At 39.7% G+C, this 72,089-nt stretch overlaps 2 protein-coding genes and 3 long non-coding RNA genes across 7 annotated transcripts; 1 reads left to right on the top strand and 4 right to left on the bottom strand.

Moving 5' to 3' along the window:
* Positions 1–3,231: 3,231 nt before the first annotated feature.
* LOC113039383 (uncharacterized) lies at positions 3,232–15,682 on the bottom strand. The gene is made up of 10 exons (XM_026197281.1): positions 15,642–15,682; positions 15,514–15,552; positions 15,134–15,162; positions 13,770–13,869; positions 13,549–13,673; positions 13,087–13,401; positions 12,527–12,838; positions 12,126–12,437; positions 3,942–4,232; positions 3,232–3,853 (listed from the first exon to the last, which is right to left on the bottom strand). The coding sequence occupies exons 1-10, from the start codon at positions 15,647–15,649 to the stop codon at positions 3,702–3,704; spliced, it is 1,683 nt and encodes a 560-aa protein (XP_026053066.1). The 5' UTR covers positions 15,650–15,682; the 3' UTR covers positions 3,232–3,701.
* A 96-nt stretch (positions 15,683–15,778) lies between these two features.
* LOC113039385 (uncharacterized) lies at positions 15,779–17,758 on the bottom strand. Of its 3 annotated transcripts, none has more exons than XR_003274972.1 (3): positions 17,547–17,758; positions 17,020–17,244; positions 15,779–15,944 (listed from the first exon to the last, which is right to left on the bottom strand). It is a non-coding gene; the product is annotated as an uncharacterized LOC113039385 (long non-coding RNA). The 3 variants fall into 3 exon arrangements; XR_003274973.1 differs by having other exon boundaries at positions 17,096–17,244; XR_003274971.1 differs by lacking the exon at positions 15,779–15,944 and having other exon boundaries at positions 16,548–17,244.
* A 9,929-nt stretch (positions 17,759–27,687) lies between these two features.
* On the top strand, positions 27,688–28,626 carry LOC113040743 (ring-infected erythrocyte surface antigen-like). Its single transcript, XM_026199000.1, has one exon. The coding sequence runs from the start codon at positions 27,688–27,690 to the stop codon at positions 28,624–28,626; it is 939 nt and encodes a 312-aa protein (XP_026054785.1).
* Positions 28,627–54,105: 25,479 nt separating this feature from the next.
* LOC113039386 (uncharacterized) lies at positions 54,106–56,160 on the bottom strand. Its single transcript, XR_003274974.1, has 4 exons — positions 55,909–56,160; positions 55,068–55,381; positions 54,370–54,690; positions 54,106–54,161 (listed from the first exon to the last, which is right to left on the bottom strand). It is a non-coding gene; the product is annotated as an uncharacterized LOC113039386 (long non-coding RNA).
* Positions 56,161–57,228: 1,068 nt separating this feature from the next.
* LOC113039382 (uncharacterized) lies at positions 57,229–66,531 on the bottom strand. Its single transcript, XR_003274969.1, has 2 exons — positions 65,217–66,531; positions 57,229–57,713 (listed from the first exon to the last, which is right to left on the bottom strand). It is a non-coding gene; the product is annotated as an uncharacterized LOC113039382 (long non-coding RNA).
* Between the last annotated feature and the right edge of the window lie 5,558 nt (positions 66,532–72,089).

Below are 72,089 nucleotides of genomic sequence, written 5' to 3'. Positions count from 1 at the left end.
AGAAAGTTAGAATCATAAAAATAAGAAAACAAATTACTTTTTAGGAATTCCTTGGAATGCGAAGGCATCAGAATATTGCTGCAGCTGAATATAAATAAATGTTTGACTGATTCTGAAGAGTGTTAATGCAGGGTTCTAACAGTATATGCTTTTTGTTTAAATTTTGTTCTGCATGTAATCAGTTAATTTACTGGACAAACAATGTCATCTCTGAATTAGTTTCGGGACCTTAATGGTTCATGCAATAGAAAATCAATCATTATCTAATCTTGGGCCATGTTTATTATTACAAATGTCTCAGCTAAACCAAAGTCCATTTAAGACAAGTGCTGTCTCTGAAGTCCCTCTTGGGCATCATAAAAGCAGCTCCTATCTTTTTTATCTTTTTGATTGAACCCTTAAATTTCATATTTGAAAATACTAATGAAATCTGACATCAACATCAATCTCGTAAAACTTGTTCCTTGCATTCAAAATCCATGTTTTCCATGTTAGACCAACCAATACACTTACTATTACTATTGGGGTTGCACTTTCTCCCATTCACAAATAATAGGAGTGCACCATCTATCTTCACATAAAGTCTTTGGTTAAACTATTAAATTATTTATGAGGCCAGGTGCAAACGTAGAATCTAGAGCTGTAAAGCTTTGACATCCATAAATTATGGCCTAATCTATCAATTACATTTCCTCCTGTGTAAAACTCCTGTAAAGTACTTCTGATAAAATGGCCAAATACTCTTGCTTCAAACAGCAGACAGGTACGTGTTAAGCCAGCTTCAGACTACACATATTGTTTGTTCGGCCAATTTACTGAGTTCTTTGCTAGATTTAGCAACTTCCTCAACCCTTTAGAGACTTTTTTCAGTTGCTTAGTGACAAATCTATCGGGTGATGTGAAGTATGATACACTATAGAAGATAAAATGATCAATTCTTGCATCCTGATTGATGTTCACCAATCTTCACTACATCCTTCATATAGTACATCAAACAGATTGTGATAAAATCTGTATGCAGCATGTGTCACACTGTTAAAAGCTTTAAGTTTGACAAAGTTAATTACACATTTTAGACTACTCTTATTCCATTATTTCAGAACAAGCACCTCCCAAGAAAATCGGACAGAAATCTCTTCAAATTCATGATATTGTAAAAACTTGTAAGTAAATGTTATAATATACATAGATCCATGAACATGTTACTTCATTTAAAGGCTAAAGGATCAGCAATGCGTTGCTATACTTTAAAGTATTTATTACTGTAATCTGTGTACTGTTTCTCTTTTTCTTTTTAGTTTTTTCCTTCATGTTTGCAGGACTGATTGGACTCATAATCATTACATGCTGCTTCTGGTATTCAAGACTTCAATAAAAATGTAATTTTCCATTTATCTTGAGAATAATTAGTTGTTGAAAGAAAGTGTAAAATAGAAAATCTCAGAAAAGTTTATTCTGAGAAAATATTGTTAATCATTTGATCACAGATACAATTTGGTTTGATACTGTGTTTTCTAATCAAATGAAATGTTAACTTGTTTTAGGTGTCCAAGTATGTTTTAACGCCACTATCTTCAACCAATCAAATCACAGCTTCGGTAAAAAAAGTTAACACAATCTGAAGGTTTACTGAAATATAAAAACATAAGAAGATCGTCCATCTGAACAAACTTTTTTAAACTGTAATACTAGATTTGACAAAACAGGAAAAGTTTGTCTCATTGCAGTTTGGCTTTTAGACTTGAGAGGTAAACAAAAAAAATCTTATGAACATTGTGATACATTTTGTGTTTCAGTTATTAAGGATATATCACATAAAATGCAATAAGTCCTGTTTTTTTTTATTTACTTGAATCGAATGTCAAATATGTTATAGTTAAACGTTTTTGATGTTATGTCTTGTTAGTACCATTACAATCCAGCTCAGAAGTTCTTTTAAAATCATTTTTTATTTATTATTATTGTATTATTTTCTCCTGTTTCTATGAATAAAAAATAATCTTGGTGAAATGATGAAATGATCTTTGTGTTTCATTAAATTCATCATATCCTGTCCAAAGAAAAAGGTTGAAAGGATAGGTCTATATAAACAAATAAATAAATAAACAAACAAACAAATATTTGGTCATCATTTTGGTCACCCCTTGTGTCAGTCCAAACCAGTAGGTTTCTTTTTTCTTTAGACATAAAAGATTATCGATTAATATTCCATAGTGGAAACTATGCAGGAGTTTTCTTTTACAGAGTGTCTATTTACACAAATCATATCACATCAAAGTTTTTTTTTTTTTTTTTTTTTGATAAAAATGAAAGAAATAATTTAACAATTTTAAATAAAGTATGGGGTAGTGTTGTAGTTGATTTAACAAATGCTAGATTTTATTTAAAGCCTGTTGGATATTGACTATATCCAAGGGATTGTGAACGTCGGTCCTGGAGAGTTTTGCTTCAACCCTAATCCAACGCACCTGAATAAGTTATTCAAGGCCTGAAGGGTTACAAGAAAGCTAGAGGCAGGTGAATTTTAATTAGATTTGGAGCTGAAATCTGCACCCCTAGGTAAGGTAATGTATTAGCTAAGATAAAGGACTTAGCTGCCCCTGTATCTCACAGGATTGATACTGGTCGGCCAAGTGAGTCAACTAAAAGAGACCCAGAGCCAGTTAATAGGAAGCGTTGGTAGCCAGCATCCTAGAGCTGTGGAAATGAGTGGTCAGAGACAGAACCATCATGAAAAATAGCTGCACCATTGCATTTTTGCAGGTGGAAATCAGGTGACCTGGATCTAAGCAGTAAAAACAGACACGCTTGCTGTTTAAGTGAGTCAGCACATGCTTATTTTCCTCCGATTTCTCAGAGAGATGAACAGATGACATTACCCTCTCTGTCTGCTTATTCATGAAATTCTGGTGTCTAAACTAATGTGTAGAAGAAAATACTGACCTGTGTGTAAGTGAAAACTCATTCGCTAAAACTGCAGCTTCAGAAAGTAAACTTATCTTTTCTCATTCAGGTGCACTACATTGTTCTCAGCAATACAGTTTTTACACTTCAAGCTATAGGAGTTCTTTGCAGTTGTTGAAGACTGTTAACCCTAAAAGCAAAACACTATACTTTTCAAACAGGGTTCTCTTTTCTCAAGCCAATTCAATAAAGGTTTGTTTGGGTGTTTTTCAAAAATCTTAAATAAAGTTATTATTCCAAATGTAATAAATCAATGAGGCTTTAATGTCTGAATGATAAAGAATTTTATTGATAATTGCAATGAAAAACATATGGGAATCTGATAATAGTAAAGTGAGATCTAAGAGAAAGAGGCTATAATCAATAAAACTGTTTAAACTGGATTAAAAAATAATAATACGTCTCACCCTGCAAATGGCAAAGAGAGATATGTTTTCATGTGCTTTCATGTGTTCAACCAGTAGAGGAGCATCACTGCCTTATCAAATATGAAAGATTCAACTGTACATATAAAAAAGCATGTTATATTAAGTGTGAGCATAGCAATCTTGGTAATTTTCAGTATTTACCAACATTTTGAGCGCTAATGTGAGAATGTGTTGCTGTTTTTTCTCAAATCATCTTCTAATGGGGAAATGAGCTGCCAATCAATACCAGTAGAATAATATAAAAAGTAATTTAAGATTAATAAATGATTAAAATGGTAATATTAGAAATTACATCATGATCTAGGTTTCTTATTTGTGAAAATGTGCTCGATCTTGTTCAGCTCTTCTAGATCTGATGTCATAAACCAGGAGAACAACAGCAGCCACAGCAGCCACGCCCACCAGAGCAGTTATGACCAATCGGATCACAGCTTCAGTAGAACCACACCAGTGTTCAGAGTCTGAGGAATAAAACATCAAACTGAGTTTAGCTCAGTCAATAGACATTAATATCAGCACTAATATCAATTAATATCAGCTCTGCTGTACCTGAACACGAGTGACAGAGTTGAGTGATGTCCAGATGTTGAGTCCGGTTAATGATGGGATTGTTGATCACACAGCTGTAGCTGTTTTTATCCTGATATTCCACCTCCAGAGGTAGAGAGAGACTGATGCTGAGATCAGGCACACTGATGCTGGACAATAAACTGTTACCTTTGTACCAGGAGAAAGTCATGTGGCTCACATTCACTATTGAGCACAGAAATGAACATTTGGTCTTTGACAATCCTGATGATGAAGAACAGTCTCTGCTAATGACAGGTACAGGTGGACTAGCTTGAAAACATCAGAGAATAAAGATAAATGAGGATAATATTAAAGACAATAAGGAATAAACAACAATTTCTGCAATTTCACAAATGCACTAATCATTAACACTAAAAATACAATGTAAATATGAGACTCATTTAGCAGTTTGAACTCTTATATGTGTCATATTTGCATACCGCTGCACTGTTCAAATTCATGATTGGTTGACTACTAAATAAAAAATATTAAACATAATGATAAAATAATATTTTAAAAGGTTAATGTTAATTTCAAATAAGCAGTTTTTAAGACTGATCAAAAGTGAAATAGTAAATCTACAGTAGGTGGACAACCTAAATGGGGAGTACCGCCGCGCGTACCAGTCGCGTGTTAAAATCATTTGTGAGACTACTGCCAGGTGGCGCAAAGGGACGGATTGCGAAATGAATGTAATTGTAAAATGAGATAAAATGAGGAAGTAAAACAATAACATTATGATATAACATTGTAACATCTTTAAGAAATATTAAAACATTTACCGTGAGTTAATTTCAAAACATAGGATAGTCTTAGGCTACAGCCTACTCATCAAAATGAGCAAAGACAACAGAACCCAGTGATGGATACACTGGACACGATCCCCATAAGTGAACTGATGCTCGTTCTGTTTATAACGAAATGTACCGACACTGCGTTCAGATGATTTGACACTGTAGTACGATGTCATCAAGTTTAGACAGACTTTTCGCACGACAACTCTCGCGTCCGGTGTAGACACAGACAGTGACTGCTCTATTTACAAATAAGAAAAAAAAAATCCTAAACCAGTGGCATAACGAGATGGAAATATAGACTAGAAAATATATTTACACTTGCTCTGTCCTCCGTCCATGACACTGACTCACTGCGGAGCTGCCAGTTTTAATCTGAACAGCTCTTAACGCCGAGTGGATGGTGATCCATGATGGGCTAGTATTAACAAATAAAAAATAATAATAAAAAAAATAAAGTTCTTTCCAGCATTAAGGTAATAACATTACAGTATTTTATCATCTTGTCTCAGTTATAAATTTATAACTATATTAAAACTATATTATTTGTCATTTGAATATTGATTTTAAAATCGATTTAAATCATAAATCTGATTTTTTTAAGGCCATATGCTATCGCCCAGCACTAAAACCAAGAAAAGAAGGCTCCCTTTAAGATCACTTAAGTTGTCAGTTAATGAAGCTCTTTTTTTCATTGTGTGCATTGTGTTGATTATAATGAGAGAACTTGAGTTTAATCGTGAGGACGTTTTATTAATCCATCCATTCTGTAGAGTTTCAAAGATTTAGCTAAATGTGCAGGTTTAATTTATTCGTTTCTTGTTTTAGGCTAATTAAGCATAAATAATGTGAACGAAATTATACAGTGCTTCACGTTTAAACATGCAACAATTTCTTAATCAGTTTACAGACAAATGTCTTTTTCCCAAGAAGTTATCTGTCAAAATAAAGGACAGTTAACGAATAACAAAAACGCATGTTGTTTTATTAAAGGATTTTTAAAATATAAATTAAAATATAGACATAATATATGAAAATATTGACATTGCATATTAATCCATGTAGCCTACCACCCTAAAATAGGCTACCACTTTTAATGCTCCGATGCAAAGTAAACCACAGTTCCCATTCAGTCGGTCACATTCGACGTTACGAAAGGGGATCTCGCCCGAGAGCCCAATCACCTTCAAGTGGTACAAAACAAGCCAATGGTACACAAAGTACCTTGGTCTGCGGAATTTGCATCGCGTGCTCAGCCCCGCAGAATGGGTATATAAGGAGCAACGCGAGCAACTCGCATACAAGCTTTCGCTTCAGAGCCGAGCACATCGCTTGCTGCAATCACCGGAGTGTTTACAAGCAAGAGCTGGTGTTGGTGTGACGGCGCGATTCAGCGGTTCGTCTGGGTTTCCTGCGACAGCTCCCGCGTTCCCCTGAGCGCTTCAACACCTCTAAAAGAGACAAATTTCTCTCACAAAAGAGATACGGGCCGATTTGCGTCTTTTTAAAGATGTAATTTCGCCCGTGTGTTTCTGGGTGCGGTCGATATATATCGCTCTTCGTGACGGTCACGATCGCTGTGTCACGTGTCTGGGCTTCCAGCATGCTGAGACTGCGTCCGTGGATGGCTCATGTTCTCATTGCGGGGACATGACCATCTCGGCGTTGAGATCGAGACTCGATTACCTTAAAAGGTATAGAGTCCCCTCTGGCACACCCCGTTCTAGCTCTTCTTCTCGTAAGAGAGCTACTTCGGCTGGTGGCCAGGGTGATCTGAGGGTTACCGTGTGGGCTTCCCCGATGAGCGAACCTCCTCGGGCCACACCCCCCTCACATACGCCACAGCCGGTCGAGTTCCTGGATGAGTTTGCTGGACCCTCTCAGGCTCCTGACATCTCATTTGGGGCTCGCGAAGAGGACCGTATGTCGATCGCCGCAACACAAGGTGGGCTTGAGTCCTCGGGAGATGAGGGTTCGGCTGCGTTGCCTCCCTCGGGAGTGCCAGCGTTGTCCGAGTCTGATCCCGAGCTGACGGCCGTGCTTTCCCAGGCAGCGGAGAGCATCGGGCTGGAGTGGAATCCTCCACCCTGTCCCGAGCGCTCGAGGCTGGATGATTGGTTCCTGGGGGCTGCTCATGCGGATCGCCAGCACCCCCCTCTGTTTCCTTTCTTCCCGGAAGTGCACCGGGAAGTAACTAGTTCATGGAAGGCACCTTTAACTGCCCGAAACCGTTCTGGTTCTTCCTCCGCCTTCACTGCCCTCGATGGCGGGGCGGCCAAGGGGTATGCTGGGATTCCCCCGGTGGAGCGTTCTGTTGCGATGCAACTGTGTCCACAGAGCGCCTCCGCTTGGCATGGTGGTCCCAAGCTGCCCTCCAAGGCCTGTAAGTTCTCATCCACGCTTGTGGCCAAGGCTTACAGAGCTGCGGGCCAGGCCGCTTCTGCCCTGCATGCCATGGCCTCATTTCAGGTCTATCAGGCCAAGCTGCTCCAGCAGCTGCACGAGGGCGGTGCTGACCCAGCGGTTTTTCAGGAGGCGCGCACTGCTAACGACCTCGCTCTCCGGGTGACGAAGGTCACTGCGCGCTCCTTGGGTCAGGTGATGTCCACTTTGGTGGTCCAGGAGCGCCACCTATGGCTGAACCTGGCAGACATGAGGGAATCTGACTGGGCTCAGCTCCTCAACTCCCCGGTCTCCCAGGATGGCCTCTTCGGCGACGCGGTAGAGAGCTTTGCCCAGCAGTTCTCTGCCGCCCAGAAGCAATCTGAGGCCATCAGACACATCTTGCCCCGGCGGCCCACTGCTGCTTCCACCCCGCCGCCGGCGCAACCTCAGCCTGCTCGTCGCCGAGGGCACCCCCCTGCGGCCTCCTCCACTCCCGCTCGGCCACAGCAGCAGCCTTCACCCCGGCCGCAGCGAGGAGATGGCCCCAGAAGGGCGGCGCAACCCGTCTCTGCCCCTAAACCTGCCAAACGCCAGGCCAAGCGGCGTTCCTGAGACGGGCGACCCGGAGTTGGAGACGTCAGCTCATCGGGAGATGGTAGCAGGACACTCCTTCCCCCGGAGGAGGGCTGGGGGAGAATCTTTTGTTCTCGTTTTCTTTTTGTTCCGCCACTGGCCCTGCGGCCGGTGGTACCAAAATCTTCACTAAAAGAGCTATTTCCTCTACCTCCGGGTCCCAAGAGGCCACGAACGACAGCTGGCGACGTGCTTCCTCGCCGCTCTCGTTCCCCTCTCCCCTTGCCAGTTTCCATGCAAAGACGGCTCAAGAACGCTTCACCTTCTCATGCCCTCTTTGCCACTTGGAGTCAGACGAGTGCCCGCACTCCGCCCCCGCTAAGGGACGCTATGCCTCCCGTGCCGGGGCTGTCTGCTCCACCACGCTGCCCCACTGTGGGTACACCTGTAGTCCCCTTGACCCCGCTGGTTTGGTTCCTGGGAGCCTGGCTAGAGCTCCCCAGGCCTTCCCGCTGACTCATCCGGACGCTCAGGCTCGGCTACGCGATTCAGTTCGCCCGGCGTCCCCCCAGGTTTCGGGGTGTCCACGCGACGATGGTGGGCAAAGATGCCCCTGTCATGCTCGTGGAGGTCGCGAACCTGCTGGCAAAGGGCGCGATAGAGCCAGTCCCTCCAGCCGACATGAAGTCCGGCTTTTACAGCCCTTACTTCATAGTACCCAAGACGACAGCTGGGTTACGGCCAATCCTGGACCTGCGTGCCTTGAACCGAGCTCTGCACAGACTCCCGTTCAAGATGCTAACGCCCAAGCGCAATTTCGAATGCATTCGTCCGTTGGATTGGTTTGCAGCGATCAACTAGAAGGACGCATACTTTCATGTCTCCATTCTTCCTCGACACAGACCGTTTCTTCGGTTTGCTTTCGAGGGGCAGGCATATCAGTACAAGGTTCTCCCATTCGGGTTGGCCCTCTCTCCCCGCGTCTTTACGAAGGTCGTGGAGGGAGCCCTGGCTCCTCTCAGGGAACAAGGTGTCCGTATCCTCAACTACCTCGACGACTGGCTGATCCTAGCTCACTCTCAAGAGCGGTTGTGCGAGCACAGGGATCTGGTGCTCAGACACCTCACCCGACTGGGTCTTCAGGTCAACTGGGAAAAGAGCAAACTCTCCCCTGTGCAGAGGATCTCTTTTCTCGGTATGGAAATAGACTCGGCCGCCATGTTCACGCAGCTTACAAACGAGCGCGCGCAGTCACTGCTGAATTGCCTGAGACAATTCGAGGACAAGAGAGCGGTTCCACTGAAACTGTTTCAGAGGCTCCTGGGGCATATGGCGTCCGCGGCGGCAGTCATACCGCTCGGGCTTCTCCATATGAGACCGCTTCAGCACTGGCTTCACGACCGGGTCCCGAGATGGGCATGGCAACAGGGCATGCTCCGAGTGACCATCACTCCGGCCTGCCGCCGATACTTCACCCCGTGGTTGGACCCCTCGTTTCTACGGGCCGGCGTGCCCCTAGAACCGGTGTCCAGACATGTTGTTGTGTCAACAGATGCCTCTGCCACGGGCTGGGGTGCCATGTGCAACGGGCATGCTGCGTCCGGCTCCTGGACAGGACCCCGACTTCAGTGGCATGTCAATTGCCTCGAGTTGCTAGCAGTACATCTTGCTCTGCACCGCTTCAGAGCCCTGCTGAAGGATAAGCACGTTCTGGTCCGTACGGACAACACTGCGATCGCAGCGTACATCAACCGTCAAGGTGGTCTACGCTCCCGCCGCATGTCGCAACTCGCTCGCCATCTCCTCCTGTGGAGTCACAAGCATCTGAGGTTGCTTCGTGCCATTCACATTCCTGGCAGGCTCAATCGTGCAGCCGACGAGCTCTCACGACAGCAGTCTCGCCCCGGGGAATGGAGACTCCACCCCCAGTCGGTTCAGCTGATTTGGGAACACTTCGGAGACACTCAGGTAGACCTGTTTGCCTCTCCAGAAAATTCCCACTGCCAGTTGTTTTACTCCCTGACCGAGGGCACCCTCGGCACGGACGCCCTGGCACACAGCTGGCCGCTGGGCCTGCGCAAGTATGCGTTTCCCCCAGTGAGCCTTCTTGCACAGACGTTGTGCAAGATCAGGGAGGACGAGGAGCAGGTCCTCATGGTTGCGCCTTTTTGGCCCGGCCGGACCTGGTTCCCCGAACTTGTACTCCTCGCAACAGCCCCTCCCTGGCCAATTCCTTTGAGGAAGGACCTTCTTTCTCAGAGACGGGGCACCCTCTGGCACCCACGTCCCGATCTGTGGAATCTACATGTGTGGGTTCTGGACGGGTCACGGAAGGTTTAGGTACCTTGCCACCACAGGTGGTAGCTACCATCACTTCAGCTAGAGCCATGTCCACCAGACATGCCTATGCTTTGAAGTGGAACCTCTTCGTCACTTGGTGTTCTTCACGGTGTGAGGACCCCTGGAAATTCCCGGTTGGGTCAGTGCTTTCCTTTCTTCAGGAGGGGTTGGAACGAAGGCTGTCTCCTTCCACCCTCAAGGTCTATATGGCTGCCATTTCGGCTCACCATGACCCCGTTGAAGGTAAGTCTCTTGGAAGGCACGATCTGATCATCAGGTTCCTGAGAGGAGCAAGGAAGCTCAATCCGCCTCACCCTCAGCAACACCCTTTGGGTACATGCCCAAAGTTCCCACCACTCCTTTTAGGGATCAGGTGGTGAACTTGCAAGCGCTGCCCCTGGAGGAGGCAGACCCAGCCCTGGCGCTGCTCTGTCCAGTACGTGCGCTCCACACCTACGTGGACAGAACTCGGTGCCTTAGGACCTCAGACCAGCTCTTTGTCTGTTACGGAAGCCAGCAGAAGGGAAAGGCTGTCTCCAAGCAGAGGTTATCCCACTGGATAGTGGATGCTATTGTCCTGGCTTATCAGGCTCGAGACCTGCCATGCCCCCTAGGGGTGAGAGCTCACTCAACTAGGAGCGTAGCTTCCTCCTGGGCGCTGGCGCATGGCGCCTCGCTAGCAGACATCTGTACAGCTGCGGGCTGAGCGACACCTAACACATTCGCGAGATTTTATAATCCCCGGGTACTCGCCCCTTCGGGCCAGTAAGGACCTGCTCGGTGTCAATCCGCTTGCTGCGCCATTCCACTCCGCGGACTGGATGCGTGCGCTATTCCCCTCAGGTGAGTTCCTCAGTCAGAACCCTGGGTTCCTCCAGCACTGTTGATGTCCAACACTTGCGTACATGCCCTTTGGTCAGCCATGTGTGGGACTAGGTGCCTCCATGTGTCATGATTCCCCTTCTGGGTAATCCCACGTGTGTATGTCCACAGTAAGTCTCTCCGCAGCATGTGTCTTTCCCTTGGCAAGCCCTTGCCAGCTCTGTCATTGAAACTTCCACCCTGCGGGCTGGGTACCTCAGAGTTCTTACGTGTCACCACCTTGGTAGATACCTGCCTTCTGTAAGTCCTCCCACGGGCAGGCAGCCTGCTAGCATTTGTCCAGCTGGAATATGCTACCCAGTGTATTCTGTGCAAGCTATAGGCCCTCACTCGTGCTGGCCTCACGACAGGGTGTTATCACTCACACGGGTCGCTGGAAGACAGCCATGTGGCGTTTTGTAAGGGACCCCATTCGTAACGTCGGACGTGACCGACTGAAAGAGAACATCTTGGTTACGTATGTAACCCTCGTTCCCTGAAGGAGGGAACGGAGACGTTACGTCCCCTTGCCACATCGCTGTTCCGCTGAACGGCCTGGTCACTGGCTTGGCTCCTCAGCGAAGACTTGAATGCGAGTTGCTCGCGTTGCTCCTTATATACCCGCTCTGTGGGGCGGAGCTCGCGATGCAAATTCCGCAGACCAAGGTACTTTGTGTACCATTGGCTCGTTTTGTACCACTCGAAGGTGATTGGGCTCTCGGGCGAGATCCCCATTCGTAACGTCTCCGTTCCCTCCTTCAGGGAACGAGGGTTACATACGTAACCAAGACGTTTATTTTGAATAATATAATCCATAATTAATATACTATAAATAATACTGCACACCTTTTAAATGCATCAAATCTAAAATATGGTTTAATACCATGTAACTTAGAGAAAATATAAGAACAGACTCAGGCACAGGCATGACATTTATCCTGCTTGAATTCGTTTTAAGAAATGCACATAACTTCATAAGTACCATGTTGATATCTTGTGGTTAAAGCACCACTCAGCAGTCAAAAGCTGCAAATGCACTTTACAGACGCTGCGGAGGCGGTACCCGTGGCGGTAAAAAGGGCCTTTTGGATGTCTACCTACTGTATATGCCTTTGATGTAAAAATCAATTAGTTATTTTAAGAACAAAACATCTGAACGATATAATACTTCTTCAAATCAACTTTAAAGCTGATAGACTGATAAACTCACCATAGACTGTAAGACTGAATTTCCAGTATTTGGTCTCGCTGTAGGTCTGCAGTTCATAAAGTCCAGAGTGTGCATTTCTGATGTCTTTGATGGTCAGGGATCCAGTTTGTTTGTCCAACTTCAGTCTGTCTCTGAATCTCCCATCATTATAATCAAATATAGTAATGTGGTCAGCCTTTACATTGATATGAGCTATTAAAGAGTTGATGAACACCCACTGAAACACATTATCATCTAATTTAGTAATATCAGAGTTTAGAGTGACTGAATCTCCCTCCATAGCTGACACTGACTTCACTGCACCTGTAAAACCTGAAGAACAAACAGAAACAACATGGGGTGTGGATGCTGTGGGGATTAAAACATAAAATAGGTGTATCTTATGTCAATATTTAACCCACCAAAGACATTAAGAGTGAAATCTATCATCATACGTGTGGCATGTAGTTCATAATATCCAGCATGTTCACTTCTGGTGTCTGTGATGGTCAGAGATCCAGTTTGCTTGTCCAGCTTTAGTCTGTCTCTGAATCTCCCATCAAGAACATGATCATACACAGAGAATCTGTCAGGCAATACATCAGCTATTATGGTGTTTTTATTTCCAAATGTCCACTGAATCAGATCATCAGTCTGTATTTCAGTAAGACCAGCGTTTAGAGTGACTGAACCTCCCTCCATCACTGACACTGACATCCGTGCATTTGCAATGCCTGGAAAACAAACACAAAACAGATTATGATCTTTAAATAACTCTATATTATGATTTACTGAAATAGTTTGCTATTTTTAATTTTATTACTTAATTTTTTGCATTTTTGCTTTCATTTATACAGAATGGTATAAAGAGTAGAAATGAAATGAAAGAAAGACAGAAAGGAAGACAAGCACAACTGCTCAATGTGGCAGACCGAGGATATCGACTCTAATAAAAAATCAAACAGATGAAACACATATTTACCATCTTTGACAGTGAGAATGAACCTCTTGACCACGCTGTTGATCTGAAGTTTATAAAGTCCAGTATGTTTCATTTTGATGTCTGTGATGGTCAGAGATCCAGTTTCATGATCCAGCTTCAGTCTGTTGCTGAATTTCCCATTGTCATCAAATACAGTGTAGACGTTAGACACTTTTAAGATAAAAGCTAATATAACATCTTTAAACAACCACTGAATCAGACCATCATCTTCTCTTATTTCAGTAAGACCAGAGTTCAGAGTGACTGAATCTCCCTCCTTCACTGACACTGACTTAATTTCATCACCAAACACAGCTGAAGAACAAACACAAACAGGGTTTTAGTAAACAAAGCTTACATTCGAAACAACAGCAACAACAGAAGCAAAATGCCGTGTGGATGAATACTTGTATCTTTGTGATGATTAAACAATAAAACATTTGAAACAATTATATAACTCACCATAGACAGTGAGAAGGAAAGCCTTCTTCATACAGTTGATGTGTAGTTGACAAGGTCCAGTATCTTCAGTTGTGGTGTTTGTGATGGTCAGAGATCTAGTTTGTTTGTCCAGCTTCAGTCTGTTTCTGAATCTCCCATCAAGAACATCATCATACACAGTGATTCTGTCGGCCGGTTTATTTATTTCAGCAATTAAAGTGAATTTATTTACACAAACCCACAGAATCAGACCATCATCTGTTATTTCAGTAAGACCAGAGTTTAGAGTGACTGAATCTCCCTCCATCACGGACACTGGTGTCAGAATATTATCAAAATCACCTGGAGAGTTTATCACAGATTAAAGCTTTAAAATCACTTGATCTTGATTTAATGAAGCGTTACTAAAGTACTTTTAATAATTTACCAGAACTGAAGCCGTAAAAACACATTTCAAACTCACCATTCAGACGCCAGAAACACAAACAGAACAAGACTAATCTGAGAAACATTTTCTTCATTGGTTCTCTGAAAAACCCACGACAGTGATGCTTAAAATGTGTGAAAACACTCACAACTGAACTGTGATATTTATCTGGATGTGACCTCAGTCAGTGTTTCCGCTCACATGTCCATCTCCTTTATCGTCATGAAAATCAACGAGCTTTTGCTGATCTTACATTTTCACATTAATTCTGGGCCTGATTGAAGATTAATAGCAGAAGAGTGGCTGAGTTACACAAGGACACCCTAGCTCAGCCAAAAGCGTGTTTGCACGTGTTCAGTGTTTATAAAGCTTACAAACGGTTTATCAAACTAGCGCTAAGACTACAGTGGTTCCCACTTTGGCAATCCAAAATTAACAGCTACAACACATTTTCAGTGTCCAACTTGAACAAAGTATTTCAGAGTCAGAGTATATCTTTGCACTGACTTGACACTGACCTGTTTCCAGAAAAATGCTGGAAATGCTAATTATGCTAATATGGAAATAATGTGTAACTGGGACATGTTGCGTATCCCAAATGCATGTTAAACTCACAGCAGAGATGGAGATTCGCTGTGAACTGATACGAAGATGCTAAAGAAGATGTTAACTTCCTGTTTCTTGAACTGTTGCATAAAATCAATATCACATTTGCAATCATGCTGATATTCTAGAAAACAGCACTGTCGCTCGCATGATATTCCTTATCAAATGATATAAATACAAAAGTTTAATATATGTATAAATATAAAAGATCATATTTAATATGACAAAGTCATTTCAGGGTGATTTAAATGGCACTGATAATAGGCTAAATCACGTAGTGAAAGCATGCACATGCACTAGATTATCGTACTAGAAGGGAAAAAACCTCTTCACCCACAAACTATTAACACACACACAAACATGCAGCAGAAGCTGTTTATCTACCTAACAGATCAAACCACGTTACTGTACAGATAAAAGAGAGGAAAACCACTGCAAAGTCCATTTGACTCAAAAACCAGTGAATCACATTTAAAATGTTTTCTTGTGTTGTACAATGAGTGTAAATGAATGAAAACATTAAGTCAACTGTAAATGTAGTTGTTAGTTTTGAAAAAAAACACATTTGATTACCTGAGACTTTTGGCTTGGCGGATGCACTGCTGAAACAAGAAACATTAACAGACTGTGATGATGTTCAGTTATTAGCATTCTGTGGTATATTAAACTGGCATCACATCACAAAAGAATCACGTATAGTATGAATCAAACATCACACCACATTAGCTGTGAAAAAAATCTGATCACAACAGGTTTAACAAGCAATCAAGCGTTTTTGAAATCATCATTTAGAGTGGAAATTAACATTGATACCAGGAGGTGAATATATAAAGTCATTATAAATAAATGGACATTCAATTATTTAAATGTCAATGAAATCACATTATCATATGTGCTTAATCTTATTCAGTCCTGGATCTGATGTCACGAACAAGGACAGTAGCCACACCCACCGGAGTAGAGCGGACCATCGGTTCACAGCTTCACCAAATCTAAGGGATAAAAACATCAAACTGAGTTCAGCTCAGTCAATAAACGTTAATATCAGCACCAACATCAACTAATATCAGCTCTGCTGTACCTGAACATGGTTGACAGAGTTTGCTGATGTCCAGATGTGTGGTCTGGTTTGTGATGTGATTGTTGATCACACAGCTGTAGCTGTTTTTCTCCTGATATTCCACCTCCAGAGGTAGAGAGAGACTGATGCTGAGATCAGACACACTGATGCTGGACAATAAACTGTTTCCTTTGTACCAGGAGAGAGTCACATGACTCACATTCACCACTGAACACACCAGTGAACAATATGATGAAGATGAAGATGATGAAGATGATGAACAGTTTGAAGAGTTACCACTGATGACAGGAAGAGACATACGAGCTGAAAACATGAGAGAATAAAGAGAAATATGGATGAATGAAGATGTTCAAGCAGATGAGGAAGAAACAAAGACTGATCAAAAGTATAGCATTTCACAACATCTGATATACAGTAGAAAGTTAAACAATTTAGGTGGAATAATTGTAAAAACAAAACTGAAGACATTGAGATGAAAAGAAGGCCTGCTCCTAGTGTTGTACTCTAGTTCATATTCTCCAGTGTGTTGAGTTGTGATGTTTGTGATGGTCAGAGATCCAGTTTGATCGTCCAGCTTCAGTCTGTTTCTGAATCTCCCATCAAGAACATCATCATACACAGAGAATCTGCTCTCTGGTATATTGATTTCAGCTATTAAATTGTCTTTATTTATAAACCACCACTGAATCCAGTCATCATTCAGATAAGTACGACCACTGTGTAGAGTGACCGAATCTCCCTCCATCGCTGACCTTTTGTATCGGTCTCAACAAACCTTTCTGTAGTGCACAGAGTTTGTCACAGTTTATAGTTATATGTAACAATTATGTCACCCTCAGGTTGAGGTATGCTGGACCAGTATCTAGATTCAGAGGAGCAGTAAATAAACTCACACAGACCACTAAATGTGTTTGAATAACTGCCGGCTTATATTGACAAACAGTGCACTCATAAACCTCACTTCACACACAATACAAAGAAAATAAATACATTACCATCCACAGTATAAGGGAAAACAATATAAAAATAAAGCAATATATCAAATGAATGTTTACCTTTTTTTCCTATAGGTTTCCTTCTATAACGCGCTAATTTAACTAGTTTTGTTCACCTAGTTGTTTTATCCTATTTAGTTCAGATCTAATAAAGTTTATGTTCGCTTTTAGGCCTAATCAATTTAAGTTTGGTTCTTTTCTTATTCAGTGGTTTCTGTTATGCACTATTATTTAGACTGCTTCAAAGTAACCTTTTTCTTTGTTCTAACACAAATGATAGATAACCAAACTCAACATTCAAGAAGGGAAAAAATAAAAAATAAATAAGAAAATGCACAAAAGTTACAAAATTCTCAAAGTTGGTTTCACAATTCTGTACGCACAATTCTGGTTACAGTCAGTCACTCAGTCCAACTGCTGTCTGCAGGAAGGAAAATATAGCAGTCTTTACAGTCCTACCAGGATGGAGAATACCCAGGTGAATTTGCTTTCCTTTACAGGTCGCTGATATATAGCAACAGTCTCTGTTCTCCTCGGTGGTTTGTTGGGTGGCTCGCCATCTTGTTGAAATCAAATTTCAGATGTCTTCAAAGGGAAAAAAACCTGTCCTGATTTATAAACAGTACCATACACACACAAACAGAACAAAACACCATTAACAATACAACACAATTTCCAAAGATTAAATATTTGCTTGAAACGATAAATTTTCCCAGTCTCAAACAACCATGAGATGTTCTCAAAATGGTGGCTGCACGTTTGTAATGCAGCACATGTGTATATACATTTCCATATAATCCACATCTCATTCCCACATAAATTAACCAAAAAATGTACTCCTCATTAATAAGTTACAAATAAAAATAAATTTTTGGAACCATACACATTTTAAACAATTTAGAGAACTCACCAAATCCGTTTGGTCTCAAACTCACAAACGCAAATATAATCCAAGTCAATCTCAGAGATGTAAATGGAAAAGATTTCGCCAATGTAGCACCTCAGAACAAATTACATTTACTTTTACAATCTTAAAGTCAAAGTTATTTTTCTTTACTCGACCGATCAATGTCAGCGTCACCTCTCGTCTCTTCATCTCAATCTCAATTAGTACGTTCTCTCTCTTCCCTATTCAGCACATGCGTTTTTCTTAAAGGGGTCGTGTTCTTTTTTTCCTCCTCACATTAAACAGCGTTTTAAACATTTAAATTGGTTAGTTAAGTAACAGAATGTAATTTTAAGATTCTCTCTTTTTCTTTTGAGGTTGTGTTTTTATATTTCTAACCTGGGTTACATATACAATAATTAAAGCCTTCACTAAAATACGTTTAATCATGTAAGCACATGTGAGGATAAATGAACAGTGAGTAACAGTATTTTTTTTTAATGCATTTATCGAGACTCAGTGAGGCATCTCCATACGAAATAAAACGAATGAAGTAGAAGTGAAAAGTGAATGTGAAACATTGATGAATCTGACTGTTATTTTATGTGTGTGATATGCAATGGACAGTAAAGTGCATAGAAAATATTACAATGTGCAAATGGATTGTACAGTGTTCCTGGATGAACAGACAGTAGTGCAAGTAATAACAAGTTACTGTTTTTTGCTTGTTGTGGATAAATAAATAAATCAGTCACAGTGTTGAAGAGGGGGAGGAGTCTATGTGTGTGGTGTGGGGGTATTGAGGGGTGTCAGAGGGCAGAGTTCAGCAAGGAGACAGCTTTAGGGAAAAAGCTGTTCCTGAATCTTGTGGTCCTTGTTCGGAGGCTCCTGAAACGCCTCCCGGAGGGGAGGAGGTTAAACAGTCCGTGGTCAGGGTGAGAGGAGTCCTTCAGAATGCTGCGAGCTCGACGTAGACAGCGTTTCCTCTGGATGTCCTCAAGAGCAGGAAGTGGTGTCCCTGTGATGCGCTGGGCAGTTTTCACCACCCTCTGCAGTGCCTTGCGGTCAGCCACTGAGCAGCTCCCATACCAGACTGTGATGCAACTGGTCAGGATGCTCTCGATCGCACACCGGTAGAAGTTCACCAGGATGGATGAAGACAGCTGGTTCTTCTTCAGTGTCCTGAGGAAGAAAAGGCGCTGGTGAGCCTTCTTGACCAGGTTGGAGGTGTTTGTGGCCCAGGACAGTTCCTCCGAGATGGTGGTTCCCAGGAACTTGAAGCTGGAGACACGTTCAACAGCCAGCCCGTTAATGTGGATGGGGTCATGCGTGCTTCCATTCTTCTTCCTGAAGTCCACAATGAGCTCCTTTGTCTTATTGGTGTTAAGGAGCAGGTTATTGTCAGCGCAGCATGTGGCCAGGTGCTGTACCTCCTCCCTGTAGGCAGTCTCATCGTTGTCACTGATGAGGCCAATCACCGTGGTGTCATCTGCAAACTTAATGATGGAGTTGGATCCATGCACAGGCTTGCAGTCGTGGGTGTAAAGGGAGTAGAGGAATGGGCTCAGCACACAGCCCTGTGGTATGCCAGTGTTAAGTGTGATGGTGGTGGAGTGGGTGTGGCCTGACCGAACATGCTGAGGCCTGTTGGTCAGAAAGTCCATAATCCAGTTGCAGAGGGAGGTGTTGATGTCCAGGTCTTCAAGTTTTGTGGTCAGCTTGGAGGGAATGACGGTGTTAAATGCTGAACTGAAGTCAACAAACAACATCCTAACATACGTGTTGTTATTGTCCAGGTGTGTGAGTGCAGAGTGCAGCACTGTGCATACTGCATCCTCTGTGCTCCTATTTCTGCGGTAGGCAAATTGGTGTGGGTCCAGTGTGGGTGGGAGGCAGTCTTTGAGGTGTGCTAGGACCAGTCGCTCGAAGCACTTCATAATGATGGGTGTGAGTGCTACGGGGCGATAGTCATTCAGGCACGTTGGGGAGGAGTGTTTCGGTACTGGCACAATGGATGTGGACTTAAAACATGTTGGCACAGTTGCTTGGGTGAGGGACAGGTTGAAAATGTCTGTGAAGACCCCTGCAAGCTGCTCTGCACATGCCCTAAGCACACGTCCAGGAATGCCATCCGGGCCAGCAGCCTTGCGTGCGTTGATCCGGCTCAGTGCAGTGTGGACATCTGTGGAGGTGAGTTTAAGGGGTTGGTGGTCTGCTGAGGGTGAGATTTTGGTGGCTATCTCCTTGCTGTCGCTGTTGAAGCGAGCATAAAAGTCATTTAGCTCGTTAAGGAAGGAGACGTCCGTGACTGTTGGTGTGGAGTTGCTTGACATGTAATCACTGATGATCTGGATGCCCTGCCACATGCGTCGGGGGTCAGAGTTGGAAAAGTGTTCCTCTACCTTCAGCTTGTAGCAGTACTTGGCCTTTTTGATGCCCCTTTTCAGGTTAGCCCTGGATTTACTGTAGGCCTGAGCGTCATCTGACCTGAAGGCAGTGTTGCGGTCTTTCAGCAGAAGTCGAACCTCCTTGTTCATCCATGGCTTCTGATTAGGGTATGTTGTTATCTGTTTTTCTATTGTTACACTGTCAATGGTGGAGTTGATGTGATCCAGTACAGAGGAGGTGTAGATATCAATGTCCGTGTGAGAGCCACAGGCAGCCTGTGAAGCAAACATACTCCAGTCAGTGTGTTGAAACCTGTCTTGAAGTAAAGAGTCTGCTCCAGCTGGCCACACTTTGATTGTCCTCACTGATGGCTTCACACGGTTGATGAGGGGTGAATACTTAGGGGTGAGAAACAAAGAAAGGTGATCAGACTGTCCGAGGTGGGGGAGGGGGCTCGCGATGTAAGCTCCATTGATGTTTGTATAAACATGATCCAAAGTTTTGTCTCCTCTGGTGTGGCAGGAAACATGCTGGTGAAATTTGGGGAGTACTGTTTTTAATTTGTAGTGATTAAAATCACCCGCGACAATAAAAGCAGGCTCTGGGTGAGCAGTCTGTTGTTTACTAATGGCTGCATGAAGTTCGTTCAAAGCAAGCTTGGCATTAGCATCCGGTGCAATATAGACTGCGGTTATTATGGTGGAAGTGAACTCCCGTGGCAGATAAAAAGGTCTACATTTAACCATGAGAAACTCTAGGTTAGCTGAGCAGTGTCTCCCAACAATGACAGTGTTCGTACACCAAGCTTTGTTGACATAAATGCACAATCCACCACCTCTTGTCTTGCCGGAGTCATCTGCCGTTCTATCTGCCCGGAGCGTGTAGCGTCCTGCTAGCTCAATAGCATTGTTGGGTACGTCGCTGTGTAGCCATGTTTCCGTGAAAACCATGACATTGCAGTCCATAAGTCTCTTACTGTGGGTGATTCGGAGTCGTAACTCATCCATTTTGTTCACCAGTGACCGCACATTAGCGAGGAAAATGCTGGGTAAAGAGAGCCGGAGCGGTGTTAGCTTTAGCTTGGCTCTTAGACCTCCGCGCTTCCCCCGCCTTTGTTTACGATCTCGACGCCGCCTGCGAGCACTTCCGCCCGGCCGGGTAGAGTGCGAAGTCTCGGTTGTTCTAGCGATCTCAGGGATGAGTCGAAGATTGGTGATAAAACTGCTGGTAAAGTCCTCACCGATATCCAAAAGCTCCTGTCGGGTGTATGATGTTAAAGCAAAGCTGTTCAGTACGAACAGACCCGAGATGAGCAGGAATAATACTGCAAAATTGCAAAAACTGGAGAGACGCTGAGCCTCGCGATGTGTTCGCGCCGCCATCTTGGTCATCTTGGAAGTTAATTGAGTTATGATTAAGCATTACTGAAGACACCTGATGTTAACAAGCAGAATCACAAACGAGAAAAATCACAATTTGTGTGTCACCATTATAGTGTTCAGTGTTTGCTTTAGCTGGGATCTTGGCTTGTAACTATTTACTTTTAAAGTTTGTTTGTCAAACCAAGAGCAAAAATCATCGCGTGTTGATGATTATGTTTTAACGTAATCGTTAGAGGTGGGCAGATCGATACTAATATCGATAATATCGATACCAACGTTGGTATCGGTATTGATCGATATCAACGGGAAAATATCGATACTTAAGTTTCAGTTTCTCTCGTTTTGCCACCTGGCCGTGTTTGTCAAAATGCTGCTGCTGTCACAGAGCAGAGCAAGCTCTAAGAGTGCTGCTCGTGCTCGACACTGCTCTCCGCCCCCTCTCCTGTGTTGTACCGTCACGTGACTCACCACTAGCGCTACCACCAGCAGTCAGGCGCGCGCACCGCTCAGCCGCGCATTTCTAACAGCAGTCAGTCAGAGGCGGAGAGAAAGAAGAGCGTTGTATGGCTGTATTTTCAGGCCGATCTACCCTTTTTGTGTTAGCTGTGAAAGGGATACTAGTTTCTATATTTAAACTTCACCTAGATGTGCACCAGAATTAATTATTTTTTATTATTTTATCAATAACTGATTCTCCAAGAGCAGTGGATATTACAAGGCGCCTATCAGAAATGATTGTGAAGGACCTGCAGCCTCTTTCCATAGTGGAAGATGTCGGCTTCAGGAATTTTGTATAAGGAGAATTTGTTTTACAATTGTGAAGTAAAACGTTGTGACTTTAAGAAAACAATCCTGAAAAGAAGTGCACAAGAGGAGAAACATTTTTTTATTAACATGCTACTTGAAAAGAGAATTTGTTTTTACATTTTTTATATTTGTGAAGTAATCATTTTGTAACTTTGTTTATTTAAATAAATCAGAAGTAACCAAAAGTTGTTTCTGAACAAAAGCTTTCGTAGTACTGATTAATAACCCAAAATGCAAATCACAAAAACAAATTAAAAGTCATGAAAATTCATTTAGATTTAGGTTGAAGACGCATCCACCTTAATTATTAAAAAGTATCGATATTGGTATCGGTATCGGCGATACTGGCCCTGTATTTACTTGGTATCGGATCGATACCAAATCTAGCGGTATCGCACACCTCTAGTAATCGTTGTTTGACATGAATCACTGAACTCATTTACAGTCTTTTCTCAAAGTAAAACTTCCATTATTGATTGTCACAGCTTTGATTCCACAATGAAAACATCTGTATTTTCTATACATTTTGTAGGTATCTCTTGCAAGTGATTCTGATTTTTTTTTTATTAAAGAATTCTAATTTTAGGCACACACAGATAACAATAATCAACGTATGAATCTCAACAACGGTGACAAACAACATATTCAGACAAAAAGACCAACTCTGAACATCACAAAACTAGATACAAAAAATGAACATAAAAACAGCAAAAATAATATATAGTTAGAATAAAAAGTTAAAAAGACAGTTCAGCTCATAATTTATTCATGCCGCAATGCATGATGGGAGCCATGGATGAGTTTTTATTGGCTACAACATGCTTTTTTGATGGTCACCGTTGTTGTGATGCTCACGCTGATTCCTGATGTCTGTGTGTCCAAATAAAAGATTACTTTTTTTTTTTATGTAGAACTAACTATTAAAAACATGTCATACTATGTCAGAAATGCTGGGTTGCTTACTTTTCTTTTTCACTTAATTTATGTATGCAGTAAAGAAACTTAAACTCAGGCATTCAGGCACTCTATAACAAATAGCTCAAATCACAATCAATAGCACACATGATTGCCTTTGCTGTGGTCTGTCTGTATGATATAATTCAGTCACCACAGCCACATAAAATCTAAAGATAATAACTGAAGGGTCAAGATCCCAACTAAAGCAAACATTGACCACTATAATGGTGATACACAAATTGTGATTTTTCTCGTTTGGTGATTCTGCTTGTTAACATCAGGTGTCTTCAATAATGCTCAATCATAACTCAATTAACTTCTTAATTATCTCATTAACTGCAGCTCTGCTTCAGTGTTACTTTTAACACTGCTTTAGTGTTTATATGAGTCCACACTCAAGAGTGGTAAATTAACACTGGGGATTTTGCTGTGTGTGTGTGCACTTCAGATGGGTTAAATGCAGAGCACAAATTCTGAGTATGGGTCACCATACTTGGCTGAATGGGACGTCACTTTTTGACTTTCACTTTTTCACTGCTCTCAAAATACAGCACAAGGTCCGAGTGTCTAAACTAGGGCTTCACGATATGGAAATTAGCCAACACTGAAGAATTAGTCATCATATTTAAGAAAAATACAGTTGAATAGCTACTAAATATCTGTGTAATTTTTAAAAGTCTTTTGTGAATACTGAATTGATGTGACTAATTTAACTAACAATCATTAAGCCTTCAGCCTGCCGTTGATGTCTTCAGCCTTCAAGAGGTTGCAGGGAGCGTAAATTTTCACGAAATTGGACTTACATAATGCTTATCATTTGGTCCGCGTCAGGGAGGGGGATGAATGGAAGACAGGCATTCGTCAACGACGTGCTGCGAGATATGATTGATCAATTCATATATGTCTACCTGGACGACATATAGATTTTTTCCTATTCTCTCCAGGAACAAGTGCAGCACCTTCAACGAGTGCTTCAGAGATTGCTAGAGTGGCTTTTTGTCAAGGCGGAGAAGTGCGAGTTTCATGCACAGTCTGTTCCGTTTCTTGGGTATATTGTGTCGACTGAGGGAATACGCATGGATCCCGAGAAGGTTAAGGCTGTGGTAGAGTGCCCAAGTCCAGATTCCCGTAAGGCCCTACAGAGGTTTCTGGGGTTTGCCAACTTCTACCGGCGTTTTATTCGCAACTTCAGCCAACTAGCCACACCTCTGACCGCCTTGACCTCCCCCAAGTCTACGTTCAGGTGGTCAGACACAGCCCAGGCTGTGTTTGCCAAACTGAAGAGCTGCTCCTGATCACCCCTGATCCATCACGTCAGTTTGTGGTGGAGGTCGACGCTTTGGAGGTGGGGGTAGGGGCGGTGTTATCTCAACGTTCTCCCTCAGACGACAAGGTGCACCCATGCACGTTTTTCTCTTATCGATTATCCCCTGCCAAATGCAATTATGATATTGGTAACCGAGAATTGTTGGCAGTCAAGATGGCATTGGAGGAATGGCGCCACTGGTTAGAAGCTTCGGGGGTTCCTTTTATAGTATGGACCGACCACAAGAATTTAGAATATATTAGTACTGCCAAAAGATTGAACTCCAGGCAGGCTCGGTGGGCACTTTTTTTTCGGACATTTTGACTTTACTCTCTCGTACCGCCCGGGTTCCAAAAATATTAAACCCGATTCTTTGTTGAGTATTTTTGACCGTTCCGAACATCCGTCCACTCCCGAGTGTATTTTACCTGAGACATTAGTGGTCTCCACACTCACATGGGAGATCGAATCGAAGGTCAAGACGGCCTTAGAAGGGGTAATGCCTCCGCCCGGGTGCCCACCGAATCAATTATTGGTGCCGGAGGGATTACGGTCCAACGTCATTCAGTGGGGGCATTGCTTTTATGTGGCTTGTCATCCAGGAGTTAACCGTACTAAATTCTTAGTCAAGCAACGATTCTGGTGGCCACTTATGGCTCGCGACATTCAAAGTTTTGTTTTGGCTTGCTCGGTTTGTGCCACTGGTAAGACTTCCAATCGACCCCCTGATGGGTTACTTCAACCGCTGCCGGTCCCTTGGAGACCCTGGTCCCACATCGCACTAGATTTTATTACCGCTCCTCCCGCCCTCCCAGGGCAACACGGTAGTTTTGACCATGGTGGACCGGTTCTCAAATGCGGCCCACTTTATTCCCTTGCCCAAATTACCCTCAGCCAAGGAGACAGCGCTGACCATCGTAGATCATGTCTTTCATTTACATGGCCTCCCGATAGATGTGGTTTCCGACAGGGGACCCCAATTTGTGTCCTGTAGATTATTCTGTAGATTACTCGGAGCAACTGTAAGTCTGTCCTCAGGGTTTCATCCCCAGAGCAATGGTCAAAACGAGAGAGCCAACCAGGATTTGGAAAGGGTGTTGCGATGTTTGGTTTCCAAGAATCCTTCCTCATGGAGCCAACAACTGTCAATGGTGGAGTACGCCCACAATACTTTACCAATATCAACTACGGGCCTATCTCCGTTTGAGTGTAGTGTAGGTTACCAGCCACCTATTTTTCTCAGTCTGGAATCCGAAGTCGCGGTCCCCTCTGTTCACGCCTTCGTCCAGAGGTGTCACCGCACTTGGACTAGAGCCCGCGAGACTCTACTCCAAGTGGTGGCGCGCACCAAAATCATTAGTCCGGTGGCAGTCCGCCTCAAACTTCCTCCAGCGTACAGGAGAATTCATCCCACCTTTCATGTATCTTAAATAAAGCCTGTATTTCATTCTCCTATTAATCCGCCTACCCCGTCAATCGTATTCTAGACTCTAGATGGAGGGGACACGGATTTCAGTACTTGGTTGACTGGGAAGGTTACGGACTGGAGGAAAGAAGTTGGGTGCCTGCTAGAGACATCCTGGATCACTCTCTTATCGATGATTACAATCGACAGGTAAGGGAGTCTGGGGACGCCAGGAGGCGTCCTTAGGAGGAGGGGTACTGTCACGGTTCATGAATACACTGTCTCCTGCTCATCTCGTTACGTCATGTTGATTTTTTCATGTGGGTGTTACCGCTGATCATCTGAGCTGTAGCTGTAGCTCATTCCACCAGCCTACTTAATGCCCTGTCTTTCGTCTCTTGTTTGTCAGATCATTTTTGTAGGTCCTCCATGCTTCATGTAGCTGTTCCACCAGCTCTGTTTCATTGTGACTTGTTCCCATTCGGTCGCTCTTGGATTAACCAGTCATCATCAGGGATTCCTCACTACCACCACCACCAGCGCACTCAAGCACCTCCTCACCTGTCTGTGCTGCCATTGAGGTCCCTGCGTCGACCACCATCATCAGTCGGACTTTACTCATTACAAATAAATACCAATTACTCGCAACTGCTTCCTGTCCTTACTCGCAGCAGTGACAGTGGTATGCTGAGGAGGCACACATACAGTACTGTATATTAAATATAAAAACTAAGGTAAGTTATCACAAGGCACATGAATAATTACCTGTTAGTTCTTCAAAAATTCCTTATTAGTTATGTAGTAAGTAAGAAGTGTTACCATCTACAATGATATTTGAAACAGTAATAGAGAAAACAGAATCACAGATAGTTTGATCATTGTTCTGTGTAAATCATGTGTAAATCACTTCAGTCACTTCAGATTCCTGTAACACAGACACAAATTAATAAAGTCATTTATATTAAATTAATTACAGAAACATGCTGCAAATTCATTATAAGGATTGATAATGCATTGGACCAGAGCAGTAAATTTTGGGATAGAATCAGTGAATATTATGGGATAGAATCAGTGAGTATTATGGGATAGAATCAGTGAGTATTATGGGATGAATCAGTGTTTCTTAAATTGAATGAGTGTTTTGTGTTTGTGTGTAATGGAAAGAGTCTGTGTCTTTCATGTTTTTAGGACTTTTATTAACAATCTTTTGGTACACAAGATCAAAAATAAAAACTAAAACCAAGTACAACATGATTGACTGTTAAACCACAAAACATGTTCAAAACATGCTGTAATATACTGCTCGCTGCCACATTTATGTGTAATGAGTTAGAGAAGTGGTTTGTAGTATGCAGTGATACACATTTTAAACTGTAATATAATATTGCTATGTGCTAACTGTAGGAATAAATGTAAGTTTCACTTAAATGACACAGAGACTCTTACCTTCATCAGTTCAGTGTGTTTGTAGAGTTTTATTGCAGCTTGAGTCTCGTCTTCATGAACTGTAATAACATATGTTCATCAAAATATGAAGAAAATTGTTGATTTCATTCACAAATAAAACTCACTCAAAAATTTCACTCGACCTGAGTCTGTGTTTCCAGCAGATACAAAACATCACAATTAAAATCACAATCCCTAGAGATCCAGCAACAATGGAAGAGATCATCACTATCAGAGATTCAGAGACTGGAGGATGTAAAGGAGAGCCTGTAGGAGACTGTGATGCAGGAGGTGATGTAGGAGGTGAAGGAGACTGTGGAGGAATCTGTGATGGAGAACCTGAAGGAAACTGTGAAATAGGAGGTGAAGGAGAATGTAATGAAGAATGTGATGGAGGAGGTGATGGAGGATGTGATGGAGGATGTGATGGAGAATGTGATGTAGAATGTGATGGAGAATGTGAATGAGAATGTGATGGAGAATGTGATGGAGGATGTGATGGAGAATGTGATGGAGGATGTGAAGGAGGATGTGAAGGAGAATGTGATGGAGAATGTGATGGAGAATGTGATGGAGTCTGTGAAGGAGGATGTGAAGGAGGATGTGAAGGAGAATGTGATGGAGGATGTGAAGGAGAATGTGATGGAGAATGTGAAGGAGAATGTGAAGGAGAATGTGATGGAGGATGTGATGGAGAATGTGATGGAGAATGTGATGGAGGATGCGAAGGAAAATGCGAAGGAGAATGTGAAGGAGAATGTGAAGGAGAATGTGATGGAGAATGTGAATGAGAATGTGATGGAGAATGTGATGGAGGATGTGATGGAGAATGTGAAGGAGAATGTGATGGAGAATGTGATGGAGGATGTGATGGAGAATGTGATGGAGAATGTGAAGGAGAATGTGAAGGAGAATGTGAAGGAGAATGTGATGGAGAATGTGAAGGAGAATGTGAAGGAGAATGTGATGGAGGATGTGAGGGAGAATGTGATGGAGAATGTGGAGAATGTGATGGAGAATGTGATGGAGGATGCGAAGGAAAATGCGAAGGAGAATGTGAAGGAGAATGTGAAGGAGAATGTGAAGGAGAATGTGAAGGAGAATGTGGAGGAGAATGTGAAGGAGAATGTGAAGGAGAATGTGAAGGAGAATGTGGAGGAGAATGTGAAGGAGAATGTGAAGGAGAATGTGAAGGAGAATGTGAAGGAGAATGTGAAGGAGAATGTGAAGGAGAATGTGGAGGAGAATGTGAAGGAGAATGTGAAGGAGAATGTGGAGGAGAATGTGAAGGAGAATGTGAAGGAGAATGTGAAGGAGAATGTGGAGGAGAATGTGAAGGAGAATGTGAAGGAGAATGTGAAGGAGAATGTGGAGGAGTCTGTGATGGAGAACCTGAAGGAGACTGTGATGTAGGATGAGAAGGAGTCTGGTGTGGGTCTGGTGTTGTAGAGGCTAAATAAATCAACACATATCTCATAGTTGTTTTATCTGAACATGTCTGACAGAGTTGATTTTTAATGCTGGTAATGTTAGTCCACATCTAAATGTGTTTCTCAAGATTTAAGATTCATATTTAACACGATTATACTGTTAGAGAAGAAAAAAATCACCAAATAGAAAAACAATGAGGTGAAAGGAAAGTGCCTTAATCATGATTTGCTTGTTTTATAATTCATTATATAATTATTTGTGTATAAACAATCATTATTTTGAAGACTGGCAGCAGAGAGACAGTGTGATTGTGACTCACCAAAGACAGTAACTCTGAATCTGTGTCTATGAGCTTCTGCTGCTGATGGTCACTTCATAAAGTCCAGAGTCTGTGGTTCTGGTGTTTGTGATGATCAGAGATCCAGTCTGATTGTCGGATTGTCCAGATTCAGTCTGTCTCTGAATCTCCCATTAGTATAATCATTATATAGAGTGAACTTACTGAACCCTATACATATTTTAGCTATGATTGATTTGTTTTGTCCAAACTTCCACATGATCCTATTAATGTTCTTTATTTCAGTAACAGTAATGTCTAGAGTAACAGATTCCCCCTCCATCACTGACTTCACTTCATAAGCACTGAACACACCTGAAGAACAAAGAGAAAACTGTTCTTCTGATAAAAAATAAACAGATTATAAAATAAGGTTTAATAAAGTAAACAGCTAAAAATATACTTTTGAAATTGTAGGGTCAAAAATTAACAAAGACTTCTGTTTTCCTGTCCCAAACATATTTTGAGTTAAGTGTGAAGTGTGAGAAGCTGAAATCTGCTGATTGGTCAGTTTGAGTGTCTCACGTTTAGTTTTTAGTCACATGGTCAAGGGTTGCTCACTCTCTATCCTTTGTTGGCGCTCTCTTCTCGGGGCTCTGTCCTCTCTCCATTTTTTCCCCTCTCTCCATCTTCCCCTCTTTCTTTCTCTCTCAGGTAATATTTTACATACATGTTGGGTACACTTATCTAAATGTTGTACAATCCTTTATCTATTTTGTAATCAACAAGTGTAACCATAACAAAATATTGTTATTAAACCATTTCAATTATTAATTATGTGCTAACTAGTCTTGATTCAATATTAACTTTAAAGTGCTACATATTGCAATTCAATAGTTACTCAATAGCAGGGCTCTCCCACATATATATCTGTTCTAACTGCTCTTGTTTCTGTCATTAGAATAAGTGGCAGTGGGTGGTTACAGACAATAAATTTACAGTTTTATAATATTGTGTTGGTAAAGTCTCTTTAGTCTTTTTTTTTCTGGTGAATTTAAATACAATTTATTTCCTAATGCAGATTTCTCAGAACACACTTTAACTTCAGATGAGAATCACATCACGACTGAAACTAAAGTTGCTGCTGTTTGAGCTTCAGTGTTTCATATAAAACACATTTAGAAAAAACAAACACTGAATCTGAAGAAAGAACTGAAATCATTAAAAAAAAAATCAAAACTCACCTACCAGACGCCACAGACACAAACAGAACAAAAATCTCAAACATCTTCAACGGTTTCAGTCCACAAATATGAAAAGACAAACTCTTCATAACTGGTTCAGTAATACAATGAGAAATGATCTGAAGTGAAGCTGCTCTGTGGTAACGTGAAGTGAAACTACCATCAGCAAAAATAACCACACATCTTTAAGTGTTTATGGGTGTGACTATCAACTGTAGATCTTTCTTTGCAGAGTAATTTATTCTGAACATTGAGTTGTATGCCTGAACTTCCTTTTCTGTTCAGTGTTAATGTTTTCAACAAAAGTAAACTGACCCACAGCATGATCAGTGACTAGAGAAGATAAAAGTGTCTTAAATCAATGTTTGATCTGCTCATGAGGTCCTTTTGTGCAATGTATGTGCCTCCTAACAGAACATAAAGAGTCGCTCTAATCCGGAGAAGACATCGATCTGAAGGGGAGAATGGACATTTTAGAACAGACCTGAGTCCCCAGAGTGAAGGTGTGTCTCAGTGTTTTAAATTCAAGTCTGGTTTATTGTCAATTTCCACATGTACAGTACATACATACAGAGAATCAAAATTACGTTACTCTCAGACCCCGGTGCATACAGATAACATTAACATTAAAGCCTAAAAAATAACTAGATCAAATATAAAATGTAGATACAACTATACAATAAGGGAATGATAAAAAAAGACATATAATAAAATAAAATAAAAATAAAGTTAAATAAAGCAGCGCAAGGTAATGACAGATATAGTGCAAATCAATGAAGTGAACAACAGTGCAGTTAAAAGATTTTTTAATGCAAAAAAATCACTTATTAAAAATATCTTATTAAGTCTGATTAAAGTGACAAGTGACCAAGAGCAGTTATTTAACTGACTGATGAGGTAGTTCCATGCCGAATGAGGTAGTGAGCGGTGAGTGAGCAGACCAATGCTGCACAAGTGACTCGTGCATGTCATCATATAATTAGTGGGGGGGGGGGGGGGGGGGGTGGGGGGGTTCATAGTTCAGTGGTGCTGGGGAAGAAGAGGGGAGGGGGGGCAGGTTCGGGAGGGAGTTCAGCTTCCTGACAGCCTGGTGGATGAAGCTGTCCTTCAGTCTGCTGGTCCTGGCCTGGAGACTCCGCAGTCTCCTCCCTGATGGCAGCAGGCTGAAGAAGCTGTGTGACCGGTGGGTGGGATCACCTGTGATGCAGAGGGCTTTGTGGGTGAGACGTGTTCCATAAATGTCCTGGAGGGAGGGGAGAGAGACACCAATGATCTTCTCAGCTGCTCTCACTATGCGTTGCAGAGTCTTTCTGCAGGACGCGTTGCAGGTGCCATACCACACAGTGATGCAGCTCGTCAGGATGCTCTCGATGGTGCCTCTGTAGAAGGTGTACATGATGGGGGGTGGGGCTCTGGCTCTTCTCAGTTTGCAGAGGAAGTAGAGATGCTGTTGTGATTTCTTGGCCAGTGCTGCGGTGTTTTCAGTCCAGGAGAGGTCCTCTGTGATGTGCACACCCAGGAACTTGGTGCTGCTCACTCTCTCCACAGTCGCACCATTGATGGTCAGAGGAACGTGCTGAGTGTGTGCTCTCCTGAAGTCTACAACAATCTCCTTTGTCTTCTCCTGCTGGATGTGTGGGACATGTGTTTTGTGGTTTGTGCTGTGTCTCGTCTATCCCAGAAATTATCAGTGAAGTCTCTCAGAAAGGTTCTGTGCAAACATGAACATCATTTTATCATACCTCTATATTGTCCTCTGTCAGGATGCCCTCTGGAAGAGTTTTCATGGAACCTGGACACGTTTGAGGCTGTGAACGTTCCCTGTGAAATCTGCTTCCCTTTCTCTTTGTTTACATTAGTGAGCAGAGTCTGACTAACCCCTAAAGTCTCCCCCAGTGATGAATAAATACTCATGACACTTATAACACGTCTCTTTTGTTTGTCTCTTTTTACTTCTAATCAATTATAGTCCCTCCCAGTTTATCTGTGCCATTCATCACCCTTGATCCCAGTTCTCTCAGGAATTTGCCATAAGGTCTTTTTTTTCTGATAGAGGTAAATTTGGATGTCTGTGGTGGTTGCTGTTTCCTGTTTGAGGTCAGTACAATGGACAATGGCAGGTGTTTGTCCGGTGGTAACATGAACAGATGTGGACCCCTCCCTAGAGCTTGAGCTTTGGCTTCAGGTCGTGGTGTTTCTTTAGATGCTGTTGTTTTCTCTGTATTCACGCCTTAATGTAAAAAACAGCACTGTTTGTGCAGGACATGTGGACAGTTTCCAGCATCAGTCATAATTCTCTGTAAGGTGCTGGTTGGAACTTCACAACATTTATGAAGCTAGCACGTTTGTTACATAACTCCTGACCCAACGGAAATGTTCCCAGATGGTCCACACATTGAGAAGAACTGAGCGCCGAGTTATGCATGTTATTCTTTCATCTGGTCGCACAGACCACCAATGGAAAATAATTCCTCCCACAACTGCTTCACCTTATCCAGGGTCAGAGGTTAATGGGTGCTTGGGGCAAAAATACCACCAAAAATTCTAAATTCAAGATAAGGGCCTCTTTTCCTTTAAGAGGCAATATTTGGCCCCTGGAATTGTTTTATAGGTTGTTTTTATATAATTACCTGTTTAAATGTATGAATCTGTGTTATCTTTATCTTCATGTTTCCTTTCAGCATATAACTTAATTGGAATCACTTTCAGAATTTTTTTTTTTTTTCAGCTGACGAACGATAAAAACTTTGAGAGCCAATCAGAATCCACCTGGGGCAAAAGAGATTGAGCATTTAAATCTCCAGCATCTGCTTGTAATGAACAGGACTTTATCGTCCATTAGTATGGATGCTAATAAAATTATCTTTATAGTTAACATTTTTGGGGTTTATTATAGAATATGATAAAGGTTTATTATAGAATAGAATAGAATAGAATAGAATAGAATAGAATAGAATAGAATAGAACACCTTGATATGGGACAAGCATTATAATGGTGAGATTCAAATTAACACCCTCCAGTCTCTTGCTACAAAAATTTGATTTTGATGAGAAATATTTGAGTTGATAAGTTCATTATGAGATCTATGGACTTTGACTGCAGACTTTAAAATCTGAGCACCTCCTGGTGGACGACCAGTCGAGAGAAACATATTTATTGAATATAATATGCATTCAGTCTAGCCACACTCTCATTGGGAAACTAACTTATTGAGCCTTTTAAACAATATGGTACGATTTAAAAAAAAAGAAAATTAATGAGCTTGATAAAAGTGTTAACATTTATAAACTATGTTTAAGTAATGTGGATCTTCATATGTGATGCACTACAAAACTATTAAACACACAGTTAGTATTCCTCCAGGAGGTAATCATAATAAATGTAATAAAATACGTAGAGACTCTTGAACCTTAGACTGAGTTAACTTTATAAAAACAGTAAATGCAGGCAGATACAGGTGACTAACAGACAGCAGTAGAAAAGACAAAATATGAACACTACTGGATTTCTGAAAAATCTGACACTAAAAATGAAAGGAGAGAGTGCTTTTTGACAATATACAGTAATATTGACAACAGTACACTACCTTTAAATGTGATTTGAGATGATTTTGAAAGTGTCCAATCAAATATGAAAGATTAGAAAAAAAGCAAAGCATGTCATTCTAATTAATCTAACATAAGCAATGCAATATTCTGTAATGATCAGTATTTATCATGACAAACAGTAACATTAACTTTTTCAAGCGTCAATGAGAGAATACAATGCTGTTTGTTCTCAAATCATCTTCTAGAGCGGAAATCAGCCACCTAAAATAAACATAATATAAAAGTATGTGAATATACAAAACCATTACAAATAAATTAAGATGAATAAATAATAAACTAAATAGTTTTGTGAGAAATTCTAACATGAATCATGTACCTGATGTGTGAAGATGTGCTTGATCTTGTTCAGCTCTTCTGGATCTGATGTCATAAACCAGAATAATGACAGTAGCCACGCCCACCAGAGCAGAGAGGACAAATCGGATCACAGCTTCAGTAAAACCACAACAGTGAACAGAGTCTGAGGAATAAAAACATCTAACTGAGATCAGCTCCATAAATAAATATTAAAGGATCCGTTCACCCAAATAGCAAAAGTATGTCTTTAATAACCCTCATGTCGTTTCAAAACAGTGAGACCTCCATTTATCTTGGGAACACAGTTTAAGATATTTTAGATTTAGTCCGAGAGCTCTCAGTCCCTCCATTGAAGTTTACGGGTTTGGAACGACATGAGGGTGATTATTGACATAATCCACTGAATCACATCGTCGTCCTTCATTTCAGTGAGATCAGAGTTTAGAGTGACTGAATCTCCCTCAGTCACATGTGGCAATTCATCTTCTTTATAAAACCCACCTGAAGAACAGAGATTTACAAATGTTTATAGATGCATTATATGGAATAATCAGAATGTGCTGCGTAAAAATAAAACAAAAACAAAAAAAACCTCTTTATTAAAAATTCGTTTGACAGAGCTGTAATTTTTGTTTTAGATTTGTTAACCTCCTGAGCCCCGAGAGATTGCCTGTCGTGCATTTTATAATTGTTCTTGCTATTTGAGATATGTAGGACCTAATAAGTATAATACCTAAAATGTGTTTTTGTGCAGGAAGTAGTTTTCGCAGAAAAAGATGTCCTCATGTGAGGACAGTGGGTCTATCATAATGTGAAATGCTGCAAAGCAATTTCGTTCACTTTGCAAGCACAGATGCACATTGCATGTCATGCATCGGACACGGGATTTCCCAGTGCAGCCTTGTGCTCTGCATTCATGCATTTCATTCATAAGTTATGTTATGACATCTGGACTCAATTTCTTAAAAAAAAAAAAAAAATGAAAAGACATGAATGATAATGTATGGGGAAATCAATTGATTTTTTAAAATCACCAATACATTTTAAATGTTCAAGATTTTTTTTTTTTTTTTTTTTTTACCAAACTTTGTATAAAGATGATTCTCAACTATGGTATAACAGAATGATTCAATATACCATTTTTCTTTCTGCAAAATGTGTGTAAAATTTGCATTAATGGGTTTTCTCATTATATACAATGTATCTATAAACTAAATCTAATTAGCGTATTAATGTGTTTTTGGTGCAACATGTAATGAAAAAAGAAGTGTAATAATAGGAGTAATAATTGACAAGATTTTCATAATAATATATAATATTTCATAGAATATTTAAATATAATTTCTTTCTATATTCATTTGTTATGTCTGTCACGCTGTCTAGTCTCTGTTTCCCTGGGTGTCCACTAGTGGGCTCACTTCCCCTTAAGCACTTCACAGTAGGCACTAGAATTCCTCTAGTCTGGTCCTGTCTTCACAGTAATTGCACTCCTGTTAATTGCACCATGTGCAGTCACTTTATTGTCATTAGCCTCCCTATGCAATTGCTGATTCTGGATATCCCTGAAATACTTGACGCTGTGCTCTAATTTCTGCCTATCTAATCATTCTCTTTATTAAAACACTGCATATGGATCCGAACGTCTCTGACTCCTTGTTACAGAAATTGGAGTTGGGAATGGAAATACAAGATGCCAGAGTCCTGAGTGGAGTGCCCTCTATATGAGTTCATGGGCACTCCAGCTGACGATTGTGACACACATTCTGTCATTCTAATTTGGAAACTATATAACACTTATTTATTTGTTTTAATGTGATTATGCAAAGGATGTTTGGCATGAAATGTCTTGCTTGTTTTCTCAGCTTACAACAAACTTTTTAGTTTTGAGATAATGTACTATTTTTACATTTTGAAATCAGGTTTGAAGGCTGGATGAGATCTCAAAACTATTAACTCTTTGTGACCTATTTCATCTTTTTTTTTTTCATTTTTCATTCATTATCAAGTTGTTTTATTTTGTTTAATTTTATTATTTATTTATTTATTTAAAAATAAATAACTTTTTATGTATTTGTTTTTCTGTTTATATTTAATTTCTATTATTCTTTTTGTATTTACCCACTGGGCAAAGTTACGTCTTTACCAGTGGACGTCTTTTCAACGTCAGCAAAGACATAAAAAAGACGTCCACTGGATGTAACTTTGCCCAGTGGGTAATGTTTTGTATTCTGTTTGTGCATCTATTTTATTGCTTTGATTGTATCCTCTATGAATGTCATATCTTATATATATATATATAAGATATAACAAAAAAACTCTTACTGGACAGACTGTGCCCAAACATTCCTTACACGCACTGTTTTAATCCCAAACTAAATCTGGTAGTTTTTCATGTGCTGTTTACTGAAGTGTAATTCAAGACTTTTTCAGAGTTTGTGATCTACTGTACTGTACTGTATCTACTGTAAGTTCAACAGAAACCAGACAATTGTGGTGCATTACAAGGGCAAGAAGCTAAAACATCTCTTGGATGAGCAGCCACCTAAACACAGTTTGTGTTATTTTGAAGTCCATGGGAGATATGCATTTGTTGTTGGCAGACACAGATATTTGTGTTGAGGTTACAGGACTGGTGCAACCCAGCAAACAAAAAACTTCAAAAACACAGATTTACTCTTAGCCTTTAAATTTGTAAATGTTGAATCAGTTTGCACAGATTCCATTAAAATAAAACATTTTATTAGAGGCAGGCAAGGCTCGTCTGTAAGGGCAAAATATTCATCCAAAACATAGAACTGCATAAACTGAATAAATAATCAACTGTAAATGTGTTTTAATATGAATATTTTTCAGATTATCTTGAACATTTTAAGTCATAAAGTGTGCAAGATGTATTCAAATTCATCGCAAGCTTTGGCAGGCATGTAAAATGATACTAAGTGGGACAGTCGCGCCAGTGTCCTCCTGAACTCAACAGTCCCCCACACATTTTACAATGTAAATCAGTGGCAAGAAGTGGAACTGCAGTACAGTTTTGAGAACCTTTTTCACGTTACCTTGGCTGCTTCCAAATGATGGTTTAATGATCAACAACAAAATATAACAAGCTTTAGTGATAACTAAGCGAATATTTAATTACTATAATACTAATTTCATAATAAATATTACATTAAAAGTGCATAAAGAAACATACATTAAATAAAAACAAAAGCACCAAACGCAACTTTCGGATGCCGCCTTTATTTTTTGGCACAACCATCATGGAACAGAACGCACAGGGTTGTGGGATATCAAAGGCAGCAAAGGATATATCTATGCATAATTTGGATAAAATAATCCAGACGCCAGAAACAAACGAGTGAACATCACATTAGCAAGATAGTTAAAAAGTAACATGACACTGTGCAACAGTTTCTCACTCACTTTATCCAAGCTGCTAAACAGTGTGACTTCAGAGTGTTCACTGTGTTTAGTAAGCTTGATCTGAAATGGGTTTCCATCAACTGAAGCTCACAGCACAGTCCAGAGGAATCACAACATCTGCTGTACATAATGGCACATATCAATACGAGAGAGTGTCGGCACTCAGCACTCGCAGGTATTGAGGGAGGGGAGAATATCTCTGATAATATTATTGCCATGGCTATGCTACGGTGCGGGAACATGGAGCAAGGAACAAGGAGACCAGCAGTACAAACCACGGAATTTATCTTTACACATGGAAATTACACGTAGCCCAGGGTGTAGACATAAACAATACCGGACAACACATGACAGGAGGAGGTGATGACGAGACACACCTGGGAGCATGGAAACCGCATAGGAAACACCTGGGACAAATTAACTAAATACACGGGAGACAGAAACTGGGTCACAGAGCACAATACACGGGAAAGAGTCTGACATAACGCCCCCCTCTGGAAGGTATGTCCTCACGGCATATAACATCAAATGCAGAAGGGGGGGAGGTGGTCACACTGGAGGTCCTTCAGGACAGGCATAGGACAGGACTGGGCCTCCAGAGTGGTACCCATTCGGGGCGCCATTGTGGGTAAGGAGACTCGGGAGGCCATGGCGGTTCAGGAGACTCGGGAGGCCATGGCGGATCAGGAGACTCGGGATGCCATGGCGGATCAGGAGACTCGGGATGCCATGGCGGATCAGGAGACTCGGGATGCCATGGTGGATCAGGAGACTCGGGAGGGCATAGCAGAGCTGGAGAATTGGGAGGCCATGGCGGAGTAGGTAGTTTAGGAGGCCAGGGCAAAGCAGCATCCAAGCCCCGCTGCCCCCACCTCGGCCTCTATGGCTGGATACCTAACCCCCTTACGGGTCTGAACTTGGGGCCTGGAGTCCTCCCTGGACTCAGCGGGGATCAGGAGCCCTCCCTGGGCTTAACTTGGGATCGGGAGCCCTCCATGAGCTATACTCAGGAACAGGAGCCCTTCCTGGCCTGGACTGGGGATCGGGAGCCCTCCATGGGCTATGCTGGGGAACGGGAGCCCTTCCTGGGCTGAGCTGAGGTTCGGGGATGCGCTTACGTGGTGCTGTTACTGGAGGGTGTATATTAACGGCCGGTGAACTGGATTGAGCCACGGATGGCAGTGGGCCTAGGTGAGCCACGGATGGCAGCATGCTTGAATGAGCCGCAGAAGGCTGACATGACTCTGGACCAGCCGGCGGAGGGGTTCCGAATCCACAAACAGAAAAAACTTCAGGGAACTTTTCTGACAGTTTATCCATGGATGCAGACAAGTCAGGTTTATCACAAACCTCCAACAAAGGCATAACTCTCCCACCAGCTATGTCATTGCCAAGAATGAAGTTCATGATTCACACAAGTAAATCGTCTTGCATCCCAACCTTCACAACACCAGTGAACAAGTCTGATTTCAAATAAATCTGATGCAGATAAACTTTTACCATACCCATTTCAATACTTCGGACCAACACATGACTACCACAGAAAGTTTGCTCAGGAAAAGGCAACACATCCATCATTATGATTATTACCTTTTAAGCTGACTGGTCTTTTGAAGTAGACAAAACAGGCAAAACTTTCTCAGTAACTTTTGTTAATTGAGGTAAACCACGATGTGCTCAAGGATACAACTCTTAAATTCCTGCAAAAGGATTAATTTGCGCAATGCCTAGAAATCTAAAACTTTATTCAATTTGCACCACTTGTTGAAAAATATACATTTTCTCTTCACTTTGAAGTCTTGCAAAACGTAGTTTCAGGCTTACATCAACCCTCTGCCGCAGCAGCTCCACTCGAGCATCGCGAGATGAACTCTCACCCAATGCCAACACACCTTGTTCCCCTAAATACTGCATAACTACATTCTTAATATCTTCTAAGAACTGAAATTTGGAAATGCTCAGCAACCCTCAACAAATCACCATTTCTGCATGTATCTAATTGTTCTAATTGATGCACAAACAAAACTTTCCAAGTCAAAGTCAGTTATACCAATTATTTTTTACACATTTACTAAATAGCCTCGAACTTAGCATTCATCATCATCATCATCACCTTTATTTATATAGTGGTTTAAACAAAATACATTGCGTCAAAGCACTGAACAACATTCATTTGGAAAACAGTGTCTCAATAATGAAAAATGATAGTTAAAGGCAGTTCATCATTGAATTCAGTGATGTCATCTCTGTTCAGTTTAAATAGTGTCTGTGCATTTATTTGCAATCCAGTCAATGATATCGCTGTAGATGAAGTGACCCCAACTAAGCAAGCCAGAGGCGACAGCGGCAAGGAACCGAAACTCCATCGGTGACAGAATGGAGAAAAAAACCTTGGGAGAAACCAGCCTCAGTTGGGGGGCCAGTTCTCCTCTCACCAGACGAAACCAGTAGTTCAATTCCAGGCTGCAGCAAAGTCAGATTGTGCAGAAGAATCATCTGTTTCCTGTGGTCTTGTCCTGGAGGTCCTCTGAGACAAGGTATTTACAGGGGATCTGTATCTGTTCAAACTAAACACTGTTAAAAATAGCTGTAAGAAAACTGCCAAATTTCGACAGTAACATACAGTTTTTCATTAAAACAGTGCATTCTGGCTAATATTCATCATTTTCGAGAAGGTAGCCTGCTGCTATATATCGTAAATTAACAACGTTCAAAGTCGACACTCAGCCGCTGTGTTTCAAATCACACCCTACACCCTCATTCACTATTCCTTACATGAGTTTACTAATATAGTCCACCTGACAGAGAGAATGAAAACTAGTGAGTGAATTCAGACACTGATCAACAGCTGCTGTTAATGAGTAAAATCACTGAAGAAAAAAACAAAAAAAACAAGACAAACACATGAAATACAACTGACTTCAGCCACAGCCTTAGATGAAATCAACTGAAGATTTAAACAATCAACAAACAGCTTTACCAACTTCACTCATTACTAACCAGACTGACTTTATTTCTATCAGATCAGAGATCAGAGCTCAAAAGATCTTATTGAGAATTACAGAGATTTAGATGATAATGTTACTGTTTCATCACCATTATGGAGATCAGTGTTTGTTTTAGTTGGTCTCCTGACCCTTGACTTTTGTACTTTAAATTCTGTTTCATTGCTGTATTTGTATCTTTATGGTACATCTGTTACAGCAATATAATGATTATGGCTGTTTCTGTCAGGCTTTATCTACTAGACTGACTTAAAGTGTTGCTGTAGTAATCAAATATCAATTTGGTGTTGAAATATGCAAGTGAATGACACAATTTTTGGTTTCTTCAATTTTATAAGATTGAACAGTAATGTGATAACCAGAACATGTGTATTTAACGGCAGTTTTAGTTAAAAAATATTTCGGGCAGCAGTCCCCACAACACTCAAAGAGAGAGATCAACAATCAGCATATGAATCTCAACAATGGTGACAATCAAAAGGTTCATGATGCAATGCATGCTGGGTGCTGGACAGGATAAAACTCATCCATGATTCCCAGCATGCATTGCGGCAAGAATAGATTATGCCCCTGAATTGTTCACTTATTTTCTTGAATTCTTATGTGCTTATAATTTTGCTTTTGTCTTAAGTTTTAGTAGCATGTGTTGTGATGTTCAGAACTGATCTTTTTATTTATTTTGTGGATTGTCACCATTGCTGTGATTCATACGCTGATTCTTGAATTTTGAATGAGTTAAATTTTCTTAACAGTCTTTCATAACTTAAGGCTCAGTAGTGTTCATTATTTTGATGTAGTATCAATAAGAAAAGGGACACAGGATTGAATCAGAAATAATAGAGTGTTTGTTTTTGTCAATATATACACAACAATACCAGATTTATTTCTTCTGTTGACTTTTTTTTTTATTTGCTATAACAAGTTCCAAAGATTCATTGTTACAGCATGTAAAAAAAAACCTTAGTTGTTGAAAAGTCACGTTCAAGAGCCCAACTAAAGTAAACACTGATCTCCATCATGGTAGTAAAAAAAACACCTAAACCTATTTAACTCTCCATAAGTTCTTCTGTAGACATCTGTCAGAAATAAAGTCAGTCTGGTTAGTAATGTGAATCTGGTGAAGCTGTTTTAGGAGTTGTTTAATCAGATCTTCAGAGATTTGATGAATTCAAGGCTGTGGCTGAAGTCATTTGTAGATCTTGTGTTTCTCTTTCCTTCAGTGATTCTGCAGGTGTTCATCACGAATGCTCAATCATCAATTAATCACTGAATTATCTCATTAACTTCACTGATTCAGTGTTACTCTAACACTCTGTAGTGTGTACACATTATAAGTGTTCATTTAAAACTGAGGATTTTGTTGTGGGGTTTAAAGGGTTAAAGATTTAAGATGAAGAAAAAACAGCATGAAACATAATTTAAAAGTAATAAACTGTAATTAATTTACAGGAAACAAACTGTAGAAAAAAAAATTATTTACTGGCACCCCTGCTAAATATACAAAAACAGTAATATACAGTAAAATGTAAATGTCAGATTTACCAAATGAAAAAAAAGTTAATTTAACTAAAATATTTGTGAACATCCATACAAAAAAAATGTATGCAAAGTCATACACTGATAATGAGAGTGAATACTGAACTCGACTGTATTAATGTGTGTTTGCACAAGAAAGATCTGTTAGTTTAATGTAGTTTTGTTGTTCACCATTGTGCTGGAGAGTAGAGCCTGTTCTTCAGTCAATGATGAGCCACAAATTCTGATCTTTTGTTGCTTTATATAAAGACAGTAAATTTGGATTCTCCTGATACAGTGGTGATCTCTTTGTTAAGTATTTCAGCACATACGTGTGAGCTGCAGTAATTTGAGTGTAAGTTAAAGTGTTTGCAGTGAATCACTTTTTACAGTGTATTAAGAAATATTCCTTCTCAGTGGACTCAAATGAAATAAGTTCACAGTACTAACATCATAGGAATGCTAGTTTTTAAACTCGAACTGTTTGAAGCAGTGGGAGTGGAGTTAATTTCTATGGTAGAATTTATGGTAAAATACTGTAAAAAAAAATTAAGAGTGGTAAATTAATGGTTGAAAGCTGTAAATTAACAGTACTTTACTGGCACCCCTGCTGCCAGTAAATTACTGTTATTTAACGGCACAATTTTTTACAGTGTAATCTGTTCAGGGTTGTAGTTACTGGGTGTGGAATAGATAAAAGATTAAACTGTAGTGTTCCTGTAGCTCAAGTGATAGAGCATTGCATTAGCAAATGCAAGGTTGGGGGTTTGAATCCCAGGGGACACATGTTATTTCATGTCAGACATGTTATTTCAATTTCATTACAATTTACACAGCAAAATCCCCAGTGTTAATTTAACACTCTTGAGTGTGGACTCATATAAACACTAAAGCAGTGTTAAAAGTAACACAGAAGCAGAGTTGAAGTTAATGAGATAATTAAGAAGTTAATTGAGTTATGATTGAGCATTATTGAAGACACCTGATGTTAACAAGCAGAATCACCACCGAGAAAATCACAATTTGTGTATCACCATTATAGTGGTCAATGTTTGCTTTAGTTGGGATCTTGACCCTTCAGTTATTAACTTTAGATTTTATGTGGCTGTGGTGACTGAATTATATCATACAGACAGACCACAGCAAAGGCAATCATGTGTGCCACTGATTGTGATTTGAGCTATTTGTTATAGAGTGACCTGAATGCCTGAGTTTAAGTTTCTTTACTGCATACATAAATTAAGTGAAAAAGAAAAGTAAGCAACCCAGCATTTCTGACATAGTATGACATGTTTTCCAGACATCAGGAATCAGCGTGAGCATCACAACAACGGTGACCATCAAAAAAGCATGTTGTAGCCAATAAAAACTCATCCATGGCTCCCATCATGCATTGCGGCATGAATGAATTATGAGCTGAACTGTCTTTTTAACTTTTTATTCTAACTATATTTTATTTTTGCTGTTTTTATGTTCATTTTTTGTATCTAGTTTTGTGATGTTCAGAGTTGGTCTTTTTATCTGGATATGTTGTTTGTCACCGTTGTTGAGATTCATACGTTGATTATTGTTATCTGTGTGTGCCTAAAATTAAAATTCTTTAATAAAAAAAAAATTAGAATCACTTGCAAGAGATACCTACAAAATGTATAGAAAATACAGATTTTTCATTGTGGAATCAAAGCTGTGACAATCAATAATGGAAGTTTTACTTTGAGAAAAGACTGTAAATGAGTTCAGTGATTCATGTCAAACAACGATTACATTAAAACATAATCATCAACACGCGATGATTTTTGCTCTTGTTTTGACAAACAAACTTTAAAAGTAAAAAGTTACAAGCCAAGATCCCAGCTAAAGCAAACATTGAACACTATAATGGTGACACACAAATTGTGATTTTTCTCGTTTGTGATTCTGCTTGTTAACATCAGGTGTCTTCAATAATGGTCAATCATAACTCAATTAACTTCTTAATTATCTCATTAACTTCAACTCTGCTTCAGTGTTACTTTTAACACTGCTTTAGTATTTATATGAGTCCACACTCAGAGTGTTATATTAACACTGGGGATTTTGCTGTGTACTGGACGAGTTGTGTAGAAATGTAAAAATAATTATAAAATGAAAAAGAATATGAAATTAAGTACAAAAAGAAAACAAAAAACTGAAATAAAGTTGACAGTAACTTACGGTTCATGCTAACTTTAATGTTACAATCTCAAATAGATCGTTATTGTTGAGTGTATTAATTTTTTTGCTGTAAAACAATGACCTGGACCAGTATTGCCACCTTGTGGACAAACTAATTAGTGCAAAAACAGTAAAAACTCTTCCCCTGGTCGAGATGAAGATGATTGGTCGGCCACCGATTGAATAGTAGGGTTGTCACAGGTGAGAAAATGTTCCCACTGGTTAATCGGTGTATGACAAATTTGTTTGATTTTAAATAGTGCTGTGCGCATTTTACATTCACTTTTTAAATATGGCTTTTGTTGTAGGCTATGTAGTAGCAATTTTACATGGCCACTCAATATAATGTTATCCTAGAGAAATGTGTGTTATTCAAGTATCTGTGTGGATTGTGGAAGCTGAACAGCAGCGCTCACTGCAGGACAGACGGAGGTTACGGTGCAGTCACTTGCTCCTAAAATACTCCGTCATTTTCGGTCATACAGATATGTGTTATACATCTTTTGAATTTGCGAAGACACTTCATTTATTTGTGTCCACTCACAATAACAACAAAACGTTGTGCTTCTTTAAAATAATGAATACAAACAGGATGTGCTTTCAGACGTCTCAGTCTCTGTGAACTTGAGCGCGAAACTCCAAAACTCTGTGTATATTTGCCTTACAGACATGAAAAATAGCTATGTCTATAGAAAGTGAAATGTCTGCTTTTGCATAATACAATTCAAATAGAAAAAAAATATTCTCACATGATGTAATAACTATGAAACATGTATACAGATGCATCACTACTGAGGAGATGACGAGTCTCTTAAGCCGAGTCTCATCTCTTAAGCTAAAAACAAATTAAGCTGTGTCCAAATTCCCGGTTGAAGGAGGAGGGGTCCTCCGACGACCGCAAAACCCGGAAGTCAGTATTTGTGAATTTGGACAGCCTACCCTTTTTTCAGTTCCCTCCCTTACCCGTTGCTCATATCCTTTAAGAAGCGGGAAAATGGACAAACAAAGAGTTATTCTCCTCATTTAAATTATTTTGGAAGAAATAAAGCAATTAAATAAATCAAATACTTTCTTTGCTCTTTGTCGGAGAGTTTTTTTTATATCAGACTACAAAACAGTCATATCCAGGTAAGCCATTATAGCCTATTTTTATTTATGTTTTATGTTAACTAGACAACCACTGAAAAAAAATATTTTTTTGAAAAGCCAGTTATTAAAAAACTTACTCCTCTCCCACTCCGCTACCGCTCGCTTCGTCTGCCATTGAATTTTAATTAGATTTGGAGCTGAAATCTGCACCCCTGGGTAAGGAAATGTATTAGCTAAGATAAAGGACTAAGCTGCCCCTGTATCTCACAGGATTGATACTGGTCAGCCAAGTGAGTCAACTAAAAGAGACCCAGAGCTAGTTAACAGGAAGCGTTGGTAGCCAGCATCCTAGAGCTGTGGAAATGAGTGGTCAGAGACAGAACCAGCATGAGAAATAGCTGCACTGTAGCATTTTTGCAGGTGGAAATCAGGTGACCTGGATCTAAGCAGTAAAAACAGACACGCTTGCTGTTTAAGTGAGTCAGCACAGACTTATTTTCCTTCGATTTCTCACAGAGATGAACAGATGACATTACCCTCTCTGTCTGCTTATTCATGAAATTCTGGTGTCTAAACTAATGTGTAGAAGAAAATACTGACCTGAGTGTAAGTGAAAACTCATTCGCTAAAACTGCAGCTTCAGAAAGTGAACATATCTTTTCTCATTCAGGTGCACTACATTGTTCTCAGCAATACAGTTTTTAAACTTCAAGCTATAGAAGTTATTTGCAGTTGTTGAAGACTGTTAACCCTTAAAGCAAAACACTATACTTTTCAAACAGGGTTCTCTTTTCTCATGCCAATTCAATAAAGGTTTGTTTGGGTGTTTTTCAAAAATCTTAAATAAAGTTATTATTCCAAATGTAATAAATCAATGAGGCTTTAATGTCTGAATGATAAAGAATTTTATTGATAATTGCAATGAAAAACATATGGGAATCTGATAATAGTATAGTAAAGTGAGATCTAAGAGAAAGAGGCTATAATCAATAAAACTGTTTAAACTGGATTAAAAAATAATAATACGTCTCACCCTGCAAATGGCAAAGAGAGATATGTTTTCATGTGCTTTCATGTGTTCAACCAGTTGAGGAGCATCACTGCCTTATTAAATATGGGTGGTGTTGGCGCAGTGGATAAGACACATGCCTTTGGTGTGAGAGACCCGGGTTCGAATCCACTGTGAGACACCAATGTGTCCCTGAGCAAGACACTTAACCCCTAGTTGCTCCAGAGGTGTGCGACCTCTGACATATATAGCAATTGTAAGTCGCTTTGGATAAAAGCGTCAGCTAAATGAGTAAATGTAAAATGAGTAAATGTAAATATGAGAGATTCAACTGTACATAAAAAGCATGTTATATTAAGTGTGAGCATAGCAATCTTGGTAATTTTCAGTATTTATCAACATTTTGAGCGCTAAAGTGAGAATGTGTTGCTGTTTTTTCTCAAATCATCTTCTAATTGGGAAATGAGCTGCCAATCAATACCAGTAGAATAATATAAAAAGTAATTTAAGATTAATAAATGGTTAAAATGGTAATATTAAAAATTACATCATGATCTAGGTTTCTTATGTGTGAAAATGTGCTTGATCTTGTTCAGCTCCACTAGATCTGATGTCATAAACCAGGAGAACAACAGCAGCCGCAGCAGCCACGCCCACCAGAGCAGTTACGCCCAATCGGATCACAGCTTCAGTAGAACCACACCAGTCTTCAGAGTCTGAGGAATAAAAACATCAAACTGAGTTCAGCTCAGTCAATAGACATTAATATCAGCACCAATATCAATTAATATCAGCTCTGCTGTACCTGAACATGTGTGACAGAGTTGAGTGATGTCCAGATGTGTGGTCCGGTTAATGATGGGATTGTTGATCACACAGCTGTAGCTGTTTTTATCCTGATATTCCACCTCCAGAGGTAGAGAGAGACTGATGCTGAGATCAGGCACACTGATGCTGGACAATAAACTGTTACCTTTGTACCAGGAGAGAGTCACATGACTCACATTCACCATTGAGCACAGAAATGAACATTTGGTCTTTGACAATCCTGATGATGAAGAACAGTCTCTGCTAATGACAGGTACAGGTGGACTAGCTTGAAAACATCAGAGAATAAAGATAAATGAGGATAATATTAAAGACAATAAGGAATAAACAACAATTTCTGCAATTTCACAAATGCTTTAATCATTAACACTGAAACTACAATGTAAATATGAGACTCGTTTAGCAGTTTGAACTCTGTTATAGATGTGTCATATTTGCATATCGCTGCACTATTCTAATTCATGATTGGTTGACTACTAAATAAAAAATATTAAACATAACGATAAAATAATGTTTTAAAAGGTTAATGTTAATTTCAAATAAGCAGTTTTTAAGACTGATCAAAAGTGAAATAATAAATCTACAGTAGGTGGACAACCTAAATGGGGAGTACCGCCGCGCATACCAGTCGCGTGTTAAAATCATTTGTGAGACTACTGCCAGGTGGCGCAAAGGGACGGATTGCGAAATGAATGTAATTGTAAAATGAGATAAAATGAGGAAGTAAAACAACAATAACATTATGATATAACATTGTAACATCTTTAAAAAATATTAAAACATTTACCGCAAGTTAATTTCAAAACATAGGATAGTCTTAGGCTACAGAAAAAATTAAGTTCTTTCCAGCATTAAGGTAATAACATTACAGATTTTTATCATCTTGTCTCAGTTATAAATTTATAACTATATTAAAACTTCTTTTGAAAACATTCTTTGTCATTTGAATATTGATTTTAAAATCGATTTAAACCATAAATCAGATTTTTTTTAAGGCCAAATGCTATCGACCAGCACTAAAAGCAAGAAAAGAAGGCTCCCTTTAAAATCACTTAAGTTGTCAGTTAAAGGGGGGGTGAAATGCTATTTCATGCATACTGAGTTTTTTTTACACTGTTAAAGAGTTGGATTCCCATGCTAAACATTGACAAAGTTTCGAAAAATTAAGTTGTACGTTTGAAGGAGTATTTCTGTTCCAAAAATACTCCTTCCGGTTTGTCACAAGTTTCGGAAAGTTTTTTTCGAGTATGGGTCTGTGTGACGTTAGATGTGACTCTTCTCCCGGAAGAGTGCGCGCTCCAGTATAGCAGAGCACTGAGAGCACAACAGACAGAATCAGAATCAGAATCAGAATGAGCTTTATTGCCAGGTATGTTTACACATACGAGGAATTTGTTTTCGTGACAGAAGCTCCGCAGTACAACAGAATGACAGCAACAGAACATAAAACAAATAATAAAAGAATAAAAAATACAAATAAGTAGATAGTGAATGACATTCACTGATCAGAGCGAGAGACCGAATTGTCACAAAAGAAGTGTGTTTTTGGTTGCCAGGGCAAGACAACCCTGCACAGATTACAAAAAGAGAAAAAGCATTAAGGGACCAGTGGACGAAGTTTATTTTTACAGAGCATCAACGGAGTTGTGCAAGTGTTTTTGTTTGTTCCCTGCATTTCGAAGATGCTTGTTTTACAAACAAGTTCCAGCTTGACGCCGGATTTGCATATCGTTTATTTTTTAAGGATGATGCAATCCCAACGAAAAAGGGTCACGATCGTGTGTTGGAACCGCAGGCGGTGAGTAAAACTGCTTCAAATATCTCTGTGTTGTTAGCTATCGGCGTGTAAGCACATCAAGTAAACCACATGAGATGTTTTCATCAAACTGCACTTTCCACATGTACAGCTTAAAAAAAAAAAAAAAAAAAAAAAAGACGACATAAAGTGGAACTTAGTCATTTTCCAAAACCGCTAAGCAAATATATACAGTTTCAATACATACCACATACAGACGCTGTTGCTGATGCTGCTCTTGTTAAATTTCAGCCTCTGGATCTGATTCTGGATTATAAATATACGTCTGAATCTGACTGTTAGCCATGGTTTGTTTTGGATGATGTTTTTTTTCCTCACGGTAATGTGACAGCTTCCAAACGCTCTCAACGCAAAAGCCTACTTGCGCTCGTGATTCTTTAGCTCCGCCCACACGTCACGCCTCCAGGCGCTTGTGTTTTTCCGGGAAAAATCGGTACAGACTATCTTTCTCTTATAAATATAATAAAACTAAAGACTTTTTGGTGTTATGAAGGATGCAGTACTACTCTATAGCTACTCAAGATTAACAGGAGATTGAGTGAAAACTAGCATTTCACCCCCCCTTTAATGAAGCTCTTTTTTTCATTGTGTGCATTTTGTTGATTATAATGAGAGAACTTGAGTTTAATCGTGAGGACGTTTTATTAATCCATCCATTCTTTAGAGTTTCAAAGATTTAGCTAAATTGTGCAGGTTTAATTTATTAGTTTCTTGTTTTAGGCTAATTAGGCATAAATAATGTGTACGAAATTATACAGTGCTTCACGTTTAAACATGCAACAATTTCTTAATCAGTTTACAGACAAATGTCTTTTTCCCAAGAAGTTATCTGTCAAAATAAAGGACAGTTAACGAATAACAAAAATGCATGTTGTTTCATTAAAGGAATTTTAAAACATAAATTAAAATATAGACATAATATATGAAAATATTGACATTGCATATTAATCCATGTAGCCTACCACCCTAAAATAGCTACCACTTTTAATGCTCCGATGCAAAGTAAACCACAGTTTCTTTTGAATAATATAATGCATAATTGATATAATATAAATAATACTGCACACCTTTTAAATGCATCAAATCTAAAATATGGTTTAATACCATGTAACTTAGAGAAAATATAAGCACAGGCTCAGGCACAGGCATGACATTTATCCTGCTTGAATTCGTTTTAAGAAATGCACATAACTTCATAAGTACCATGTTGATAACTTGTGGTTAAAGCACCACTCAGCAGTCAAAAGCTGCAAATGCACTTTACAGACGCTGCGGCGGCGGTACCCGTGGCGGTAAAAAGGGCCTTTTGGATGTCTACCTACTGTATATGCCTTTGATGTAAAAATCAATTAGTTATTTTAAGAACAAAACATCTGAACGATATAATACTTCTTCAAATCAACTTTAAAGCTGTAACAAATTAAACTCACCATAGACTGTAAGACTGAATTTCCAGTATTTGGCCTTTCCGAAGGTCTGCAGTTCATAAAGTCCAGAGTGTGCATTTCTGATGTCTTTGATGGTCAGGGATCCAGTTTGTTTGTCCAACTTCAGTCTGTCTCTGAATCTCCCATCATTATAAGCAAATATAGTAATGTGGTCAGCCGTTACATTGATATAAGCTATTAAAGAGTTGATGAACACCCACTGAAACAAATCATAATCTAATTCAATAAGATCAAAGTTTAGAGTGACTGAATGTCCCTCCAACACTGACACTGACTTCACTGCACCTGTAGCACCTGAAGAACAAACAGAAACAACATGGGGTGTGGATGCTGTGGGGATTAAAACATAAAATAGGTGTATCTAATCTGAATATTTAACCCACCATAGACTTTAAGAGTGAGATCTCTCTTCATACGCGTGGCACGTAGTTTATAAAATCCAGCATGTTCACTTCTGGTGTCTGTGATGGTCAAAGATCCAGTTTGCTTGTCCAGCTTTAGTCTGTCTCTGAATCTCCCATCAAGAACATCATCATACACAGAGAATCTGTCAGGCAATACATCAGCTATTATGGTGTTTTTATTTCCAAATGTCCACTGAATCAGATCATCAGTCTGTATTTCAGTAAGACCAGCGTTTAGAGTGACTGAACCTCCCTCCATCACTGACACTGACATCCGTGCATTTGCAATGCCTGGAAAACAAACACAAAACAGATTATGATCTTTAAATAACTCTATATTATGATTTAATGATATAGTTTGCTATTTTTAATTTTATTACTTAATTTTTTGCATTTTTGCTTTCATTTATACAGAATGTTATGAAGAGTAGAAATGAAATGAAATGGGAGAAAAACAGAAAGGAAGACAAGCACAACTGCTCAATGTGGCAGACCGAGGATATCGACTCTAATAAAAAATCAAACAGATGAAACACATATTTACCACCTTTGACAGTGAGAATGAAACTCTTGACCACGCTGTTGATCTGAAGTTTATAGAGTCCAGTATGTTTCATTTTGATGTCTGTGATGGTCAGAGATCCAGTTTCATGATCCAGCTTCAGTCTGTTGCTGAATTTCCCATTGTCATCCAATACAGTGTAGACGTTAGACACTTTTAAGATAAAAGCTATTATAACATCTTTAAACAACCACTGAATGGGATCATCATCTTCTCTTATTTCAGTAAGACCAGAGTTCAGAGTGACTGAATCTCCCTCCTTCACTGACACTGACTTCATTTCATCACCAAACACAGCTGAAGAACAAACACAAACAGGGTTTTAGTTAACAAAAGCTTACATTCGAAACAAATAATATCATAAAACAACAGAACCAAAATGGCGTGTGGATGAATACTTGTATCTTTGTGATGATTAAACAATAAAACATTTGAAACAATTATATAACTCACCATAGACAGTGAGAAAGAAAAGCTTAATAATACAGTTGATATGTAGTCGACAAAGTCCAGTATCTTCAGTTGTGGTGTTTGTGATGGTCAGAGATCCAGTTTGTTTGTCCAGCTTCAGTCTGTCTCTGAATCTCCCATCAAGAACATTATCATACACAGTGATTCTGTCGGCCCGTTTATTTATTTCAGCATTTAAAGTGAATTTATTTACACAAACCCACAGAATCAGACCATCATCCATTATTTCAATAAGACCAGAGTTTAGAGTGACTGAATCTCCCTCCATCACGGACACTGGTGTCATAACATGATCCAACTCACCTGGAGAGTTTATCACAGATTAAAGCTTTAAAATCACTTGATCTTGATTTAATGCAGCTTTACTTAAGTACTTTTAATAATTTACCAGAAATGAAGCCATAAAAACACATTTCAAACTCACCATCCAGACGCCAGAAACACAAACAGAACAAGACTAATCTGAGAAACATGTTCTTCATCGGTTCTCTGAAAAACCCACAACAGTGATGCTTAAAATGTGTGAAAACACTCACAACTGAACTGTGATATTTATCTGGATGTGACCCCAGTCAGTGTTTCCGCTCACATGTCCATCTCCTTTATCGTCATGAAAATCAATGAGCTTTTGCTGATCTTACATTTTCACATTAATTCTGGGCCTGATTGAAGATTAATAGCAGAAGAGTGGCTGAGTTACACAAGGACACCCTAGCTCAGCCAAAAGCATGTTTGCACGTGTTCGTTCAGTGTTTATAAAGCTTGCAAACGGTTTACAAGAGCTAAGACTACAGTGGTTCCCACTTTGGCAGTCCAAAATTAAGAGCTCCAAAACAGAAAAAAGTCTTTGCACTTTGTACCTGGAATTTAACGTGGACTCAAACCTGTGTCCAGAAAAATCCTGGAAATTACGCTAATATGGAAATAATGTGTAAATGGCACATGTTGCGTATCCCAAATGCATGTTAAACTCACAGCAGAGATGGAGTTCACTGGATTCACTGTGAACTGATACGAAGATGTTAACTTCCTGTTGCATAAAATCAATATCACATTTGCAATCATGCTGATATTCGAGAAAACAGCACTGTCGCTTGCATGATATTCCTTATCAAATGATATAAATACAAAAGTTTAATATATGTATAAATATAAAAGATCATATTTAATATGACAAAGTCATTTCAGGGTGATTTAAATGGCATTGATAATAGGTTAAATAACGCAGTGAAAGCATGCACATGCACTAGTTTAACGTACTAGAAGGGAAAAACCACTTCACCCACAAACTATTAACACATACTAACATACAACAGAAGCTGTTTATCTACCTAACAGATCAAACCACGTTACTGTACAGATAAAAGAGAGGAAAACCACTGCAAAGTCCTTTTGACTCAAAAACCAGTGAATCACATTTATAATGTTTTCTTGTGTTGTACAATGAGTGTAAATGAATGAAAACATTAAGTAAACTGTAAATGTAATTGTTCGTTTTGAAAAAATCACATTTGATTACCTAAGACATTTGACGGATGCACTGCTGAAAGGAGAAACATTCACAGAATGTGATGAAGATCAGTTATTAGCATTCTGTGGTATATTAAACTGGCATCACATCACAAAAGAATCATGTATAGTATGCATCAAACGTCACACCACATTAGCTGTGAAAAAATCTGATCACAACAGGTTTAACAAGCAATCAAGCGTTTTTGAAATCATCTTTTAGAGTGGAAAATAACATTGATACCAGGAGGTGAATATATAAAGCCATTATAAATAAATGGAGATTCAATTATTTACATGTCAATCACTGAAATCACATTATCATATGTGCTTAATATTATTCAGTCCAGGATCTGATGTCACGAACAAGGACAGTAGCCACGCCCACCGGAACAGAGAGGGCCAATCAGATCACAGCTTCACCAAATCTGAGGAATAAATACATCAGCTCAGATCAGCTCAGTAAATAAACATTAATATCAGCACCAACATCAACTAATATCAGCTCTGCTGTACCTGAACAAGGTTGACAGAGTTGAGTGATGTCCAGATGTGTGGTCTGGTTTCTGATGGGATGGTTGATCACACAGCTGTAGCTGTTTTTCTCCTGATATTCCACCTCCAGAGGTAGAGAGAGAGAGTGATGCTGAGATCAGACACACTGATGCTGGACAATAAACTGTTTCCTTTGTACCAGGAGAGAGTCACATGACCCACATTCACCACTGAACACAACAATGAACAATATGATGATGATGATGATGATGATGAAGAACATTGTGAAGAGTTACTGATGATGACAGGAACAGGCAGACGAGCTGAAAACATGAGAGAATAAAGAGAAAGACGGATGAATGAAGATGTTCAAGCAGAGCATTTCACAACATCTGATATACGGTAGAAAGTTAAACAAATTTAGGTGGAATAATTGTAAAGAAAAAAAAAGAATAAAACAACAACTAAATATGATGTGTTTCTATTATCAGCAATAATTAATAGAACACAAGAAAATGATCATTAACTCACTGTAGACATTGAGATGAAAAGAAGGCCTGCTCCAAGTGTTGTACTCTAGTTCATATTCTCCAGTGTGTTGAGTTGTGATGTTTGTGATGGTCAGAGATCCAGTTTGATCGTCCAGCTTCAGTCTGTCTCTGAATCTCCCATCAAGAACATCATCATACACATTTAATGTGCCCATCGGTACATTGATTTCAGCTATTAAATTGTCTTTATTTATAAACCACCACTGAATCCAGTCATCATTCAGATAAGTACGACCACTGTGTAGAGTGACCGAATCTCCCTCCATCGCTGACTTCTTTGTATCGGTCTCAACAAACCTTTCTGTAGTGCACAGAGTTTGTCACAGTTTATAGTTATACAATAATTAAAGCCTTCACTAAAATATGTTTAATCATGTAAGCACATGTGAGGATAAATGAACAGTGAGTAACAGTATTTTATTAGTCACTGACTGAATGCATTTACTGAGACTCAGTGAGGCATCGCCACACGAAATAAAACAAATGAAGTAGAAGTGAAAAGTGAATGTGAAACATTGATGAACCCGACTGTTATGTGTGTGATATTCATGAACTGAGAAACCAAAATTCCCTTGTGGTCATTGTTATAAAGAAGGAAAACTTTCTTGTTAGTGTAAAAAGTCTTTGCATTGCCCTAAATGTGTATTAGTAGCACAAATAAGTTTAATTGTGACTCACCGTAGACAGAAACATCGAAATCTCTAAATCGCTGCTGTTGGTGACGGTCACTTCATAAAGTCCAGAGTCTAATATTCTGCTTTCGGTGATGGTCAGAGATCCAGTCTGGTGATCCAGCTTCAGTCTGGCTCTGAATCTCATATCAGGATTATCAAGTATACTTTTGGTCACTCTGTTGATTATAGCTATAGTAGACCTGTCATTTCCAAACGTCCACACTATGTCATCGTCTGTCTGTATTTCAGTAAGACCAGAGTTAAGAGTGATCAACTCTCCCTCATTGACTGAGATGCTCTCTTTAAAACCAAACACACCTGTGGGACACAACGGAAGCATGTGTCTTAATAATTGTATGTTTGTAATTTGGAATAAAAGTTGATTTGAGCTCCACACAACATCATACACAGAAAACATATACTTCAGATGAGAACATTTAGAGCCGATTACATTTCAGGGAGGTTGCATAAGTGACAGGAGATGATTGTTTTCAATATTGGTCTCTGTGCTTTCTGCTGATTTGAAGAAGTGCATGTAAAACACTGGACTGCTCTCAGCTCCATGACAGTATATGTCCTCTCTGACCAAAAGTTTCATCATATTACTGATTTCAAAATACAGCACAAGGTCCGAGTGTCTAAACTAGGGCTTCACGAGATGGAAATTAGCCAACACTGAAGAATTAGTCATCATATTTAAGAAAAATACAGCTGAATAGCTACTAAATATCTGTGTAGTTTTTAAAAGCATGTCACATAACTTGAGTTTTTTGTGAATACTAAATTGATGTGACTAATCTAACTAGTCATGTAGCAAAAGAGAAAAATATTTTATTTTAACTCACCAATCAGATTCCACAAAAACAACAAAAGTAACTTGACAAACATTTTCTTCATTGGTTCACTGAAAAGCCGGCAATGGCAACCCTTGAAATGTTTGAAACACTGAGATTGATCTGAAACACGTCTCTTTTGTATAGGGAAAATAAATAGGGTTTTGCTGATGCTTCATTTCAAAACCAGGGAAAGGCAAAGTTCAGAAAATCAGCAAACAGTCTGACAGATGCAAGGCACAACATACAAGCAGTGAACAAAGTTTAAGTCAAGCAAATAACAAAAGCAAAAAAGACCTCTAGCACTAGCTTGCTCTGTACCTTTTCTATTCTATCCATTTTCTTCTTATTATATAATAAAAACGTGCTATTGTGTCCTGCGTTTAAGCTAACTGAGACTTGTTATAGCACTTGTATATCATTTCTCTTTTTTTTGCAAATTTGTATTGCTTCCATTGTTGTACTAAAAGAAAGGCATTTGGGTGAATCTTACAATAGCAATCAAGAACATGTCTAAGTCATAATTCATGTGTTTCTTTGGGGTGTCCCTCAGGGTTGTTGTTTAGGACCACTGTCGTTCTTTTTCTGCGAAAAATGTATTTGGGTCAAGAATACATCTAAGCCTTTTTTATCTATAATAAATTTTTTAATTATTTAAATGACGTGACATACAGCCAAGTTTGGCAACCCATACTCAGAATTCGTGCTCTGCATTTAACCCATCCGAAGTGCACACACATACAGCAGTGAACACACACACACCGTGAACAAACACCCAGAGCAGTGGGCAGTCATTTATGCTACGGCGCCCGGGGACCAGTTGGGGTTCAGTGCCTTGCCTTGCTAATTTCCGTTTTCACCGCTGGATGGATAGCAATTTTATTTCCCATTTTCTCCTCTGGATTGAGATATATTTATTTTATATTTTCACCTCTGGATAGACAGCATATTTATTTTCTGTTTTTACCAGTGGATAGACAGCATTCTTTGCAGGCTTAATTGCACACGTCTTTTCTGTATTGTCATTTTACTTTTATGACTTAAAATATATCATATAAAAGCTGTGTGCAAACTGAGATATGATCTTTATCATATCTCTTTACATAAAGCAATTCTCAATAATATACTTAATATTATAACATCAATAATTCATGCAAACTGCATTCACAAGAACCACCTTATATAAATATATATTGTTCAGATCATATCACTATTTTTTTGTGACTTAAATTCAGCCTAGATCAATGGACTATAACGTTTTGTCAATACAATAGACTTGTACATGTTAATTGACCAGTTTTTTGCCTTGCCCATTTGGATATTCAATTCTTATTTTTTTTTGTAAATGTAACCACTTCTGTTTTTAAAATATATGTAGATTCACATGATCAGACAATTTACCAAACAATCCAGATCAAATAAACACTTCATGGTTTTGCAATATTTATTGGAAATTACACAATCTAATTAGTAAAATTTGTCAAATCTGACCATCAGAATGAAGATGCCACAGTCAGGCCCGTAAGGTTGTGGGGGAAGTCCCTATTTCAAAAGAAAATAAAACATGAACAGTTCCAAATAAACTATTGCACACTGTGCACACCACACCTCATTCATGCCCCTAAAACTGGCAGTCTGGGCAATGCTCAGGAAATTCAGGGTCTGTATAAAACCCTCGCAGGTCTCCACGTCTTCCGTTTCCACAGTACCCCACAGTGTTTGAATTGCACAGCGGGCAGTGATACCGGCTTGCAGCACTCTGTGCATTTCTGTATTGGTGGTAGCTCCGTCCCTTTACGCACACTAATGTGATTTGCCTAAAAGAAGAGGGTAAGAGGGTAGTATTAATATATTGTTTACGTAATAAGTATAGTGACACATATGAAATACCGGTAGTACCTTATAATTCATAAGAGTTTACAAAAATCCAATTAATAACTTTCCAAAAAAAAAAATGAATTGAACAATGTTGGTAAAAAGTTGTGTGTGGTAGATGGACTGTAAAAAATAGTTTGGTTAAAAAAAAAAAAAAAAAAAAAAAAAAAAAAAACTTATATAAATGTTAACATTCTCCTATACAAAATATGTAAAATGGTAAATGGACTGCATTTAGGCTATATAGCGCTTTCAACAGACCCATGGCCACCAAAGCGCTTTAAACATCATCATAAACATATTAAACATCAGGCATTTACACCTGCATAGGGAAAAGTACTACAACAAAAAACAAAAAAACACAGCTAGCTAGCAAACTCTCGTGTGCATAGACAACCTAGCATTTTAGACTATTCTCTACCAAGACTGTTCTATGAGATCTCGATAACTGGGTTCAATCTTCACACATCCGAGTGAAAAAAAACGTATTTACAATAGTAAATCATACCACTTAAAGAACGATTTAATTGGAAAATCTAGTGTAGTAACCAAACAGTGTAAACAGGTAGTGCTTTTCTTCAACTGAACATCAGGTACGGTTTCCTCAATTTGCACTGAAGTCGTTTCATTGTCTTTTCCCTTTTTCCTTCCACCAGGTACATCCACTGTCTGCTCTTCTACTTGAGGTGAGTTGTTTCTTTCTTTCAGGGTTTCCCTTACAGGTTCTGCGTGACCAGATGAAGATTCCGCTTCAGGTAAGTACTGTGTATCAGTTGAGTTTTCGGTACCAAGTAAGTATTCTGCTTCAGGCGAAATCATCTCTGAATCATCAATTGGGATTGATGGTATGTCAGATGAGATTTTGTTTGCTGAATTAGAGTTAAGAGGAACCTCTACAGGCTTCCTTATGACATGGTATTCCCGGAAGAACCTTTCTGAAGTAATAGCTGGCTCTTCAGAGATCTGGTGTACATAGTCATCCTCATCCAAACTTTGATAGTTCTCAGGACATTGCTCAGCTTCCTCATCTCTGCTTTGTCTGGCTGCCCGTTTTTTCAGAGGTTTCGTCACATCAACTTCATCCTCAGCAAGTGAAGACAAAAACCCACAAGGTAGTAATAAGTCTCTATACAGTGTTCGTAAGGGAGCTTCTTGTCTCTCAGGTTTCACCGTGTAGACAGGTAGTTCGCCAGCACGTCCCACTACAACGTGTACCACAGGATCCCACCTGTCAGCCAGTTTATGTTTCCCACGTATCCTAACATTTCTGACCAGCACACGGTCACCTTCCTCAAGAGAAACGGACTTTGTTCCTTTCTGCACTTTTGGCTGCATTCTTCTGAGCTAGCTTGTAGCTTTCCTGAAGGAGAGTTTTCAAAGACTGCACATACTGTGAATGAAACTTGGGACTTTCACGATTCACTGAGGTGTTATAAACCAAGTCTACTGGCAATCTTGGTTGCCGCCCGAACATAAGTTTGTACGGCGTGAATCCTTTAGTCTCGTGTTTTGTACAATTATAAGCATGTACCAGTGGTTTCACAAAGTCTTTCCAATGTGTTTTCTCTTTAGCTTTCAAAGTACCAAGCATTCCTAACAGTGTGCGGTTGAAACCCTCGACTGGGTTTCCTCTAGGATGGTAAGGTGTAGTTTTGACCTTCTTGATGCCAGCGATTTCACAGAGTTCTTTTATTGTCCTGGACTCAAAATCAGGTCCTTGGTCACTGTGGAGCTTTTCAGGCACACCATAATGCACAATAAAATTCTCCCACAGACTCTTAGCGACTGTTCTGTCTTTTTGGTTTGGGGTGGGAACTGCGACCGCATACTTTGTGAAGAAGTCTGTTATCACCAAGATATCTTTGGTGTTGCTACGGTCGGGTTCCAATGACAAAAAGTCCATACACACCAACTCTAGTGGTCGGGTGACTTGGATGTTCACTAGGGGTGCTGCTCTCTCTGGCAAGGTCTTTCCTCACACACAGCGGCTGCAAGTTTTGACTTTGTTTTCAACATCAGTAGCCATCCTGGGCCAATAGAATCGGGACCGGATGAGATCAAGAGTCCGTTCTATTCCCATGTGACCCATGTCGTCATGCAGACTCTCCATGGCCATGGCTCTTAAGTCAGGTGGAAGGACGAGTTGGTAAGTTGTGCAGTCTCCAACAGTTCTTTTGCGATAGAGAACACCATCCCTTATCTCAAGTTTTTTCCATTCTCTTAACAGGAAAGGAAGTTCTGGAAGCTCACGTCTCAATGCAGGTAATATAGTGTCTCCTGATTCTAATTGAAGAATCACTTCTCGCAAAGCTGGGTCATTTCTCTGTTTTTCTTTTAACTCCTGTTCTGACATACAGTGAACAACTGAAGATCCTTCCATCTGCTCATAACCTTCTGGAATTGCTTCCGGGCACATAGAGAGTGACTCAACAAGAGTGATGCAACTGTTGTCACCAGCTTGACATAACGTATGTTTGTCACAGATGGCTTGTATTATTTCAAGGGGAACAAGGCTGGAATTGGCTACTTCAGGTGAGTGATACAAGGTAAACTGACGTATTCGATCTTGTTCTTTCTGAGATGTTAAATCATTCACCAGATCACCATGAGGCATCTTGAGAGTGCATCTGCGTCAAGATTGCTCTTCCCAGGACAATACTGGAGGGTAAAGGAGAAAGTGGACAAGGCAGACAACCACCTATAGCTAGTTGCATCCAACTTCGCTGAAGTTAAAACATAAGTGAGGGGGTTGCTGTCCGTGATCACCTTGAAACTACTCCCATACAGACAGTCGCAAAACTTCTCGGTAACTGCCCACTTCAGAGCTAGGAACTCCAGCTTGTGGGCAGGATACCGGGCCTCGCTCTTTGACAATCCTCGACTGGCATATGCAATCACTCGTAGCACGCCCTATTGCTCTTGATCGAGTGCTGCACCTAGTCCGGTAGTGTTCGCATCTGTATGTAGCACATACGACAACCCAGGGTCGGCAAATCCTAACACTGATGCTTCGGTGAGTCTTGCAATGAGTGTTTCGAATGCTTGCTGACAGTCAGTTTTCCATCGCCCTCCAAAAGGTACTTTAGGATCAAGGTAGGTTTTCTCCTTGCCTTTCATCTTGCAACTCTTCTGAAGAGGAGGATATCCTACGGTTAGTTTCGTTCAATGGTTCACTATCTTCGCATAGTCCTTAATAAATCGTTGGTAATAACCGGAGAAACCCAGAAAGGAACACAACTCTTTCAGGTTCCTTGGACTTGGCCAGGTTTTAATGGCTTCTATCTTTTAGGGATCCATCTCCACACCATTTTCTGAGACGATGTGACCGAGATATTTCACTGACATCTGGAAAAACTTGCATTTCTCCAATGAAAGCTTTAAACCATAGTCTTTCAAGCGTCCCAAAACATGAAGAAGACGTCTCTCATGCTCTTCTAAAGTATCTGAGAAGACAAGTAAATCGTCTAAGAACACCAAGACTTCTGAAAGGTTGATGTCACCCATGCACTTCTCCATCAGCCTTTGGAATGTGCTGGGATCATTAGTGATGACCTGAGGCATCCTATTAAACTCCCAAAAGCCCAATGGGCATACGAAGGCAGTCTTGGGTTTGTCTTTCTCTTCTACTTCGATCTGGTAATACCCAGATTTGAGATCGAGCACTGAGAACCACTTTGAACCTCAAAGTGCTGAAAAGGTTTCTTCTAAGTTGGGTAAGGCATATGCATCCTTGATGGTCTGAATGTTCAACTTGCGGTAATCAATGCAAAGTCTTACATCGCCATTCTACCACAATAGGAGAAGAGAAAGGGGATTCTTACTCACGAATGATACCTGCTTCAAGCAATTCTTCTAGGTGTCGACGGACAGCTTCAAGATCGTTAGGATGAATTGGTCTTGCTTTATGCTTGAAAGGAGTTTCGGTGTTTAAGTTGATATTGTGCTTCACTTTGTCTGTTTGGCCTACATCCATGTAATGTGACGCAAAGACTTCAGGCATGGTGCACAGTTTCTGAGTGATCCTCTTTCTCCACTCCTCTGGCAGACAGGAATCACCAAAGTCAAAACAGAGTTCTTTGTCAGACTTTTCAGGGCCACTTGACACTGAACAATCAGATTGAACGTTGTGTGACATTACTTTTTGCAAAAACATGTATGTCTGCAATCACGCTCTTGCCAGTGATGATAATGTCATGTTCTGTTTCATTCTTTAACACCAACCTTGCGTGATGGATGCTTAGGTAAGTTTAGCAAGCAGCTGGCAACTAGCAGTCCTCCAGGAAAGGGTGAACATGAAGGAGACTCCATCACAGCCCATTTTTCTGCTACTTGTCCTCTAACACTCACCACTCCTTCCAGAACGATATTTTGACCTGCAGGTACAACAGTAGGAGTAACATCAGGGAGCCTAATAATTCCTATGCTACGGTTTACTTTCTGCAGGCATCTGTGTTCAATGGTCTGAATCACGGCTCTGTAGCCAAATGGAACAGCTTGACAAACTGAATCGTTGGTTTCAAGGTACTTGTCATATGCAAGATCCAAAGTGTTCGTCCCTATTAATACCTTTGGCTGGGCAGTGCCACCAGTTTCTGGAATCACCAAAGCAAGAGTTGATACTTCAATGTCAGATCCAAGAAAGTCTCTGGGGAATGACATTTTTACTTCAACAAACCCCAGGTAGGGTACTGCTTGACCATTGCCTGCTTCTATTTCCAGCAGGTCACCTAGGGAAGTTATGCTTAGTCCAGGCAAATTCTGCTCATAAAACGAATGGGAAATGGTGGTCACTTGCAACCCTGTGTCAAGTAGACAAGAACAAAGGTTTCCCTCAATGTTCACCTGAGCAGTGCATTTTGTACCAATTAATCCTTTGGGTAGGCCAACTGGATGCCATTTTCCGTGAGAGTTCAGTTTGCTTACATTCGCTGACTTCTTGAGACTAAGTTCCTGAGGCACTCTGACCATATTGACTCTCTCATTGGGCTTGGCGCTCTTTCAATTGCTTCCTTTTTATGGTCCACTAGGGTCAGGTTTGGATCATTTTCGCAGGTTGAAGCAACATGCCCATCCTCACCACATTGAAAACAGTAGCCTGGCCTTGGCCGGTGATGCGGCTTGTGGTCAGCTGTAGGAGATTTCTCTCTGGGAATGTGTATGCTTGTCTGCTTCACTTTGCCTGGATTGTTCTTTGGATCTGGGTTTTTTGGACGCTTAGATTTGTCATCTGACTCTGGAGCTCTGTGACTTGTTGCTTTAGCTCAAGAACAGCATCGGTAGAAGGCAACACATTTCTTCCAGTCGGTTTACTCTTATGCTTGGCAAGCTGACTCTGGAGCTTGGAAACTTGTCTTTTTAATTCAGCAACCTCAGTTCCTTCTGACATTTCGTTTAGACCTAGGTCAAGAGGATTAGCAGTGACAATATGGGAGTTGGCTCTTTGCCTCTGCGCGCCTAGGAGCTGTCTCATGCGGCTTTCTTTGGAAAAGTGTTTGTTCTCCTCACTACGCAACTGTAAGAGTAGCTCAGGTGGTCGGTTTCTTTTATGCTCAAGCTGAAGGTTTGCTATTAGTGTGTCGTCCCAACAACCCCGACAGAATTGTTTCAGAAGTTGTCGGTCAGCTTCGTCAGCAGGAATACCGCCTCTTTTCATCACTTTGAGAAGGTTAGTGTGCAACCGTTGCAAGTACAAGGAAGGCTTTTCACCTGCGTTTTGTAACGTATTCAGAAACTTTGCAAAAAGGTCATCCCCATCCTCTACAGTATTGAAAGCGGAGTCCAAGATATCGAGGTAAGCAACAGGTAAGGCTCTTGGACCTAACTGCTTGACAAATTCAGATGCTGGCAGCAGTAGGCTGTCTACAATACTCCTAGACAGATGTAAGTCAGACAGTGAAGAGTCTTGAAGAATTAACTCTACACTGTTCCGCCAGGTGTCATAATCAACTTCGCCAGTAGGACGAAGAACTTTGCCTGAGAACACTCTTAGCCTGAATGATGCACTACTAGAGGATGAAACTCCATCACTTTTCACAATGTGCTCAACGACCATTCTTTGGACTTCAGGTGGGTTCACATCCTTTGCCTCAAGTGTGGGTGAAAAGCTTTCTGTACCCACTGTGTGAACTTCATCGGAGATTCGTCTTCCTTCTGAATTTTCAGTTCCTTTGGGTGGAAAAGGAGTGTCAGATGAAGAATCAGTTGTTTGTGATGACTCAAGATCGTTTGCATAAGTCAGATTGTCAGCAGCGGAGGCAGCACTTGAGTAAAGCTGCTCTTTCAAGAGATCGTCAAAAGCTCTGCCACTGAGCTTTGCTATTCTCTTCAGTTCTGCAAAGTAGAGGTGTGTTGCATTCTCAGTTACTGCTGACATATAGACATTTGACAGAAGCGACGTTGCGCGGGCTCTTGAAAGTGTAAGGCAACAAGGGTTTAAGAGCCACTAATGCAGAACAACTGCTGTACTCTACTATGACTTCCCTACGATAAGGCAATTTGGGATCATTTATGGAAAGGTGTCTATGGACATGACCATACTTGTGTAGAAAATCAGTCAGATCTTCATCAAGTTCTGTATTTGTGACTCCACTAATTATCACTGAGTTTTCAATTATGATGTTTTCAAGCTCAACTACTTCCATATTGACACTATTTGCACTACTTCAAATTTTAAAGTTATTTTCCTGGTCTCTTGTGTCTTTAAAGTTTTTTTTTTAATACTACAATCCCCTCCTGGCTGGCTCGCCACTAACTGTAACAGGTAGTGCTATGTACTGCACCATAGCTACTCCTTCTCTGTGTGTATACTCTGTATGTCAGAATACACACTATGGACCAGAATTCTAGATTCGCTACAGAGGGCAAAATGAGTTAAAACACGTTAACACAAAAAAACAGACAGACCAGGAAATGACTTGTACTAAATTGTTTCCTTTTACTTTGCAGCAAGATTGAAAATGATTGTAAAATAAAATGAATTAGCAGTACACAATACAATTGTATAAACAATGAGATTGTCTTTCTCTTTCCCTTTAAGAAATGTATGGTTTGAGCTCCTTGGTGGTTACTTGATCTAATTATATATATTCTTATTATATTTATTTACTTTGGTATTTTTTTGTATATATCAATTTGTTAGAGACTTAAATTACATTTTACCGTTTATGTAATTTTTAGTGTTCTAATTTATTATCGTTTTTTTGTTGGAGCTTTGTTCTTATTAGCCGGGTTGAATTATAACCTTTACCCAAAACAAAGGAAATCCATTTCAAACAACAGATTACTTTAAGAAAAAAAAACTGAAAATAATACAATACTTGACAGTAATTCAGTAGATAAACAGTTCTCAGTTGATGGAACAATTGTGTGTTTGTGTGCAAAGCTGTCTGTAGTGCAACAATTGTCTCTTTACGATACTCATTGTTGTGGTAACTGCTGAGAAATACCACTTAGGATGAATTCCACTTGTTACGTCAGATAAGGCACTGATCACTCAATGAATCACAGGATTTCTTGTCTCTTTTAGGACTTTTCAGCTGGGTGGCTCGCCATCTCAGGATCACAGCTTATTTCGCAATCTCAAAAAAACCTGACCTGTTTATACAAACAGCGCCATAACCATCATAAACATCATAGACAATTAGTATGACTTTTAAACTCAATATATATTTCATATATTAACTAAACCAAGTGGAAAATACTATTTGAGCACTTTTGTTACTAAAAGCATAAATCATTCTCATAAATGATATAACTCTGCTTACTTAGCATTTGTAAGGTCTTCAGCAATACAATACATTCAATTACATCACATTACACATACCATCTGAACACTAAATGCATATAAACCCATATAAAACACTTCAGAACGTGAATTAACTCATTAACACTTCATTTCAGATAATTGGATATTATATTATCATGAAACTCACCAAATCCGGGGGATTTCACTAAACAATTAATCAGTCACATCGGATTCTACAGGGCTCGCAATCGGCTATCATCCACTCCAAAATCAATTAATCATCACACTAAAATGGCCCAAATAAGATTAATATAAGGATTACAACAACATACAACTTATTATTTATGTATATTAAGCAAGGATGATTGTTATATTTGCCTTTTGATCCAGTTTGAATTCACTCGCGATCTGTGAAACTCGTGCTCTCTCTGCAACCATGCGTCTCATTACAGTGACGTCATGCACAGCGCCCGCCTTATGGCAAACGTCACGCTTTAATTATTATAGTAAAATTAATTGTTTTAATGTTCAACATACAGCAGAACGACTTTTGCAACACATCTTGTTTCTTGTTTAAACATTTTGAGTAAGAATATAATTATTATAAATTATATTTATTTTTCTGATCAGCTCAATTTTGACCTGGATTACACCAGCTCTAGAATTGAGGCACACCAGAGTTCACTAATACCTTTAAAAAAACACAACACAGTACCTTGAAAACAAGACGATTTTTTTAACCAGCTAGTTTGTGCATTTGAATTCTGACATGACGTATAAATCATCGACAGTTTATTATTATTTTTTTACTGCTGACATCTGCATGGCGCATCAAAATTGAAAAGTGAATGACGATACAGAAATGACGTCAATTTGAAAAGTGAATGACGATATGGAAATAACGTCAATTTGAAAAGTGAATGACGATATGGAAATGACGTCAATTTGAAAAGTGAATGACTATACGGAAATTACGTCTGCTGTCCATCCACTGGTGTCCAGCCACTGGTGTCCAACTGGTGTCAACCAGAAGTGAGTCTGTGGGGCTGCAGCTGGATGCCTCTCCACTTGCTTCTTGTAGCCACCGGCGGCGCCACGGGGGGTCTTGGGGGGTCTCAAGACCCTGCCAAAAAATGCCTTGACCCCCCATTTGACCCCCCAGCCTCTTCCTGATTAAAAAATATATATATTCGGGATAAAGATCCAAAAATGTTTCTCTTCAAACTACGCAGAACAATAATAAATAATAATTATTTCGACATTTATTCATACACTGAACCGAGAACCGTTTCTGTCGTACGCGTCCGATTCGAGAACCGATGAGCTGATGATAACTGCGCATGCGTGATTCAGCGTGAAGCAGACTGACACAGAGCGCAAAAGAACCGGTGAACCATTTTTTTTTTTCAGCTGGTTTATTTGATCGAATTGTCCGAAAGAACCGGTTCACTTGAGCACCTGCTCCTTTGCCCCTTAAGTGCCCTTTTGTCAAAGCAAAATTTCCTCATTTTTTTTTTTTTTGTAATAACAAACTTTTGTGAATGCCTGCCCACGCCCAATCATAATATTAGTACAATTTATTAATAATAATTTAGCCGTAAATAAAATGACCAACATGATGACCGTTCACCTGACTACGACCTCATCCAACCGGGAAGATTCCTCATGCTGCATGCGCATTTTTTAATTGCTAGAGGATATTTTCAACATCGTGGCAGCTGGTACGTGGCGTTTCATTCTCAGCGAAGTGATTTTGGTGTTTATTTACTTATTATTATTTTACAAGAACGATGTGATGTGAGAACATGCAGATACGTTGTTTATATTGCAGTGTGTAGCCTGTAGTCAAAGAGTATAGAAGTAACTTCTATACTCTTTGCTGTAGTGTAGAAGTAACACTAGCGTGCTGTTTGAGGGAGAAAAGTTTCACATGCATCGAGGGGTCTGGTCTTTTTTATGTTATTTGAATAAACTTTTATTATATTACAGTACTTATTTATTTTTAACACGTAAAAATAATTATCACAACACTGGTAAGGCTTATTCAGATTTTCTCATTCTCTGAATTATCATTATAAAAATAAAAACAATTCAGAAATGAATTAAAATATAATTATATTTTAAATGTGATGCAAATATTTTTTCTACAAAAGCAACAGTGTTTACAACAGCAAGACCACTTTAGCCTGTAAACTCAATAATATCTATCTGGAAATAAATGTAAAAATATCAATGTCAATAAAATGCATAATATACCTGACATGAAAGTGCAGTGTGAAGGATATGAATAACAAATGTAGCCTGTCATTTGTTTACATTGCAAAGGTGTTTTCGTTGTTTAGTAGCAGAAATATGCAGTTATTAGCCATGCCCACTGTATTTTTTGTTGGTTTTCATGAGACCCCCCTTGAAAGACCAGGACCCCCATTGCCCCCCCAATCAAAATTGTCTGGAGCCGCCACTGCTTGTAGCGCCTCTCTAGGGTGCTGAACTATAATGAGAGGTGGCTATCCTGAGTTCTTTAAATATCTTTTAAATCAAATAAGTGAGGTTTCACAAATAAATGTAAGTGTATCTAACTTGTGTGTGTGTGTGCTGTTACTATCTTTTTAAATGAAACACTATTCCCCTTTAAATCACAATTTAAACAGTAATATTCACACTTTAACAGGAAATTAAAGGTCTTGAAATTACTCTTCTCCTATAAACAATTTCAAATTTAACCCAAATTGTACTCTTTTTCTTAATTAACTGAAAAATATCAAAGAGTCAGTAACCACAAAGGTTTAAAAAAAAAAAAATATAAAACAGATTTACTTAGAAAAGAATGTCAGAAATTAAATATGTCTGTTACAACTCACTTTTCACATCACAGCTGCATTTAAATCACATTAAAACAAATAAGGGCCCAAGAAAATAAAATAGCCGGCAAAAACCTATCTTAAAATGAAATACCCTTCAAGTGTTCAAATGATGCAGGCCTGAATGTAGCTCGGGTACGTTGTAGCCTTAAACTCAATGGCTGTTTCACCATAAAGGCCAAACAAACAAATTGCAACTTTCTTCAATGTGCATGTAATCTCACGTGCTTCGGATCACGGCGTCAGCAGCAGAAGACAGGTGGAGAGGATTCGTGATGATGAGAAGATTGATCAAGAGAAGATTCACACGGTTGACGATCTCAGCAAAGTCCATCACTCGACAACGCTATCCGGCTCCGGGAAAGTCTTTGATCATCGTCCGTTTCATATTTTCACACAGGCTTAACTAATTAAGGTCGCTGGCCGCTAGCTTATCAGCAAAGTCCATGTAAAACACTAACCACTAAATCAGCGACTAACTGAAACTGTCGTAACGGATGAGTTTTTCATTCAAACAAACAGAACTATCACCACTAATTACTTGTATAAGTGTTCGTGTTGAACACTTTAATTTTCAGGTGCATTACATTAACAGCAACCTTAATTTTTTTCTCCGCAACACTCACACACGTCTGTCTCTTCTTCTTCTTCTTCTTCTTCTTCTGAATTTTTATGGCGGTTGGCAAACCAGCTTATGGTGCATTACCGCCACCTACCAAACTGGAGTGTGGAGCTCAGACAAGCAAGGAAATAAAAAAAAAATAATAAAAAAATAAAAAATAAAAACTAAATTATCCCGTATAACCCTGTCTTTAATAAATTTAATAATGGCTCTATACTTCTTCCATTGCTCAAAATTGCATTCCAAAAAGCTTTGTATATTGTAAGTGTTAATGTCCAATTTTTCCATTTCTTGAATAAGCAATATTCTTTCATTTTCGTACTGTTGACATGAAAATAAAATATGCTCTATTGTCTCTGATTCATCACAATTTCTACATTTACCTGTTGCATGCTTTCCTATTTTAAAAAGGGAATGATTTAGTCCAGAATGTCCAATTCTAAGACGTGAAATGATAATATCTTCCTTCCTGTTCTTATATACACTTCTTCCATTTCCTACAAGTTGTTGGATGCTATTAAGATGTCTGCCCTTGCTATCAACATCCCATGCTTCTTGCCATTTACTATGAGTGACTTCTTTCACTTTAGCCTGAACCTCTTTTTTACTAAGAGCCACTTGTATGTCAACATCTGCATGATTTAAAGCTTGCTTAGCTAGTTTGTCAGCCACTTCATTAGCCTCTGCTCCCACATGAGCAGGGACCCACAGAAACATAATAAGACTAGTATTACTATTTCTCAAAAAACTTGCTAGAATATCAAAAATAATATCTTGCCTAGTTGATTTTAGTCCACTTGCAAGGCTTGAAAGTGCTGCATAAGAATCAGAACAGATGACTGCTAACCTAGGTTTACATCCTCTACCCAATGAAGTGCTACCAGAATGGCAATAAGTTCTGCGGTATACACCGATACATTATCAGTTAATCTTTTGCTGATATCACATTGAAATTTGGGGATATGCACTGCAGAAGCAGTTCTTCCAGAGGCAGGATCTTTAGAACCCATCTGTGTATATGTGCAACCACGATGTATAGCTTTGATCTATATATTGCTGTGCAATAATGGTCTTAGGTATATCTTTGTCATTGTTAATTTGCGTTTGAATTGAAATCAACTAATGGCTTTGGGAATATCCATGGTGGAATATTAGATACAGACACTATTGGGCTAACTTCTAATCCATCAATACCAGCTTCTAATGCTTCCCTGTTAGCAGTCCATCCAAAGCTTTTAATAGTCTTATTCCCATGTTCCCAGCATTCTTTCATAACTACTTTTACTGAATGACTTTCCTTATGCCCTTTTATATTAACCCAGTAATTCATTCTAAGCTTATACCTTCGCAGGTAAAGAGGAGCTTCTCCAAGTTCTACCTGCAAGGCTGCAATGGGAGATGTTTTGAAGGCACCACAACGACGTCTGTCTCTCACTTCTAAAACATTTGTGTAACTCTTTCTTACTATGCATCTTTTAAACATTTTCACATATATTATTAACCAACAAACATTTAACATTTTAAATGCTGTATACCATAAATGAATATTACACCATGTATTTCTCTCATTGAGCAAAATCAACATTTCTTTGTTGGTCAGTGAATTTTGACCTTTTTTAACCTTAAACTATTTATTAAACTATGAAATTAATTATTCAAACTAGTACATCTTACACTAAAGAACATTATTTCAACTGGGTAACACCCTCCCCAGCGGGAGCTCAGCTGCTGTCCAATCACAACACAGGAACCGCTGGCACAATCAGAACTCGTTACGTATTTCTGAAGGAGGGACTTTATAGAACAATGAAGTCATCAGCCCGTTTTTATGACAGTGAAAACAGTGGTATAAAGAAAGGTGAATTATGTGAATAATACTGTGTTTTTTTACACGCGAAACATGAACACGTTATATTGCACACTGTAAACACAATCAAAGCTTCAAAAAAGCATGAAAAACGGGACCTTTAAGCCACAGCATCTAAAAGATAAATGTTTGTTATGGGTAGAACCAGTGTGTTAGCCAGTATGCTAGCTTTGAACCCATGTAAAATGAGTTTGATTGTGTTTTCCTGATAATGCATGGCTGTATTAATTGTTAATCCTTAATAGAAATGTATTAAATCTATTGTGTAACTCATGTAGGATCGTGAAGATTGGCACAAGGGCTCTTTTTCCACTGGTCATCTCATGTCACATGCAGGCAGATTGCTCCTGCTGCTTCGCCTTGCCTAAATTAAGTGTATTGATAGCTGTGCCTTTTATATTTTCTTTTCTTTCTTTTTAGTTATTTTGTTGTGGCCATTGTCTAGTGCCCCTGTCGGACCGTTGTGGTATTGGCTGTTCCAGTAGTATACATGGTCTTAAGATTCTGTCTAGCTGTATACATTATCCATCTTGCTAGTGATAACGACATCTTTGCCTTCCATTTTTTTTCAGAGAATTAAAGCAGCTTCTTATAGGAGAGGTTCCTGGGTCCATCTTCATGCAGTGCACCTCATATTTTGTAGTGGTAAACTGCACCTCACAATATTGATTGAATCCCTTGTTTGCAGTGGTTGTGCTTATGTGTGTGTGTGTGCGTGGTGTGTATGCTTTTGACTGTAGGCACCAGAGTTTAGAGCACGGTTGGTGAACTATAGTTTATCCCGGACAGGTAACCTATCCTGACAGTGAATTAATATGGCCCTGTTACACTGCTAATTATAGTGTTCCTGGTAGCAGCCAATACCAGTCCTGGTCCTCTGTAAAGCCAAATCTTTTGGTTGCAACTACTGTGACTCTACCATGACTGTGTGGCTCTTTTAATTGTACCATTTACTAATAAAGTGTCTAATTTTTTACTGAAAGCATGTCTCTGTTTAGTTCATCTTTTGGTGTATTTCTATGAACCTGCTTGCCTTAGGTTAGGTATTCAGCAGTCAATAAGCAAAGTACCTCTTGGTGTGATAGGTGGCGTAGTCAAGAACCGTTAAGCCTAGAACTGGTTAAAGTTCTCCAAGGTCACATTAATACTAATAGTAATGCTAATAGAAATATGAATTCTAATAGGTATAGTAATACTAATATAAATGTTTCATTTGAAGTGACG

The sequence above is a fragment of the Carassius auratus genome, chromosome 22 (genome assembly GCF_003368295.1).
Source record: "Carassius auratus strain Wakin chromosome 22, ASM336829v1, whole genome shotgun sequence".
Lineage (NCBI taxonomy): Eukaryota > Metazoa > Chordata > Actinopteri > Cypriniformes > Cyprinidae > Carassius > Carassius auratus.
Note: the sequence above shows the minus strand (reverse complement) of the source record. Positions and strands in the feature narration are given on the sequence as shown.

Coding starts and splice junctions, on each gene's coding strand:
- LOC113039383 (XM_026197281.1), bottom strand. Junction 13,870..15,133: donor CGCCAAGCCAAAAGTCTCAG/GTAATCAAATGT, acceptor TAAACTCTCCAG/GTGATTTTGATAATATTCTG. Junction 3,854..3,941: donor ACTCTGTCACTCGTGTTCAG/GTACAGCAGAGC, acceptor TTTATTCCTCAG/ACTCTGAACACTGGTGTGGT.
- LOC113040743 (XM_026199000.1), top strand. CDS start 27,688: ATGGAGAATGTGATGGAGGATGTGATGGAGAATGTGATGGAGGATGTG.